This window comes from Silene latifolia, chromosome Y (genome assembly GCF_048544455.1).
Source record: "Silene latifolia isolate original U9 population chromosome Y, ASM4854445v1, whole genome shotgun sequence".
Taxonomy (NCBI): Eukaryota; Viridiplantae; Streptophyta; class Magnoliopsida; order Caryophyllales; family Caryophyllaceae; genus Silene; species Silene latifolia.
In genome coordinates, this window is record NC_133538.1 from 403,441,856 (window position 1) to 403,513,944 (window position 72,089).

The following is a 72,089-nucleotide window of genomic DNA, read 5'->3' on the forward strand; positions in this document are numbered from 1 at the left end:
TAGGGCAGTTCAAACTGCTCTAACCGAAAAACGGACTAGGCATTTGAAATAGATATCATAGTTTGTAAAATACAGATTACAGAGAAGTTAAGCTATTGGACAGGCCCACAAGGATATGTTGCTGAAGAGATATCTCAACCTTGGCATGACAACACATTTAGAGAACAACACACAAAAAGGTAATCAGGACAGAACGTGCAAAAGCAATAATGAATCAAGTCCTCCTAGCCATAACTATGCGTGTAGAGTAACACATATAAGGCAACAGCTAAATCATAAATCATCTCAACAAAAATTAAAAATCATATCAAGTAATATATTCTAAAAATTCGACCTTATATCCACAGAAAAGTTCTTCCTTTGCCATTGTCAATCCAGCATGAAGCCTAGCAATAAACTTGCAAGAGAGCTTGCCCGTGAACCTGGTCCCTATTCTATTAAACTTAAGGTCATTGAGAAAAAAAATATCCACAGTTCTACTGAGAATAAGGCACTGGAATATCAAAGTCTAACATTTCAAGATGAAGAGGTAATTATTTAAATCTTACAATTTTAACATTTTCAAATAATATCCATATATTCAGAAACAAATGCTATTAAACCAGTACATTAGGTTTTTTTTTTTTTTTTTCTTTTTTTTTTTTTTTACAGCAGTAAAGAAAATGTTCTTACAAAGTACATTAGGGTTTATTTATCTATTATTCGTCTGAATTGTTAATCTACATTCTAGAAAAATATTGATGTGTTCGTTCTAAGTTTAATTAGAAAATGACTACAGGGAACGAAGCTGCATAGCATCCTGTTCAATGACTCACTCGCAGAATTTGAGGATACCATAGAAGATGAAATTGATTATGAGATTACTACTGCCAAGGTGGAGCTGATACCCAACGTAAACTCAGACACTAACGACGACGATGTGTATCGTCTAAAGTTCAACATGAAAACCATTGTCGATCGTATTCCATATCAGCCAAAATACGTCTCACTTGCATCTATAAAAAAAGGGTTTTCCTAGGCGATAGATATGGCGAGTCATGATTTTAGCAGCATCATATTTGGTTAGGAAGTTATTTTCAGAGTTTTACAAAATAAAACAATATAAAAATCTCTAATTGAAAGCATGTTTAACTATAGATGTGCTGGGCATTGTTATATATGTGGACACAACTTGCAAAATAATCAGGCCAAATGGACAAACCAGAGATATTTGTGAGGTCGTCATTGTTGATCAGAGGTGCGCCGGTTTTTTAGCAAATTTAAAGCTGAGTACTACATATACCTTTAATAGCATAACAATATTAGGTTATTTTTCTGTGCAGCTCTGAACAGATCATGATAGTAACCGCCTGGGAAGACCATGCTATTGAAGAATGCCGTGGCATTCAGGCAATTGCAGCATGCTTTCCGGTGATTGGGTTTACAGCATTAAGGTCAGCACACCGAAAAGGTAGTTTCCCGTGTGCATGTTTATTTCAAAGGTTTAACTTGGCAACTTAGCGCTTAAATTATAAATGAAAATACAAATTTTTCAATGTAGGATTCTCACTCGCATTTACACCAAAGACTTCCATAAATGTAGAGCCACAATGCAAAGACGATAATGAACTGCGTGCTTAGTAACACTTCATAAACTCATGGCCTTTTTAAAGTGTTCAAGATGATTTTTGCTAAAAAAAATGTATCTCAGGAGAGAAACAAATCAAGAACTACTTGATGATAAGAGCTACCAGGTGTTCCAAGTAAGGCAACCAAACCAGGAGCACAATATAATCACAGTTGAACAATTGCTTCAGAAGAAGGTCAGCATTTAGTTTATTTAAACGAAGAAGTTACATTGTTATCTCTGTTTCAAACTAATTATAATTTACAATCACAGATACTAAGGCTGTTGCACTGTTTGATTTTCCTGAAATTGAATATCCATTGTGTTTATGTTTCAGGCTAAAGATACTCTACAGGAAGAGAGTTACTGGCTGAATGTGCGGCTGAACAAATATAACCTTCCAGATTTGACCTTATACCATGGTTGTAGCAACTGTGGCACTGGGAATTATGAAGAACTAGGTATTGCATATACGTGTCATGAATGCATGATAGAAAATGTCATTTCCTCACCCAGGTAACACAAATTTATAGACAAAAGTTCAAGGTAAATAGTTTATTGAAGTTTACGACAACGACTTCTGTGAATGCAGAATGAGTGTAACATTCAAGGCAGGCGATAAAACTAGCAGTTATATTTTCAATGCACTAACTGAAAACACAGAGAAACTACTGGATGTGGCTGCATACTGATGCGTGTACTTTATATAAGGTTTTTACCTCATTTTACACGCATTTCCGTACTTTTTATGTAGCATCTAGCTACAAATACCCCCGAATATTCTACCTTGGTTCGTTTTATGTAATTTGCAGGAATTAACCAAAGAGGAGCTAAATCGAGCCTTAATTCGTTCCAATTGCATGCATTTATGGAGAATGGAAGACACGTGAGCTGGATTCGGGAAGTATTTCAAGGTTTAACGTGCTTAAACAGCTCGATCGAGTGATTTATTACTCGATCGAATGCTTTATATGCTCCAAACTGCTCAATCGAGTAGTCCAAGTTTATACAAGAAAAGGCATTGCGAGAAGTACTCGATCGAGTGGTTTAATTCCACTCGATCGAGAGGTTTTATGCTCAGTTGCTCGATCGAGTGGTTTAATTCCACTCGATCGAGTGGTTTGTCCTGCTTTTGTTTATTTTCTGCCTAATTTCGTATGGGCTTTTGTAATTAGTCCATAGATTAGGTTTAGAGTGGATTTTTCGTATAAGACTGAGTAGTGAAGAACGTAACTGCTCTCTCCTCTCTCGCTCTTCTCTTCGACACTCTTGAGTCTCTCATACATTTTTACTCTATACTTTTCAACTCGGAATTGGATTACGATTGGTACTATCATTCTTCTTTTATCTATTAATCATAATTACTATTGCTATTGTGTTGTTGTTTTCCCCTATTATTTCATCTCTACCTTATTCGATCTTTATTAGTTCGCTTTAATGTTTAGTGTTAATTATTTATATGTTGTTTTTGTTGATTCGATGATGAGGCGTAGCTAATTCCTTTAATATGTTAGGATTAGGGAAACCGTGGTAGAGACATGTTAGGATCGATATGATTAGGTTAGCTTTGCGACAAGAATTGTATTAAGCAATATAATTGTGTTTAGGTTGAATGAATGCATGCAGGAGACCGATTAATTAGTTACCCCCGACCTGGATCGAAAGATTGGAAGGGAAGGCTTGCTTAATTACAATAGGTGACACCTAATTAGGGCGAAAGCTAAGTTAGGAAGACCCTAGGGCGACTAGAGACCGAAAGGGTATAATCGTAGGTTTAAGGACCGAAAGGTGACGACCTCGCTCTTCTTATCAATAATTTAATCGACTCAGTTGATTCGATAGTGTAACTGCCACGGTAGACCGATTCCTAGCATATTTCCCCCTTTTATCTGATTTACCCCCGTTTTTCTTCCTTATTTTCTCTACTTTATTTCTCTTCCTTACTCTCATTAGTTTAGAATCAATCATTTAAAACCCCCATTTTGGTTACCGAGACGAACTTAGACAAAGTCGACATCATCCCATCTCCCGTGGAGATCGAATTCGACTTCCCTAGCTATATTAGTTAGAGCCGTTGGTATTTTTGATGTATACGACTAACGTGTCAAATTTTAGCGCCGTTCTTGGGGAGGTGGCGCAATTTTGTTGCTTTAATTAAGTTTGTTTCTCGTCTCAGGGAATTTATTCCTTGAGGCTGATCTCATTTCTGCAAAGTTTTTATTAGTTTTGCAGGTTATTCGGTTGCTTTGTAAGTCTATCTGCCAGAATGTCTAAATTACAGGTTTGTTCGATTACTGAGCATATAGAGCCATGTGGTAGATGTGGCATGGAAGGGCATGACCCTATTGGGTGGATGGAAAGTGTAGAGCGCGTCCTTGCTTATCAGAAGTACAAGCAAGGAGTTCCTTTTTCTCAGCTATATGAAGAAATAAAGAATGTCTCTACTCCTTCTAAACCAGCGCCGCAACCAGTTTCTCCTTCTGCAAATGAAGAAATTGCTGAATTAAAATCCTTTGTGATGAGCATATCACAACAGTTTGATGAGAAGTGCAATAGGAAAGAAACGGTCATAGCGGAACTGAGGGAACAAGTCGCGCAGTTAACACTCGCGAGTGACCAAGCCAAGCTTCTATCGACATGCAATACAGTTAAAGTGACGAATCTCCAAGTTGGCCTTACTCAAGAGGGGCCAAAAGTACCAGAAGATGGGGTTTTGATAGCTGACGATGCCCCGGAGGATGATATAGATGAGTTTTTAGAAGAACTACTAGCTGCGTGCAATGCAGACACTCGATCGAGTGAAAATTCAACTCGATCAAGTGAATCAATTCATCCCATAACTCGATCGAGTGACAATTATGGTCGATCGAGCAGTGCAGAAATTGAGGATGGTCGATCGAGTGATATTCTTACTCGATCGACTAAATTTGCTGAAGAACTCACTCGATCGAGTGATAAAAAAGCTCGATCGAGTAAATCAGAAAAGGACATTACTCGATCGAGTAAGGAGAATGGTCGATCGAGTATATTGCAATGTGAAACCACTCGATCGAGTGGTAATTGTGCTCGATCGAGTACCAGAAATGGCGGAGATCCTATTTTACTATCTAATTCCGCTACCGTGTCATCTTCCCCTGCCGCGGAGATGTCACACATTGATAAAGGTAAAGAGAAAGTTGCGGGTCCACTCATTGCTACCAGAGTGCCCTTCCCAGGTCGTCTGAAGGACGCAAAGATCGAGCGTCAGTACGGTAAGTTTGTAGACGTTGTGAAGAACCTCCAGGTAACTGTCCCTTTTTCCGAACTTGTTACTCAGGTACCTACTTACGCTAAGTTTATGAAAGATATTGTGACGCGTAAGAGAAATTTAAGTGAATTCGAGACGATTTCATTTATGGAAGAGTCTAGTAATTTGCTTTTAAATAAGGGGCCACCTAAAATGAAAGACCCGGGCAGCTTTTCTATTACTTGTATTATAGGCAATGTGGTCATTGATCAGGCTCTTTGTGATTTAGGAGCCAGTGTTAGCGTCATGCCCCTTCCTGCTGTCTGCAAGAAACTGAACATGAGTCATTTTAAAGTGACTAACATTACCCTACAGATGGCTGATAGATCTTTTAGGAAGCCCTTAGGTGTCTTAGAGGACGTGCCTGTGAAAATAGGCAAGCTCTTTATCCCAGTGGATTTCATTGTTTTAGATATAGCTGAGGACACCCGGACCCCAATTATCTTAGGAAGACCTTTCCTTTGTACAGCTGGGGCTGTTATTGATGTCAGACAAGGGCGTTTGACTCTTGCAGTATGGAATGACGCGATCACTTTCAGTCTGCCTAGTACTTTGGCTCGACCAATGATAGAGTATACTTGCTATTCGGTGGATATTATTGACGAGTCTATTTATGACTTCTGGTCGGGTTCTTTTATGAAGGACCCACTAGAAGCTCTTATGCTTTTTGATGAGTGTGCAGATAGCCCAGACGACAATGACGCTGTGTTGAAATTGCTTGTTGATGATTTAGATGAGCGTGAGGGAGAGCAAGTGGAACATATGATTAGCACTCTTTGCTCCATTGAGGTAACGTAAGCCTCTTCCTTCTCATCTGAAATACGTTTTCTTAGATGATACTGAGCAATATCCAGTCATTGTTAGTGCTAAGCTTGATGATGATCAGCTGACTTCTCTGTTAGCTGTTCTTAAGAAAAATAGGAAAGCAATGGGTTATTCACTGGACGATATCAATGGGATTAGTCCCGATATCTGTATGCACAAGATAGAGCTGGAGGAAGATCACAAACCTTGCAGACAGGATCAACGCCGGCTGAACCAGAAGATGCAGGATGTTGTGATGGCTGAGGTAATGAAGGCTTCTTAGACGCGGGTATTATTTATTCTGTTGGCAATTCTAAATGGGTGAGTCCGATGCAGGTGGTCCCGAAGAAAGGAGGGACAAGCGTAGTTAAGAATGATAAGGATGAATTAATACCTACTCGAGTAGTGACGGTTGGCGGATGTGTATAGATTACGAGCCAATGCCGCCACCAAGAAAGATCAATTTCCCCTTCCTTTTATTGATCAAATGGTAGAAAGGTTAGCATCTCATAAATTTTTCTGCTATTTAGACGGGTATTCAGGGTTCTTTCAGATCCCCATTCACCCAGACGATCAAGCTAAGACTACATTTACTTGTCCTCAAGGCGTGTTTGCTTATCGCAGGATGCCTTTTGGTTTATGTAATGCCCCTGCCACCTCTCAAAGGTGTATGATGGGGATATTTTCAGAGTATATTGAGTCTATTATGGAAGTTTTCATGGACGATTTCAGTGTTTATGGAAGTGATTTTTCTAACTGTCTGTCTAACCTTGATAAAGTGTTGCAGCGCTGCATTAAGGTTAATCTTGTGCTTAATTGGGAAAAGTGCTACTTCATGGTCAACGAGGGAGTTGTCTTAGGGCACTTAGTTTCTGATAGGGGAATAGAAGTTGATAAAGCAAAGGTGGAAGTGATTCAGCAATTACCACCTCCTGTTAATGTTAAGGGGGTGAGGAGTTTCCTTGATCACGCCGGCTTTTATCGCCGGTTTATCAAGGACTTCTCAAAAATTGCTAAACCACTTACACAACTGCTACTTAAGGATGCCCCTTTTGTGTTTATGATGAGTGTCTTTACGCTTTTCACGGTTAAAGCGGGCTTTAGTCTCTGCGCCGATCATACTGACCTCCCGACGGGACTTGCCGTTTGAGATAATGTGTGATGCCAGTGACTATGCACTAGGAGCGGTGCTAGGCCAGAGGAAAGACAAAGCTTTGAACGCGATTTACTATGCGAGTGAACTCGGATGAGGCTCAAGTGAAGTACACTACCACTAAAAAGGAGCCTTAGCATTTGTAGTTTATGCCTTAGAGAAGTTTCGTTCTTATTTAGTTGGGTCGGAAGTTACTTTTTTTTACTGACCATGCAGCTTTGAGGCATCTTCTTGCTAAGAAGGAGGCTAAACCACGGCTATTGAGATGGATACTCCTTCTTCGGGAGTTTGATTCTGAGATCAAGGATAAGAAAGGAGCCGAGAACGTTAGAAGGTGATCACTTGTCGCGATCGATGCGACAAGAAGGGGAAGATTCTTTACCTATTGATGACTCTTTCCCTGACGATACTTTAATTGCTCTTATATCGTCTATTGTTGACCAAGAACCTTGGTATGCAGATATAGCTAATTTCGTTGTCAGTGGCAAGCTGCCGCCTTTGACCTTTCTCATCAATGAAAGAAGCGTTTTACGTATAATGCTAAGCGATTTCGGATGATCCTTATTTGTTTAAGGAATGTGCAGACGGTCTCTACAGACGGTGTATTCCACAGTGGGAGGCCAAAGTAGTCCTAGAAGGCTGTCACTCCTCTTCCTATGGTGGTCACCACGGTCCATCGCGTACCGTGGCTAAGGTACTTCAGTCTGGTTTTTTCTGGCCCTCTTTGTTTGCTGATGCTAAGTCTTTTGTTTCAGCTTGTGATGCTTGCCAACGATCAGGGAACATTTCAGAGAGACACGAGATGCCACAAAACGGCATCTTAGAGGTTGAGGTTTTTGATGTTTGGGGCATTGATTTCCAAGGACCGTTCCCATCTAGTAAAGGTAACAGGTACATCTTACTGGCTGTAGATTATGTGTCCAAATGGGTTGAGGCAATTGCTTCACCCCATTGTGATGCCAAGACCGTGATAAAAATGTTCAAAAAGGTCATATTCCCCCGATTTGGTGTCCCTAGGGTCGTCATTAGTGATGGGGGAATGCACTTTAAGGAAAAGAAACTAACTTCTATTCTGTCTAAAGTTGGTGTCCAACACCGGCGAGGTTTGGGGTATCATCCCCAAACTAGTGGTCAGGTTGAGGTCTCTAACCGCGAGTTAAAAGAGATCTTGTCTAAGGTAGTTTCTAAATCACGGAAGGATTGGAGTCTTAAGTTAGAAGACACATTATGGGCTTACAGAACTGCCTTTAAGACACCAATTGGTGCATCACCTTATAGGTTAGTTTATGGGAAATCATGTCACTTACCTGTTGAATTGGAATGTAAGGCTTGGTGGGCAATTCGTGAGCTTAACTTTGATTCTAAGTTGGGTGGTCAGAATCGTCTTTTGCAGCTAGATGAGTTGGAAGAATTTAGGCTTAATGCTTATGATAGCTCGCGCATTTACAAAGAAAAGACGAAGAGATGGCATGACAAGAGAATTCTACCTCGGGAGTTCCACGTTGGGCAAAAGGTGCTGCTGTTTAATGCCCGATTGAGATTGTTTCCTGGGAAGCTGAAGTCCAGGTGGAGTGGTCCTTATACGGTGACAGCTGTTACCAAATTTGGATCCGTGGAGCTCGAAGATTTCGAAGGTCATAGGTTCAAGGTGAATGGCCAATATGTGAAGCATTATCACGAGGCGAATTAAGCAGACAATCGTGTTGAAGTCTTGTACTTTGACGAGCTAGACGCGCCATTTAATTGATGCCAGAAAGGTCGTGCGGGACCTCATAAACCAGCGCTCTCCGGGAGGCAGCCCGGACTGTTTTATTGAACTTTTGTTGAACTTTTTATTTTTCTTTAGCTTTTTGTTGAACTTTAGACGCTGTTTTACGAACTCTTTATGCCTTTCTTTCTTTGAAATGCGTGTTTTGCAGGTTACTTCACTCGATCGAGTAGTTTTCTACTCGATCGAGCGCTTTTTGGGGTAATTTTCACTCGATCGAGTGATATTTGTCCTCGATCGACCAAAGCCAAAACCACGTTTACTCGATCGAGTAGTTTTCTACTCGATCGAGTCCTTCCATTTACCAGTTCACTCTATCGAGCAGTTCCAAGTTACTCGATCGAGTGGGCTCATCTTCCAGCAGCTATTTTACGTCTAAGGAGCTACTGCTTGACTTTCTTTGACCGCCCATGTTCATGGTCGGTTTGGGAAGGTCCCTCCTTATGACATTTTGTAAGTTTTCCGACTCCACTTCTCCTTTTCTCTTTAGTTTGCATTTCTTTCCCTGATTTTGGTACAATGAGGGCATTGTACGGTTTGGTTTGGGGAGGTATGCATCCATATCTATGTCTGTCTGCATGTTTTCTTGCATTTTCGCTTGCACGTTTAACTAATTTCGAATGCATTATTGTTTAAATTAGTTCGAAAAAAATCATAAAATTCTAAAAAATTAGAAAAATTTCAAAAAAAAAAAAAAATTCATGTTTAATTTGAGTCGGAACGTTTGAACTTTGACGCTACATTGAATCTTTACTTGAGCCTTGCATATTCTTGACATTTAGTTGGCATGATTATGTGCATGATCTACGAGTTTTTGTTTCTCTCTTATCTGAACGAATAGACTTGATTCATCATATCGACAAGCTACATTACATTCTGAGGTTAGAGCTTTATAAACTGGTGACATTCATGACCGGTTTCATTTAGGATGTGAGTAGTACTCTCTTTAAGGCATGTAACATCAATTTGCATAAGCATGAGTCTAGTCTTCTTAATACCTGTATGCATTCGGTCTGTGGATGGTGACACATGTTAGGAGAGGCAGTCCCCTTTATTTCATTCTACCCATGAGGCCCACATAGCCAAATTGCCTTTTTGTCCTATCAGCTACTTTCTATAATACTTCCTACCCTAGCCGAGCTAGTGATGAGTAGTTGTTGGAATGTTTTATTGCAATATGGTTATTCTATCTGATTTCAGAAGATGGTGGAAGAATTGAAGGGAATGAAAGAAAAAGAATTGTTGCTAAAAAAAAAAAAAAAAGAGGAACCACGGAAAACAAAAAGAAGAAAAGAAAAAAAAAAGTCATGTGAAAAAAAAGAACGAGAAATTGTATGAACAATTCTTACTCCCATGTTTCATCCATACTTTATGGGGAGTTGGCAAGTATTGGTGTTTATTGAGTTTAGTGCATGGAATTTGCACTGTTTTATTTTGTTATATTGAGTATGAAGATGGGATGCTGTTATATTTGGATTCGTTGTTGCTAGCCTGGCTATTAACTCACATATACAAATTCATTTTAGCCCCTTCTTACCCATTACCTCACTTACCCAAATGTAAGTCCTCGGCATGTGTATTGGTCACTAGTATGGTTGGAATGCATATGTATGGTTGTAGAGACTTTATTCATGTTAACTGCATGCATGTTCTTATAGGTCGATTAGGTGAGTGTCTTTACTTCTGTCTATCTTTCACATATATACTCACCTTGTGCCTAATTTTGAGTGACGAGCGACCCGTGAGAGTCCGATATCTTTTGAATCTTGAAAGGTCGACGGTTCAGTGAGTTTGGAACATTCGTTTAACTCGTTTGCATTTCTCATTGGCCACTTTGTCACTTTGTTGCATTAAATTGGTTTTGGTGGGTGATTTGTAGCTGATACGTTGGTCCCGTTCCACTGTTCTTTCTTAGTTGCATTCATATTTGCTTGGGGACAAGCAAAGGTTTGGTTTGGGGAGATTTGATGCGTGTACTTTATATAAGGTTTTTACCTCATTTTTACACGCATTTCCGTACTTTTTATGTAGCATCTAGCTACAAATACCTCCGAATATTCTACTTTGGTTCTTTTTATGTAATTTGCAGGAATTAACCAAAGAGGAGCTAAATCGAGCCTTAATTCGTTCCAATTGCATGCATTTATGGAGAATGAGGAGCTGGAGCTTGGAAATCTAACATTTGGAAGACACGTGAGCTGGATTCGGGAAGTATTTCAAGGATTAACGTGCTTAAACAGCTCGATCGAGTGATTTATTACTCGATCGAATGCTTTATATGCACCAAACTGCTCGATCGAGCAGTCCAAGTTTATACAAGATAAGGCATTGCGAGAAGTACTCGATCGAGTGGTTTAATTCCACTCGATCGAGAGGTTTTATGCTCAGTTGCTCGATCGAGTGGTTTAATTCCACTCGATCGAGTGGTTTGTCCTGCTTTTGTTTATTTTCCGCCTAATTTCGTATGGGCTTTTGTAATTAGTCCATAGATTAGGTTTAGCATGGATTTTTCGTATAAGACTGAGTAGTGAAGAACGTAACTGCTCTCTCCTCTCTCGCTCTTCTCTTCGACACTCTTGAGTCTCTCATACATTTTTACTCTATACTTTTCTACTCGGAATTGGATTACGATTGGTACTATCATTCTTCTTTTATCTATTAATCATAATTACTATTGCTATTGTGTTGTTGTTTTCCCCTATTATTTCATCTCTACCTTATTCGATCTTTATTAGTCGCTTTAATGTTTAGTGTTAATTATTTATATGTTGTTTTTGTTGATTCGATGATGAGGCGTAGCTAATTCCTTTAATACGTTAGGATTAAGGAAACCGTGGTAGAAACATGTTAGGATCGACATGATTAGGTTAGCTTTGCGACAAGAATTGTATTAAGCAATATAATTGTGTTTAGGTTGAATGAATGCATGCAGGAGACCGATTAATTAGTTACCCCCGACCTGGATCGAAAGATTGGAAGGGAAGGCTTGCTTAATTACAATAGGTGACACCTAATTAGGGCGAAAGCTAAGTTAGGAAGACCCTAGGGCGACTAGAGACCGAAAGGGTATAATCGTAGGTTTAAGGACCGAAAGGTGACGACCTCGCTCTTCTTATCAATAATTTAATCGACTCAATTGATCCGATAGTGTAACTGCCACGGTAGACCGATTCCTAGCATATTTCCCCCTTTTATCTGATTTACCCCCGTTTTTCTTCCTTATTTTCTCTACTTTATTTCTCTTCCTTACTCTCATTAGTTTAGAATCAATCATTTAAAACCCCCCATTTTGGTTACCGAGACGAACTTAGACAAAGCTGACATCTTCCCATCTCCCTGTGGAGATCGTCCCGACTTCCCTAGCTATATTAATTTGAGCCAGTTGGTATTTTTGACAGGTATACGACTGACGTGTCACATACGACCTACACTCGATGCTTCCACAGGTACTTTCAGAGCAGATTAAATTTGCATACAATTTACCCAATTAATACCTTTTAAATAGTAACTATTTCAGAGTATCAATGTTTGCGATTTACACAATTTAATTAGCCCCTGAATTTGCCGGAAGGAGGTTAAGAGGTGAACCGATAACTAACCGTTAAACCGCGCAGGAAAAAGAGGACTATCTTCTACAAATTGTGAGGCAGCTATGGAACACCACATTTTGTATCCAGGTCGTACCATTGAAGAGTCTATCACACCCGAAATACTCGGGAGGGGGGGGGGGGGGTGAATTGAGTATTTAAAAATTATGCCTACTTTTTATTTTATATCAAGGTAATTAATTACTTAAAGTTTATTGATTAAACTTTAACTAATTAATTAATTGATTATGAACGTAATGAAATGACAGAAACGAAAGATGCAAAGACACACGATATTTGAAGTGGTTCAGCTTCACACGTCGAAGCCTACGTCCACTATTCTCGATTAATAATTTTAGTACCTTACTCCGGATTACAAAATTATCAACCCAACTCGTATAGTTAACTCTAACTATAACTCAATTTGAATATCACTAGATATTCGATTTGACAATCTTAAGTTACTAAGAAAGCACTTGATTGTTCTTCTAAGTGTTCACACAATTGAACGAGTAAGAAACAATATGAAGTACTATTATCTTATGACGTAACCTTTAAGAAAGACAAGCAATTTGAAGAGCACGACTTTTCGTAAATATTTTCTAAAACAAAACAATAAAACAATTAAGAATTAAACTCGAATATGTTTTGCAAAGTTTGTTGTATTTCGAAAAGCTTAGATAAATGAAGAATGATCAATTGTATTTATAGTAGAAGTGGGTACTAGGGTTTGCACGAAACCCTAGGATGCCGTGAGATAGGCGGCAAGGGTATAAGAGATAAATTTTATCTCTTCCCTAATTTTAATCCAAGATATTATAGTTTAAGTAAATAAGATAAAAGTAAATCTTATTTAACAAGTAAAACTATATCTTTAAGATGTTAGGATAAGTAAACAAATCAAATCATATATTATAAAGATAGGGAAATATCTTATATAAATATAAGCTAGATTTGATTAGATAGATTACTTAAACACAACCACCTCACACGCCCCAACGGTTTTGCGCTCACGGAAACCCTAGGCCCGTGTCCAATCTTGGATAAAACCTATCTTCTTGGATTAGGGTTAGATTATATAGACTTAGCAAACCCTAGGTAGCATGACGACCCATAAGTCGTTTTACTAACCAATAGGAACATGCAAGTTACCAATTATAATAACCCATAATTCAACTCTACTATATACACAAAAGATTTCGAAATATGTTTAAAAGAATTTTATCTTTTGAAAAATGATTTTAAAACTATTAAAATCGTGCCTTAAAAATGCTACCTAAAGTTATAGTAGAAACAGCTATAACTTTAAGTTTGGTTAGTAAAGTTATAGGTGAAATAGCTATAACTTTATTTCCCAATACTCTTATCTTTAAGATACCGTCATTAGATGAAGACCTATACTAACTAATCTTCCTGGAGATCTTCAGTAAAGGATCTTCTCTTTATCTTGACCAAAAGCTCTTCATCTTGAGCTTTGTTAAAGACTTGATCTAGCCTTTTGCTTGAATGATCATCATACTTGAAACTTGTTCTGATTGCTTATGATGCCTTAAGAACTTCCAATGTTATAGCTCAAGCTGTTATAACATGACTTGAATGACGCTTCACAAATCTTTAATGTTATAGCTAAGAGAGCTATAACATTACTTGCTAAGCTTGTAAACCTAAGTTAATCTAACAAAGACTAAACAAACAATTACAAGCAAGAGTATATGAAATAAAGCACACACTTGTCATTATCAAAACTTAATCATATATCTATATGGTCCAACAACCATCAACAACACTTTCCATTAAACAGGAACTCGTGTGGGTGCTTCACCAGGTTTCTATAGACTAAAGACAGACAGGCCATGGGGGAACTCAGGCGCATGCACTCATCTGTAATCACCGCTGCACATTTTGAAGTTCGGCAACGTAAACTTGCTTAGATTAATGAAGTAGCTAATTGTGCATGGAACCAAACAATCAAAAACTACGGAAACCAATAAATCTACTACTATAAATTTTAGTGCTATGCGCTTATTTTGCAATATTGCTATAAGTTATAATGGTTAACTGATGCTCTTACCCTGTAATATTTATGTTTAGACACCTCGCAAATCTTTTACTGTAATCGTATTTCCCGTGTTAGTGTGAAGCTCTATGTTTGTAATATATATCTATGATGTTCACCAAAATAAAGGCTCTATGGTAAATGAGGGAATTAGACAAAATTACTATACTGATATACTATCCAAAGAAACAAGCATATAATTGCACACAAATGTTGGACCATACAAGTCAATAAATGTAACAAATACGTGCTTAGGGATCATATGTAGTCAAGGTTATAAATGTAGATAGCCGGTCTTATAACAAACCATCATACAAAACTAAAGTTAGAAACTTCAATCATTTAGTTGCTTATGCATTTTTCTCTTAAAACTATACTTCAATTCATACAACCAATTGCCTAATATGGAGTACATATAATTAGAATCCAATGATGAATATATTCTAGCAGATAAACAATCTTGGCAAACAGCATATCTTAAACATAGAAGGCCCACAAAGATATAGACGGACTTTCAAATCAGACTCCTAAACAAGGGTTACCTGGCAATGGACAAGACAACACATAACAATAAACTTATACAAGTTATTGTTTATTAGAGGCTGATATGCACCTAACCATGCACCTAAAATAGCAGCCGTAAGGCCACCTATATGCTAAATGAGAAATTACAAGCAACCTCCTCCACTATAAAGACCAGGTTTTACAATATAACCGCACAGCAACACAACATCTAAATTATAAGTCTAAGGTGTTTACATACAATCAAAATTTGGTTAATAGTGGTTACAGTGATTTAAGATTTATATTAATTCAAATCCTCTTTTCGTTTGTTAAGTTTTATATTTGATAAATATGCAGTTGGAAATGAAAAGAACAGCGAAAAGGGCACGAGAACTTGCAGCTATGCCTGGACCATCTTCTCTAACAGCTAGGGTTATCCAGAAAACTGAAGTTTACACTTCACTGGTGGATTGCTCACTGGACTACCAACTTTTGACATTTGAAGATGAAGAGGTCAGTTTAAGATGTACCATATGTACCCTGTTATCAATTCATTGTACATTGCAGCATAAACAAAATCAGAGACAAATACACACATTACATGAAATATATACTCATTAGTTCGACAAATATACACATTGATACGCTTTAGCTAGGAAGAATTATTAATAGTTTGCCTTATTGCCGACCATTCTTTGATCCTTATCCGAGGTAAAGTTGCATCATCGTGTTTCGTTCTGTTATAAACTACGCAAATTAGCTATGTAAAATTGTATTTTGGCTTGATATTGTTTATGATTTATGTAATGGTATTCCTTTTCTGTGGACGTTTCCTAATGTTGCAAACTTAGGATGTCCCGATGAGTTTATTTGGGGTTTGCTTATAATTTTTTGTGGTTCTCCTACAGATTGCATAACAATAACCACTTCATAAATTAGATAATAATACAATTGACTACTCAATGCTTGTCCTCATATATCCCTTTTGAAATGAACTGCACATATGCCATTGCCTATTATAAAATCAATCAATTAATGACAGCCTAAATATTCCGCAAGGACTGCAGCGAGCGAAGTTCAAAACAGTCATGTACAATGAGTCACTAGCATAGTTTGAGGTTGCTATGGAAGATCAGATGGAATACGAAAATCTCTAATGCCAAAGTCAGGCTTATACTCGACCTAGACTGGGAATATCCAACTGATCAAGTGTATGAAATCCATTTCAACCTTAACACTTATATCAAGCCTGTAATCACTGAAAATACTACTGTTGTTCCTAAATACACCCTACTCAAATCTATCCCAAGATTCAGCACTTTGCATGCGCGTTATGGTGAGGCCCTAAAATTTATTTCGTTATTTTAGGCACCTAAAAAGATTAACAAATTGTAAATGCAGGAACAACCTAAAAATAATGTATTTGTCCCCTTGCAGCTGTACTAGGAATTCTCATAGACGTCAACCATAAGGCCAAACTTGAGAGGATTAACGACAACGAACATGTATTTATGAACTGCTCATTATTGATCAAAGGTACATTTAAACAACTACTGTTTCATATAAAGGGTACTAACTGCGACATATACCTTTATTAAAATCGATGTTGCTTGTATTCATATAGTTCCGAACAGATCAAAATAGTAACAGCCTCCCAGGAGAAAGTTATTGGTCACTGCCGCAGCTTACAATCTGTAGCAAATTCATTTCCGATCCTCGGAATTACAGATCTTTGAACAGCTTACCAAAAAGGTTATTGATTTTGGTTTCCATTTCTATAAGTGTCCCTACATATATTTTGATGAGAGATATCTAAAGCACAAAGCAATGACAAACATGTAGGGTTCTCACTGGCCACAACAGATAAAACCTCAATCAAATTAAATCCATCTGGTGAAGAAGGTGCAGCTCTACGTGCTTGGTAAGAATTATGTTCCTCGGTCAGTCATTCACAAATACAAACTATCCCTTCCTAAAACAAAAACTTGTAGGGCCCAACAAAATGAAGAGTTACTTGCTGCGAAGGCTAGACACATCTTTCAAGTGTGGTGCCCAGGGACGGAGAGGACTATAACCACAACCCAAACACTAATCCAGCAAAAGGTTTGCATTTTCTATATCATTCATCAGCGCTTCTAAATTATGGAATAGTGAACGACAACTATTAAAACACGCATTGCAATTTTTTTTTAAAATCATTGTTATAGATCAAGGATACTATAAAGGAAGAGCGCCACTGGATACGTTTAAAGCTGAACACATTGGGTCCAATTAATTTCAACCTATACATTGGTTGCAATAAATGCAATACACGCAACAATGAAGCCGTTAATGTTGCATATACCTGCCATGTCTGCTTCAAATAAATTGTGACGTCTCCAAGGTAAGCATACATCCACAAACAACTAACATGCAAACATAATAATCAAATTTACCGCATACAGAGTTTAAAATGCATAGACAATTGATCACACGATTACAACTGTCAAAATTTACAATGGTTGACATACCCATATGCTGGATGAATCTTACATTTGAAGCTAAAGACGACACTGGGAGCTACTTTTTCAGCGCATTCATTGAAAACGTCGAAATACTACTCAAAAAAAGTTCAACAGAGTTTTACTCGATGTTACCACAGGTAATCTAAATCACATATACTGAACCTCACCATCAAAGTACTAATCTCTTTAAATAAAAAAATAGCGAATAATGCCTGTGAATATTTATCCATGCAGGAAAGAGAGGAATTTATTGCCCAAGCAAAGGAGGAGCTTAGCAGTGTACCAGTTTACATACAAGTGTCCCCAGTACCATGTGTTTCCTTAAGTGATGATCGAGCTGTGGTGTGGATGCTTGAAAAATTATCACACACATAGGCTAAACAACTGTGCAAGGACCTTCAGATGTTTTAGTATTTTTGGGTTGCAGCATCACATTTTGAAGGTTAATCACAAGACCTCTAAATAAAACAGGATCGGCAGAAAAGGCGAAAACCACAAGAGCCAAATAAAGAGGCCCAACTTTCCACAAATGCAATACTAGGAATATAATGTATGCACTTAAGACGATGATGTTTTCTTGGAATAATTACGTCGATGAACTGAAAAACTAATGCTATGTATCAGATCTTTTGAAGACTATCAACGCTCATAATTCAAGTATCTACTAAGTTTCGAAGTTAGCGATAACCACTATTCAGTAACAGCATTAATCATACTACCTCTGTCCCGGTCATTTGTTGTCCTTTTTCACTTTTGGGTGTCTTAGTCATTTGTTGTCCTTTCTATTTTAAGAATGAATTTGATGAGTAATTTGATAATTCTCTTTCAATTTGTTGCACTTGTCATTTAGTTATTAGACTTTACCTCTTTTCTTGGTGTTTGGACGAAAACGAAAGGAAAACAATTGAACGGGACGGAGGGAGTATTAAATTATAGCCGCGCCTAAACAAATGAAAAGGAGAACGAGCCCAGAAGTCTCGGGTAACACAGCTAACTACTAAACCCAACATTCCATGCAAAGAAAAATATTTTTTGTCACGGGTGAAATTAAAAATTAAAGATCGACCAATGTGACACAAAATGACAAGAACATGAAAGCATTATGAGATTACGTTATAGTGGTGCTATTCAGACCAAACATATTACAAATAATCCAAACAATTATACAACAAATAAAATATAACTTAATAATAAATAGAATGCAATTAAGAAAAAAAGTTACTGTGCCAAACAACTACTTCCTCCATTCAACTCCACTCTACCATCTTTCCATAATCATCCATTCAACTCCACTCTACCACTTACTATAAAAAGAAAGTAAAATGACCATATCGTCCTTATCACACCATCCTATTTACAGGAAATGCCACTAGATGACCCACCTCCTTTTCATAATGCTTAATCAAAACTCTTATGACCCACACATTATGCATTAATAAAGCAATTTGCACAATTCCATTTGTACTTCTTTTATTTCTTTATTAACTCCTTAATACTTGTGCAAAATCAAACATAGTAGAGTGGAGTTGAATGGAGGAAGTACTTACATTTAAATGCTAATCCTTATAGAATGCAGTCCACCTAATACAATGACATCATGCTGAATTGACACCACTGTACATTGGAATGACTGTTGTATGGGATAAGTCAATTTTTTAATTTAAACAAAAAAAATTACCTCGTGTCCCGCTAAAAATTTTCCATGCAGCTTTGAACAGTGTTCATCATTGCTGATAATTAGAATTGTCCCTTTATCTTCTATTTAACACACAAGAAATATAATACAACAAATCAGTTCATTGTCTTTCAACAATAACAAACATAAAATCATATTACATCTGACCAAAAAAATTAACTGAAAATCATGCCAAAATTCCACTGCCCAACAAGAGTTTACCAGGATCACTCAGACAAGCAGGAATTCATCAGAAAATACACGAGATGGAAACCTAAAACCTATGCCTGCCAGGATATCCTCACAACAAACACGGTTGAAAAAGAAATCCCAGATGGGAGTCAAGAGGCACATGAATTCCTAACTCTGGAACCTCTGATCAACTCTGTCTTTAACAAGCTTTCAAAACCCAATAAGCTTAGCATGTACCAAGCATGAAAGTGTTGGGCAGAATGGTTTATAGTGGGCACCGAAACATCGAAGGTTAACTATGATTATAGCAGGCAATTGGTGAGGGAAAACAACGGGGGTGTGATTAGACATTACAGGAATGGAAAGTTAGTACACATATTCTGAGCATGAGCATACCACAACTCGGACAAGGAAAAGAGGGCATATCAGAGGAGAATGAAGAAAAAGCAGGCAGCCAATGAAGAGTACCTGGTCTACTAATCAGAAGCGTTAGGAAGTGAAGGCTACTATGACTCCGACTGTTAGGTGCAATGCTGTTCAACCTACATATTTGTTTTTAGTTTTTTTTTTCCTTAGATAACCTTTGCTACAGAGTCTGAATTTTGCATGCAAAATATAGACTTGCGTAAGACCTTTGCAGGATGTAATGCCTTTGCTGAGCATATAAGCTCAACTGATAGACTATTATGTTTGCCTTTGGGTTCCCCATTGGCCATTTTGGAACAACTTGGTGATGTATAATACGTGTTTGTTTTAAAGTATGTTGCCAACCTAAAGAAGTTTCAGAAAATGAAAATGATAACTACCCTGGTTATTTGTCCTTAGATGATAATAGTCATGTTGGTCTTCTTGACAATGATATATTGTTCTTCAGGGGAGCCTGACATATGATGCTAGGCCTAATGTTTGTTAAGCTCTTTAACGTACATGCTATATGTTTCCTTCTTTTAGGCAACTGTTACCTGTAAGTGTCGTCCTACCAATAATTGTACTGCTAATAGGGTTGTGGTGTCAAAGTAGATACAAGGGTCATGCAATACAAGAGGATGTGGGGTTTGGGGTGGAGACATGGCGGGGTTCATATTTGTGACTTACTCTCTGTAGTACTTCTGTTTTAACCACTAGATTGAAACTTGTACGGTAGATGCTATTAATAGTGACAATGTAGTTGTAGTCACAATGCTATTAACCACATCATGGTCATCACTCATACGCTTATTTGTAGTCATTTGTCTTGTAACCTAATGTCGCATATTTAGCCTATTGGGATGACCGAATTGAGTTGTTAGTGTTACCCTCAGGTTTCAAAGTTTCACCAACTACCTTCTCTTAGTAGACTATGGTGGTATGGGATCATGTTTCACTTAAAACTTTCTAAATTGTGCATGATGTATTAATGGATCATTAATTCAGTTTTCAAGGCCTTATAACTTTTTCCAATTGAAGTCATGATCTAATGTAAGTCCCTAACATAATGGGAATAATAGTCAGTAATAAGTGGTAGTGAAAAAGACATGGGTCCCTTAAATAGGCTAAGGGATCCGCAATCCATTGCTCTTATGACTCAGTTAGGTAGTTAGGTGTCCATAACTGAGCATCTTAGATGATAACTTAGGCTCGTTGATATTCATGCTATTCTCTCTTCAAAGACAATATACATATCAGGCTCCTTAAATTGTTTATCAAAATGTACACTTTCCCTTAAATTAGTAGTCATTAACATTACAGCTATAGGGATTGTTCATGCGTTGTGTGGATAGTTGACCCTAAACCCTAAACCCTAAACCCTAAACCCTAAACCCTAAAACCCTACAACCCTAAACACATAGCAGAGGCGGTCGCCCCCCGGCGGATGAAATTTTCGAATTCTTTAGTTAAATTTTCGAATTTTTTTCGAATGTATCTTATGAAATTAGTCGTTCGCCCCCCCCCCCCCCCTAAATTCAAATCCTGGCTCCGCCACATAGGAAACAAAGACTAACAATAGCCATACTAACCAAATGCATTCTGCAATATTCAAGCCAGGGAACCTAAACAATAAACATCCCATACCAAATACACGTTCTCAATCTTTCTGTTTTGTTTTCGCTCCTTCTCGTCTTCATGGCATCAGAGCATTGATCCTGGATCTTTGCTATTTTTTTCTTTTCTCTCAAACAACAACTCTTCTTTACGAGATGCCGGGCGAATCCAAACCAGAGCATATACCCCCTTCTTCACCTCTATATTTACACCCAAGTGAAAGCCCTAACCTATCTCTATCACAAATTATTTTCGATGGAGATAATTATCAATTATGGGCATATGCGGTGCGAAACGGTCTCGATGCTAAGAATAAATTAAGTTTCATCGAGGGTACCGTGAAGAGGCCAGTCGTGGAGGAAGGTGCACAAGAGACCATGGAGGTCGTTGCTTGGCGACAATGTAATGCCATGATTAAGGCATGGTTGAGAAATTCCAGTGACCCGAAACTCCATCCAACCATAGCTTTTTCTGAAACCGTTGTTGAAATATGGAAGGAACTACGTGATCGATATTCCACCGGGAATGCGCCTCGAGTTCATCAACTCAAGGCAGATTTAAATGAGTGCAAGCAAGGGAAAAATCAATCCGTAGTCGAGTATTATACACAACTAAAGGCTATATGGGATGAACTCGGAAATTACACGAAGATACCAAAGTGTACTTGTGGAGCGACTGCTGCTATTGCTAAAGATCGAGAGGAAGAGAAGGTACACCAGTTTTTGATGGGGCTCGACACTACTCTTTATGGACATATTAGGTCCAATTTGTTGATGGAAGATGAAATTGCTTCCTTGAGTAGGGTATATGCCCTAGTTCTACCTGAAGAGCGCCATCGAATGGTGACTAAAATTAAAGAGGAGACCACGGAAGCGGCCATGGCAGCACAAGTAACTGGCAGCAATGCTCGGGTTTCTGATTCGAGTAAGGATGAAGATGCAGCGAGTATTATCCGTTGCACTTTTTGCAATAAATTATGGCATACTGAAGACAAGTGTTGGGAAAAACTTCGCATCTCCGGACGAGGAAGAGGTCTTGGCAGAGGCCATGGAAGAGGCGGCAGAGGCAGAGGCGGATCGAACGCTGCAACTGGTTATTTTTAAGTGGAAAAATTAACCACGACCAATGACGACGGGAAGCAGGGATTCACACAGGATGAGATGGCTCAGTTGCGGTCACTTTTAAGTGGAAAAAGTGAAGGTACTTCATCGAAATCAGGTATGAGTAAAGATAGTCATGGCCATTGGTTACTCGATAGCGGATGCTCGCATCATATGACAGGTAGACGAGATTTGCTAGAGGATATTTGGGGTGGTTTGAAGTCGACCGTAAGTCTTCCTGATGGGTCACAAATTGTGACGGAAGAACATGGGAAAGTAAAATTAAGCGACAATTTTATACTGAGAGACGTTCTTTATGTGCCAACTTTAACTTGCGATTTAATTTCAATACAACAATTAATTACAGAAAATAATTGTGTGGTAACTTTTTATAACGATCATTGTGTTATACAGGACCAATCTACGAGGATGAAGATTGGGAGGGGTGAGCACAATGATGGGGTCTATTATTTCAAGGGTGAGCGCAGAAACATGGCGGCATAAGAAAACGTTGGTAGTGCAAATTCGAGCTTGTGGCACAAGCGTCTTGGACACCCATCTAGCAGTATTTTACCGCTTTTCTCTGATTTAGTTGGTTTTAATATGTCTTGGAATTCTAGCAATATTTGTGACACGTGTTGTCGGGCCAAACAAACTCGTTCTATTTTTAAATTAAATAATAAGAGGAGTACGGACTTATTTGCTCTTATACATTGTGACATTTGGGGTCCGTATCACACCAAAAGTTTGTCGGGGGCACAATACTTCCTTACTATTGTTGATGATAAAAGTAGATTTGTTTTGGTGAAATTGATGCGTGACAAGGGAGAGGCAAGTGATATCCTAATGAATTTTTGCAAAATGACCAAGACACAATTTAGTAAAGACTTTAAGGTAGTTCAAAGTGACAATGGGACGGAATTTTTGTCCAACAATATGAAAGCCTTTTATAATGAACATGGTATGCTCTTCCAAACTAGCCAAGTTGACACCCCGCAACAAAATAGTAGGGTGGAACGAAAGCATAGGCACATTTTAGAGAAAGCTAGGGCACTTCGTTTTCAGGGAAATTTGCCCATTGAATTTTAGGGTGAATGTGTTTTAACTGCTGCGTATTTGATAAATAGAACACCTACCCATATTCTTGATGGGCTAACTCCCTTCGAAGTGTTGTATGGGAAACGACCATGTTTTGACAATATTCGAGTTTTCGGAAGCATTTGCTATGCCCATAATAAAGATAGGCCGAAAGATAAATTTAATGAAAGAGGTAAAAGGTGCATTTTCGTGGGATACCCTAGTAGCAAGAAAGGGTGGAGAGTGTATGACGTGACGAAAAGGCAAATTTTCGAGTCAAGGGATGTCATTTTTTATGAACACATTTTTCATTTTGCAAATGAGAAAGCCACGACAGGATCACTTGACAGTCATACGCAAGAAACACCAATATTTGTGGATGAGTTATTTGAAGACACCTCTGATGATGCTAGCAATATTCAGCAAGAGACACAAAATGAGAATGAAAATACCAATGACAACACAAGTGCTGAACACGGGTCTGAAACTGATGCAAAAGGCGCAATCGACGCGACAGACTCAGACCATGGTGCTGCTGGTACTATACCCGAGGTAGAGGGAAGAGGTGCACGCCAAAAATTTGACCCGTATTGGAAGAAAGATTACTACTGTAAATCCACACGCCTCATAGACCCCACTGTTGTTGCTCACTCACCTCGATCGACATCCACATACTCATTATCCTTTGGTCAATTATGTTACTACCAATTATTTTTATGCTAATTACAGGAATTTTTTGACGAAAGTGGATGCAATACGAGAACCGCGAAGTTATAATGAGGCATCCAAAGTTAGAGAATGGCAGGAAGCTATGGGGAAAGAATTTGATGCACTTGAAGCTAATGGGACATGGCAAATTGTCAACCTTCCAAAGGGTAAGAAACCGATCGAATGTCGATGGGTTTACAAAGTGAAGCTTAAGGCGGACGGGTCCATTAAAAGATACAAAGCCAGACTCGTTGCGCAAGGATACACGCAGGTTGAGGGTATCGATTACCATGAGACTTTTGCACCCGTTGCAAAAATGACGAGTGTGTGTTGCTTGCTTGTTGTAGCTGTTTCGAAGGGGTGGTCTATCACGCAGTTGGATGTAAACAATGCTTTCCTTCACGGAGATTTGGAGGAGGAAGTTTACATGCGGTTGCCACCGGGTTTCGAGAGAGGAAGATCAACTAAAGTTTGTAAGCTAAAGAAATCTTTATATGGGCTCAAACAAGCATCGCGGAATTGGTTCGCTAAATTGACCAATTCGTTGACAAGGTATGGTTTTATTCAATCCTTAGCAGATTACTCGGTATTCACGTACAACAAAGACAGCGTTTTCATAGGAGTTCTAATTTACGTCGATGACATGATAATTGTGAGTGATAGTGAAGAAGTTAGCACACGTCTCAAGGTCTTTCTTGACAAGAGTTTCGGTATCAAGGACCTTGGTCGACTAAAGTTCTTTCTTGGAATTGAGGTAGCAAGTAGTTCGAAAGGTCTCTTCCTTAGCCAACGGAAATATGCTCTAGAAATTATAAAGGAAGCGGGATTAGAAGGAGCTAAGCCAACCGAATTACCAATACAACCGAACCATTCTTTGGCCTTGGCCGAAGGTAAATTACTTCGTGACCCAATGGTGTATCGATGTTTAGTGGGTCGACTCATTTACTTGACAATTACTAGACCGAATTTGGTATATGCGGTTCATATTCCAAGTCAATTTGTGCATGCTTCAAGGAGAGAACACATGGGTGCGGTTTTGAAGGCTATTCGATACATTAAAGGGAGTCCGTGTAAGGGAATAGTCATTCAACGAGACAATGATTTATTACTACGTGGCTATTCGGACTCAGACTATGCGCGATGTCCGTTGACGAGGAGATCATTAACTGGTTATTTTGTCACCTTGGGACATTCACCCATTTCATGGAAAGCTAAGAAACAGACAACCGTTGCCAAGTCGAGTGCAGAAGCTAAATACCGAGCCATGGGTGCCGTGACAAGTGAAGTTATTTGGCTAAAATCTTTCCTGAGATCACTTGGTATTATACATGACACTCCAATTGAGATTTTTTGTGATAACACGGCAGCTCTTCATATCGCTAAAAATCCCGTCTTTCACGATCGCACCAAGCATATTGAAGTAGATTGTCATTTTGTACGACATCACATCTTAAATAAGACGATTACCACCGCTTACATACGAAGCAAAGATCAATTAGCGGATATCTTTACGAAGGCGTTAGGCAGAGAAGCTTTTCAATATCTGCGTTCCAAGTTGGGGATTAGCTTGCCAAGTGCTCCAACTTGAGTGGGAGTATTGGAGAATATTGTGTAAATATATCCTAACAATATTTAGTTGTATGTATATCTTGTATCCTTGTTTATAGGCTAAGTCTTAGGCAAGTAGTTCTTATTTTTTGTGTATAAGTAGAATAGCCTGTAACCTTTTCTATTCATTCAAAATACACGTTCTCAATCTTTCTGTTTTGTTTTCGCTCCTTCTCGTCTTCAAGTACCAACATAAGTTGAGTCTTGCATAATCAGTACCAACTTAAAAACTATTTCATAAACAGTACCTATTCATTAACTCCGGCCCAAAATCACCACCAAATGACCTTTTTAGTCGATATTTTGCACAATGATACCGATTTACCCCTTTACTTCCCCTCTTCTTCAACCCTAATCCCTAAATCCTATTCTTCTAAACACAAATCAGTCATCTCTTCATCTTCTTCTAATTTCTCTCTAAATCTCTCCTCCATTATAGCGATTTTTTCCAAAAATCCTAAAAATCACACAGTGACGCCATTAATCTCCAGGTTTGTACTTAATCTTCTTATTAATCTATTATTGTATTCGTTGTTTGTTGTTTTATATAGCAATTTGTAGTTTTTTTGTTTATTTTGATGCTTACGTTAGTACCCATACTTTGATGATGCTGTTTGTTTACTTTTACCTAGGTTTGTACTTATTCTAGTATTATTAGTTTATTGTTTGGGTTTTTTAATGGTTAATCTTACAGTGTTGTGTCGATTTGATTAGGATGGATGGTGGAAAATTAATTAGAATGGACATTAGACTACACTTTGGTGGTGAATTCAAATTTGCAAATCAGAAAACCCAATATGTTGGTGGTGCCACTATTTTTTACCAGAGGTGTATTCTGATAAGATTAGTTATGGATATGTGATGGAGATAAGTAGAAAGGTAGTTGAAAATGGTTGCCTTCCAATAGTGTATTATAGAAAGTTTAGGAAGAATTTGACATGTGGAAAGTCCATAATTGCTAATGAGGAGGATATAGCTGAGGTAATAAAGTCAAGGGATAAATTTAATAGGCCGGATTTTTATGTGGAGTCTTTCCCAGACTTTTCCTCTTTTGTGGTCCCCAAGAATCTCTCTATAAGGACCAAGAATGCCTGGGATGGACATTCAATAATCTTACCCACAACTTCTGTCCCATCTACAAAACCTTCAAAAAAGACAAGGCCCAATCCAATAACACCTACGAGGAGAAGCCCTAGATGTCACCCTACAACTAGCAGCAGCCTTGCCTTGTTAAATTCATCTCTATCTTCTACTCACAATCTCAACATTGTTACTCCAATAAGAAGAAGTCCTAGAAATTACCCAACTCCTATTGTTAAGAAGAAACTGAAACCAAGGAGAAGTGTGGGATTTGAGGTTGTTGACAAGGGTGAGGCAAAGAGGCAGAAGCTGGTGAAGAGAAAGGGAAAAAAGTCAGGCAGTGGATATTGGTGATGAATTTGGAAATGAAGTAGATAAGGCTGACTGGGAAGATGAGTTTGAGATCAGTGATGTGGAGTCTGTTGATGATGAATTTGATGTGGATTTCTCTGTGGGTGAAGAAGATTTGAGGGCTGCAGATCTGTTTTTGCCCACTGAGGAGGGGTCACTAATTGACAAGGTTGACAAATCCCTTTCAGTTAGTAGGGTATTAAGAGGTTTTGAAGAGTCTGATCCAATTGTTGGAAAGGAAGGATATGTTGATGATGATGATGAATTGAGGAGTTTAGATGGATCTGGTGATGAAGAGGATTTATGGCCAATGTTCAATCCTGAAGTTGACTTCAAGAAGCCAATTGTTCTTGTGAAGGGTCTGAACTTTCCAGATAGGTTTTCTTTGAAGAAGGCTCTTGTTCATCATGCTATAGAAAACAGGTATGCTTTTTATTATGAGCATAATGCTAACAAAAGAATAACCACATACTGTAGATACAAGTGTTCATGTGAGTGGGATAAAAAGAGGTCAAGATTTGGAAAGTGCAATTGTAATTCCCCTAGAAAGTGTAATTACACTGTATATGTCATTCCAATGGGAAAGGATGGTGTATGGCAGATTAGGACTGTTAATTTGGGTCATAAATGTGTCTTTAGAGGTGTCAATAACAAGGTAAGTTCAGAGTTTTTGGCAAAGAAGTATTTGGAGGATTGGAGGTTGGACCCAAACATGAAGATTAGTAAATAGCAAAAACAAATTAAGAGGGATTTAGGAGTTGATGTGAAATATGGTACTTGTTGGCTAGCTAGAGCTAGGGCTAAGCTGACTATATATGGTGACTGCTCTGAACAGTATGGGAGGGTATGGGACTATGCAACTGCCATTCCGAAATTTATAGAGGGTTCTACTGCTGTTGTTGAAGTTGAAAACATTGAAAGACCACCTCCATATTTCCAAAGATTGTACATTTGCTTGAAACAAGTAAAAGAAGGATTGTTGGCAGGTTGTAGACCTATAATTGGGGTAGATGGGTGCCACTTGAAGGGGGCATATCCAGGTCTGTATTTGGTTGCTGTTGGGATGGATGGGAATAACAATATTTACCCTGTTGCATGGGCTATTGTTGAAGTTGAGAATGGGAATAGTTGGTGTTGGTTCCTAAGGCTTTTAATGGAAGATCTTGGCAAGGAACAAGGTCTGGGAATCACAATAATGTCAGATAGACAAAAGGGTATAAGGGAGGCCTTCAATATAGTTACACCAAAGGCTCATATCAGATATTGTGTGAGACATATCTGGGCCAATTTCAAACTACAATTCACAGGCTTGGTATTCAAGCAAGCCTTCTGGGATGCAGCTAGGGCTTCAACACAGGTAATATATCTCACAATTTCAAACTTTTTTTTTTTGACAGCAAGATATGCTTGATACTTATGTCGTCATAATAAGGTCTTTTTTTGTTTTAGAACTAATAGGCAGAATTCAAAAAGGAGATGGAAGGCATCAAATTTCTTAGTGAAAGGGCTTACAAGTATTTGGATGATATTGGAGCATGTCATTGGAGTAGGCATGCCTTCAATACTAGCTGCAAGTCAAACATGCTGACCAACAACATGTGTGAAAGTTTCAATGCTGTTTTGAAGGAGGTAAGAGATAAGTCTGTCTTAACAACGATGGAGTGGATGAGGCAATATGTAATGAAAAGACACTATGAAAAAAGAGAGGGTGTAAGGAAGTATGAGGGCTTGGTAATGCCATATGTTGAGGAGTTTTTGAATTGGGCTAAGAAAGAGGCTGACTATTGTGATGTATGTGCATCATCTGATAAATCCTTTGAGGTAGAGTACATGAGCAAACAATATGTGGTGGATCTTGAAGCACAAACCTGTTCTTGCTGTCATTGGCAATTGTGTGGACTACCATGTCAACATGCTATAGCTACTATCAATCATCAAAGAGCCAACTATGAAGACTTTGTTCATGATGCTTATACAAAGGATAAATACATGGTAGCATATGGAAACCCTGTACCCCCACTGCCTGGGATTAGTCAGTGGGAAAGGGTTGGTATGGATGACCCTTTACCACCTCCACATAGGAAGTTGCCAGGCAGACCTAGTATGAAAAAAAGAAGGAAAGAGGCTGGTGAGGGAGGGAGTACAGAGCATCTAAAGAAACAGAAACTTCAAAGGAGTTGTGGAAAATGTGGAGAATTAGGCCACAATGTCAAGAGTTGCAAGAATCCTGGTAAGGAAACAGTCAAGCAGACTAAACCCAGATCTGAATGGACAAAAAAGATGAGTGCTTTGGCTGATAAAAGGAAGGCAAAGAGGCAACATGATGCAGAGGTACTTCAACTTGTAGCTACTGGCAGCCAACCACAACCAACCCAGAAGACTCAACTTCAAGATGGAGGAAGGACTAATAGGCGCAAGAGGGTGTTAGCCTTTTGATAACAAAAGAATGAGATGATGGCGGTAAAAGTAGTTTTAAGTGTGTTTAAAGACATGATGTTTCTGTTTTTTTCTTTTCAGTTGTGTAATGCAGACTAATGTGTTAAAACTTGAAGTATTTTGGGTCTAATTAATGATGAACATTAGAATTTGCCTTCCATTAAACAACTTGATTTATCATTGTTTGAAAATTATGCTCAAGTTGACAAAGCTACAATATTACATCACTTGAAATAATAACTAGAGTACTACACTTGAACATGACAAACTAGAGTATTACATCCATACTCAATTACTACTACATACTAAACTTCAAAATGAAAAAAAGATAACCATAACAATAATGGCACAAAATGCCTTCTTCAATGGTCCAGGACCACTGCCTTCATAAGTAGGGAACACGACATCCCTTTCAAGAGCAATTATTTTGGTCCTAAGCAAATCATTTTCAACTGTGAGCTTCTCATTCTTCTCCTTGAGATGGTCATTTTCAGATTGGAGCATTTTCTTCTCACTATTCAACAGTTGCTTATCCAACACAACATCATTAATCACATTTCGTTGCCACTCACTTTGGTTATCATCTAACCAACGCCAAAAACCACAATGGCGAAACTTACAACTTATAAATCGTCTCCCTGGATTCTCCCTAGTCCATGACTTGTGCACAGCAACAGGGACACTACAACGACACTTCAATGGAGTTCGCATATGGCCTTCCATTTTCTGTATTATAAGGCACAAAAAATTGAGAAACATGGAATTAGTAGAAACCCAGATCTGATGAAGGTAGGGAGAGATGAATTAAAGGTAAGAAAAGGAAGGGAGAGACATGAAAACTTTAAAAAAAATGGTCAAAAAAAATTTGAAGAAAAAAGATTAAGAGAACTGACCTGAGAATGATGATAAATGCATGGAGGTGATGGAGTCGAAGAAGATGAATGAATGGAGGAGGAGATGAGCTATGTTTAATAGATGGTGAGGGAAAGGGTAGTTTGGGAATAGAAGAGAAGAGTATAGGGGGGAAATTTAAAATTAACGACTTATTCATCAAAAAAAGGCCATTTGGTGGTGATTTTGGGCCGGAGTTAATGAATAGGTACTGTTTATGAAATAGTTTTTAAGTTGGTACTGATTATGAAAGACTCAACTTATGTTGGTACTGATTATCAAATAACCCTTATTTTTAGGGTAATGCAATGAATACATACAGATGCAATTAATAAATAGTAACTTATAAAATCCAGAAATATTAGTATATATATACTCCCTCTGTTTTTTTATATATGACTTTCTCACATTTCGAGACACTTACTTCTCTCTTCAATATCTCTTAAAATATAAGACTAAATATTATGATATATATACTCATATGAAATAGTTTTTCGTAAGAAATTTAATGGTACCGTTTTTATAATTTTTGAATAAATATATTTTTGTAAATATTAAAGTCAAAGGCTTACCTCGTAAATGCAAAACGTCATATATAAAAAAATAGAGGGAGTAACATATATATTCAACCAAAAAATATAAAGAAAAAATCAGAAAACAGTAAAATGGTTAATCTATTTGTATACCCATACACATACATACTAGCCAACGTGCCAGGAAAAATGGAAGGTGGCCGATATGTCTCGCGAAATTTAGAAGTATTGGCCAGTGTTCTGAAGAACCACGGCTATACCATAGAAGCATTGTGCACGAAGAATTGCACCCAAGCCCAGCATTTTGATGGAGTTGTTCATATTGAATTCGTCGGGATGATGAAGGATGTCTAATGGCTTTAAAATTACAAGAAAAATTTGAATCCGTAGGACGTACCCGTGAAGACTACTTCGCTGGATACAAGCCACAGCAAGGGCCATATTTATGGATGGCAACGAAACGCGATGGACAATACTTTACCTGTCTGCCAATGTGTACGAAAGTGCCTTATGTTTTGAGGAAGCAAGGCAGGAAACTCGCAGACGTTGACGAAGTGTACATCTATAGTTGCATTAATCTAGCCCTTTGAAAAATCAAAAGACTAATAAGAATCGTTCGTTTACGTTTATTTGAGCAATTTTAAAACAAATATTTGTAATTTCTAAAAGTTAAGTCTATGAGAATTTTAATGGTTGATAAGAATAATTATCAAGTGTATTACAATGAAATAAACCAAAATTCCAGTCGGTTTAAAAAAAAGGCATAAGATCCAGAATAACCAAAATTCGGTAAGTTAAACAAAATGCTCGACCAAAAATTGCTGACTGAGATGTAAGATTGACATGAGAATGGATGGTGCAGTGTCATTAGCGACAAGGAGAAACCACACAGAGAGAAAGAGAGACGACACATACAGGTGGGCATCAAAAGTGTGAAGGGATTGATAAGCGGCCCAGGATAAATGACCAAAATAGCCCTAATAATAACTATGCCTACGAAGAACAGAAAAAAAAAGGCACTTAGATTGGTTATTGGACTGGGGAATGACTAATGAAAAAGAGGAAAAAGGCCCAAGACAGAAGTAAACTGGCACATTATAGGACCGCAACCACCCAACAACAACCCACCAAAATACGGGGTAGGGTTGCTGATTATAAGATAGGCGTTATGACTAAATTTTCGGTTTGCTATGCTATCATTATGGAGAGTTACTTATTTGTATACTATTCGTTTAACAAAATTCTGTTCAACCTAAAGACATACCGTTTCTTTAGTTGCATATATACATTGCAATCCAAAGTACTCAATCAATTGTTTATGCTATTACCATTTACAAGCCAAATCAAATGTAATCAACAAAATAAAGGTATAACAAGTCAAACGAAACGAAGAATGTACCACGCACAAACTTCACAATAAATTTTTATAAATATATTTTTCAAATCGATCAAATATACAGGCAAAACTATCTTGGGGTACATTATTATTCTAACTATTCCTAATAAAATTTCATACATTATTATTTATTTACCCTTTAATTAGAATAATTGGCTTTTGGAAAAATTATCAAAATTTAGTGTTGAAATCTATCCCAAGGCATATTTAAATCATGGCTCCGCCCCTGATTGTAACACATTAATTAATTATCATAAAAACACATTTTTTGTTATTATAACACAGACTACATGTCATTGTAACACATCCGATCTGTTATTATAACGCGTTTCGATTAATATAACTAGTGCATATAAATCTAGTTCAATAATGTAACTAGTGTTCTCTAGCGTAACAAATGTTATGTCTCAAAATAAGTAGTGTTACTTTATTGAGTATCTAGTATTATTTTTCAGAAATTTAATGTTTTAAGTGTTACCCTGTTGGGAATAAAATATCACTTTTTTATTTTTGATGACATGGTATCTTCTCATTGGAAGAAATAAAGTGGGTAGGATTGATGACATGGGACTGATAAGGGCCATAGGATCAAAGTTACAAACACATATGGGATATTTACTAAACAAAGCCCACGTTAAACAGTCAAGCAACCACCATTATTTTTATGGGATTGACCAAGTATTCAGGAGCAGAACTAGGAGGATGTTTTCTGGATTCAACCCTAGCAGCAGCAGATATAAAAGGCCAAGCAAAGGCAGAAAAGGGACATCTCATTCTCCTCTGGCACATCGACTACAAGACTCTTCTCCATCGATAAATAATATACTAGCTAAATCACCATCGTATTTCCTTACTTTCATATTTCCGTCTCGATTATAGTGTCAAATTGGTGGGATTCCGACTCCCCCCGCGGTTGTTCCTACATCGGGTTTTCCGCGTCACCAAAACCTCGCGTGTCAATCTTTTAATTCGTCTTTCTTTCGTTCGTCATACTCGTTGCATTCATTCCATCTTAGGCCATTGATCGATCATTATCACCCACTAGTTATCTTAACAACTCGGTAAATTATTACCAAAATAATTTGGCGCCCACCGTGGGGCGTAGTGATCATTTTCAATAGCCAAATCTCGCAAGACCTAACCAGACCAGTCCAGAACCATGTCTGGAACCAGCCAGAATCCGTCTAGCAGCCAGAGTATGTCAGCCTTGTCTTATAGAGCAAGTCCTTCCCCTCCATTTGCAGAATCGGTGAGTGCGCCTCCAGCCAGATGGTCTCCGTCAGCATATCGCCCAGAACCATGCCTCTGCCTTTGCCTCTTAAACCGCCGCAGATACCCAAGGCAGCAGACGTACCCAGCCAACCCAGATCCAGCAGGGAGAGCATCCCCAGCAGAGGTGAAACTGTGTCCGGAGCGCCGAGCTAGGAGGAATCAACAGCAGGAGCTCCCAAAAGCAGAGGACCTCCAGTAGTTGACCCGATGCAGATGATGATTCAGGGGATGGATAATCTACACCAGGCCGTTGAGGATCTGAGGAAGGACAACCAGAACCTGAGCGCTCAGACCGTAACAGCAGTCCAGCCTAAACCAGCATCGACTCCTGAGGCTCTGAATCTGGCCACCGGTGGAGGATCAAATCGACAAATTCCATCATAATTAGTCACCAGGCTAGATCTTGCAGGAGTAGCACCCAGTGAACCCATTGAGCCCAGGGGATTGGGATGCTTATCATTTGACAATCCACCCAGCCTGCAGTAGACACCAGGTAATGCCTTGTTTAGCACTCCGTCAGGGTCTGACTTTTCACCTTTTGTAAGAACTCCCGTGCACCAGACATCAGGATGGCAATCTGGAGCTATCATCAACACAGCAGTTCTATCAGGTAGCCAATTCACCAGTAAAGCATGCATCAGAGGCCTGCAGCAGACACCGGGATGGCAGCCTGGATACATAGTCAGTGCGACACCAATGACTAGTCATCCCGCATCTGGCCAATTTTCTGGAGGACCCTGGTTAGGAGGTACTCCTGTTGGTTCCTTCCCGCCTGTTTCTAGCCCCCTTGCAGGAGGAGGTAGTTCGCTGTAGCAGCAATATCTGGAGCTAAGGGACCTGATGTACAAGATACCAGGTATAGCACGTCCATTAGAGAAAGCAGCACGAGATAGCAATGCAGACTCTCCCTTCGTGGGCGACATAGCCCTCGTCGGCGTTCCCAAAGGATGTGTACCACCAGCCTTGATGCTCTATGACGGAACCACATATCCACTCAATCACATCAACCACTATAAGTAGAAAATGATGGTGATAACCGCGACAGGGCCCTTAAAGGAAGCTTGTATGTGCAAAGGATTAGGATCAACCTTGTCTGGAGCAGCCTTGCAATGGTTCGTCAGCCTGCCCAATAAAAGCGCTTCGCCGACTTTGTCAATGCATTCAACCAGCAGTTCGCCAGCAACAGAAAACTAGAGAAGCAGAACTGTGACCTCTACCGGATAGTGCAAAGGTCAGGATTCATATCTATACAAGGACCTGAGCAAACATCTGTGCACCACCTTTGAGGAAGTACAAACAAAAGAATTTGTTGTTATGAGACTGGAGGAGGACTCTGGACCCAGAAGATACAGTTATGATTCAGACTCAGTATCCAGAAAAGCCCCGGTGGAGAAGAGGAGCGAACGATCTAAACCCTACAGCAGAAGCGTGAACAAAGTTTCTGAAAGCTCAGAAGGGGCTTGTTTTGAAAGTAGCGGACTCATGATGCCGCCGTGAAAATAGTGAATTTTTAATTTCACTTCCGAAGGTAAGTGCGTATGGTTTCACCACTAATCTTGCAGGTTTGTTCAAAGCCCTGAGAGCTGGGTCGCAAAGTCTGATGGCCCAAGCCTCTGACAGAAAGATACTCCAGCAGTGGAAAGGATACTGGCAAAAAATGTGAGTTCCATGGCAGCAACACACACGACAGAGACGAATGCCACTCTCTGAGGAAGGAAGTTAAATACCATTATGATCGAGGAAATATGGATCACCTCCTACCCAGAGGCACAACCAGAGTGAACTTCATAGATTAGGTTCTGCCATCTCTCCTTCCTCAGTGTACTAGAACTGTGAATGTCATTACAAGTGGCTCGGAGCTTTGCGGATTGACATACTCAGCAGCAAAGAGGCGTGCCATTGAAGCAAAGGGAGATAAGCCAGAATATTGTTGTAGAATCAATTGCCAGAACCTGCCATCAGTCACCTTTGATGAAATAGATGCACAATCTGCTCCTGAACAGCACCACGACGTCCTAATCATCACACTCCCCATAGGGACTTGCGAGGTGAAAAAGGTCCTAGTAGATACTGGAAACTCCGTCAATCTAATCATGCTAGAGGCGCTCAAAGGCATAGGATTCAGTGAAAAAGATCTAGCAAAGAAGGTTATTCCCTTGGTTGGTTTCAATGGCGAGACAAAGCATTCCCTAGGAGAGATTGTCATCCCAACCTATGCTGGAGGAATTAACAAGCACGTAAGATATGTAGTTATTAATGGACCCTCTACTTACAATGTGATCCTTGACAGACCCTGGATCCACGAGATGAAGACAATACATTTGACATACCACCAGTGTCTGAAGTTTCCAATGCCTTGGGGTGTGCAAGAGATACGTGGAGACCAGGAGGAAGCTAAGGATTGTTATAAAGTAGCTCTGAAATCGATGACCAGCCCGCCTGCATAGCAATTATAGAGCCAGCGGATCCAAGATGAATACATTGAGTCACCGCAGGCAGAACTAGACGAATTCACTCTGGACGCGCTGCACCCAGAACAACCGTGCTAATTTGATCAGAATGTACAGGTAACATTCACAAAGAACTCGTTCGGTTGTTGAGAACTAACAGGGACTATTTTCCTTGGTCACACAATGATATGATAGGGATATATCCAAGTGTGAACCCACGAGCTAAGTGTGGATCCAAGCTATAAAGCCGTGAACCAGAAAAGAAGGAAGTTTGCTTCTGAAAGGAACCAGGTCATAAACCAGGAAGTAGATAACCTGCTTGATGCAGAAAAAATTCAAGAGGTAAAGTATACAGAATGGTTGTCCAACGTGGTGGTGGTCCCAAAGAAGAATGGCAAGTGGAGGGTATGCGTCGATTTTATAGATTTAAACAAGGCTTGCCCAAAAGATCCGTTTCCACTACCACACATAGACGTCATGGTGGATGCCACTGCAGGTCACGAGATGCTAACATTCCTGGATGCCAGGAGCGGCTACAACCAGATAAAGATGCACCCTGGCGACCAGGAAAAGACGGCATTCAGGTCTGAGCGAGGTATCTATTGATATAACGTCATGCCTTTTGGACTTAAAAATGCAGGATCCACCTATCAGAGGATGGTGAACATGATGTTTAAAGAGAAAATAGGCCAAACTATGGAAGTATACATCGACGATATGGTCGTAAAATCAAAGCAGGCTTCACAACACCACCAACACCTGGCAGATAATTTCAGCACCTTAATAAAATACCAGATAAAGCTGAATCCGACAAAGTGTACCTTCAGGGTCTCAAGTGGAAAATTCTTGGGGTACATGGTGACCCAGAGGGGGGCAAAGGCCAACACTGAACAGATCAGAGCAATTCTGCAGCTGGAGTCACCACAGAAACCAAAATACGTCCAGCGCCTGACTGGAAGAGTGGCAGCCTTAAATAGGTTCATATCCTGATCCTCGGAGAGATGCAGGCTGTTTTACGACATACTCGGAAAGAGCCAAAGATTTGAGTGGACAAAGGAGCATGAGAAAGCATTCCAAGAGTTAAAACATTATCTCAGCACTCCGCTACTCCTATCAAAGCTAGAGCCAAGAGAACCATTGTTCCTATATCTGTCAGTCATAGAAGTAGCAGTAAGTGCAGCACTAGTACGAGAGAAAAAGGGATCACAGCATCCAGTATACTACGTTAGTAAGTCTCTACTTTCTACAGAGACCATGTGCACATTGCTCCAAAAAGTCGTCCTTGCACTCATTACAACATCATATAAATTACGTCCTTATTTTGAGTCTCATACCCTTTCCGTAATAACTAATTATCCTCTTAAAACTGTCATGAGAAAGTCAGAATTGTCAGGAAGGATGGCTAAATGGTCCAAGAACCTGAGCGGTTATGACTTATAATTTAAACCTCGTACAGCAATAAAGTCTCAGGCTCTGGCAGATTTTGTGTCTGACTTCTGCCCAGCTGATGTGACCATAATTAGAGCATATTTAGTCCCCGAATAAGCCTTGTTCCCATGCTTTTTAGTGTATATTTGGGTCATTTATTGTCTTTAGTTCTTTGTTTTTGATATTCTTTGAGGTTTTGTGTCCTTGGTAGGAAAGGAGTGCAAACCTTGCATTTTCATGGCAAAATGAGGCTAAATTGATTTAATTAAATGACCGAGCATCAAGGAGAGACAAGACTAGAAGGCCTTTGTACATACTATAGTAGATGGGCAATGATGAGAAAATATCCTTGCATCCCCGAGGAAATCCTCAAAGATTTTATGAAGAAAAAGGAAGAAAAGAAGAAGGAATGAAACTGCCTGACAATCCGTGTGGATTGCCCTGAAGACGCCCGTCCCTCACCACAATCCGAGCGTCTTCCTCCACAAGACGCCCGGGCAAAAGCTCCCAAAGACGCCCGTCTTCCCCCTATGGACGCCCGTCCAGGAACGCCCAAATCAGCCTTTCCCGTGCTAAAGACGCCCGGAATCCCAGACAGTTCCATTTCGTCTTCTACAAGCTTCAAGGAAGGATGCACATCTTTTTCTAAGACCGGAAAAAAAGAGACCGGAGTCTCCCTAGAGACCGGCGATTCCTCAAGGACTTAATCGTCATTTAAGCCCTTAGTAAACCCTAATTTATGTACCTAATCCCCACTATAAATACCCCATTAGTCTAATTAGAAGAGCATGTTCTTCTTAGCAATCTTTAGTGTAGTTAATATCAATCAAATCTCTCTTTAATCTTGTAATCAACATTTAATCAAGTTTTAATACAAGTTTTATTTCCTTAATCTCTCTCTTGTTCATCCTTTATTTTGGGTAATTGAAGATTATTTGGGTTATTATTGGGAGATTGACAACCTTCCAATCAAGCATCAAGTACTTCTTTTATTCTTTTCTTTATTATTGGAATCATTAGTAGGTATAATTCTCTTAATCCCTTTTTAATTATTGTTAATTACTTTCATTTATTCATCATGTTTCACTTTGTTGGTATGATTGACAACCTTGCTAGCATGTTCAACATGATAATGAGTGAGTAGTTTCCTTAGCTAGGGTTAATAGGTAATTAGGGGAAACCAACATGGGGAATGATTCATGCTTAAATTAATATGCTTTCATAGTTTATTTGCTTGCTTTTTGTGATCTCAACTTATGCACATGTTATGTTTGATGAAATGCGAGCCTAGGAATCCTTGCATTTTTTACCCATCACCTATCTTTTCAATGAGACTTGTAAGACATAAACCAACTCGAGTCTCATTAGACCATGCATATTGTTGAGTAGGGAAGATTAAGTCGACTTGTAGGTGTTGTACAATCTAATCGATTCGGCTCCGGGACCCAAACATTCCTAGGATTGTAAGATATAAACCAACTCGATCCATCACAACAATAATTGCTTGCTTATAACTTGAGAATATGTTTGTATGATCAATTCCCATGAATCCCCTATGACCCCATGCATGACACCCTAATGCCTTTTATCAATTGTTTACATCCCTTTTAATTCATCTTGCTTGTTTACTTTCATTGCTATTTAGTTTAGTGATCTTCTACTTTAAACCCCAATTGTGACACCCTTAGACACCACTAGTTGCAATAGAAATCTCATCTCAATTCCCGTCCCTTGGGATCCGACCTTTACTTGCCTCTTTACTAATTGTAGAGTTGTTGGTGAAGTTATAAATTGTGTTTTGGTCTAGGTGCTCCTAACGACAAGTACTGAAAACTAAATTCCACGAGGGATCACGACAAAAAATGGCGCCGTTGCCGGGGACGGCGTTAACTTGATTTAGATTTTCTTGTATTGTTATTAGTTGTGTCTTTCTTTGCCTTGGGGAAGTAAAACTCCTCAAGGTTTGTTCTAATTATTTTCAAGTTGTTCAATATTTTGCAAGATGGACCTTATAGATTGTTTTGTAGAGGACCACTTAAGTATACCTTTCTTCAAAGATCCTATGCAAGCATTGGAGGCCTTGGAAGCAAGTGAGGCTAAAAATATGTATTGGGAATTGGAGGTAGATCTTTTTGAGGCCGCTCTAGCTAACAAAGAACTTACTCATGCACAATCCAAATTAGTACATAACATCCTTGTGGAAGCAGGTCAACCTATAGAAGATGAGCAATCTATCCTAGAAGACATCTTACAAGCTCAAGAGCAAGACGAATTAGTCATGGAATTCGAATGTAACGAGATTGATGAGAATGAAGAACAAGTTGAATATGCCATGAGAATGGAATGTCTAATGGAGATGGAGCAAATTCTCAATGAACCTTAAGGAGGAAAGTGAGGTACAAACCCCTACTCTAAAACCCCTTCCCCCAAATTTGAAATATGCTTACCTTGATGAATCAAAGACCAAACCCGTGATTGTTAATGATAGACTTGATGAGAACCAATTGGGAAAATTGCTTGATATGTTGATTCAACATGAGAAGGCTATAGGTTATAGTCTAGATGACCTTAAGGGGATAAGTCCCAACTTTTGCATGCATAGAATTCATCTGGAGGAGGACCATAGACCTACCATTCAACCTCAAAGAAGATTAAACCCCCACATGCAAGAAGTTGTCAAAGGAGAGGTTATGAAATTACTTTATGCGGGAATCATATATCCCATATCGAATTGTTTGTGGGTTAGCCCCGTTCAATTGGTACCTAATAAAGGAGGTACCACGGTGGTGACAAACGAAAAGAATGAGCTAATACCCACAAGGAAGATCACCGGTTGGCGTATGTGTATTGACTATCGAAAATTGAATTCCGCAACAAGAAAGGATCATTTCCCCCTACCATTCATTGACCAAATGCTTGAGAGGTTAACCTCCAACAAATTCTTTTGTTACCTTGACGGGTATTCGGGATTCTTTCAAATCCCTATACACCCGGATGACCAACATAAGACCACCTTCACATGCCCTTATGGTACTTTTGCATATAGGAGGTTGCCTTTTGGCTTATGTAATGCCCCCGCCACTTTCCAAAGATGCATGATGAGTGTCTTCTCCGACTACCTAGAGACCATAATGGAAGTTTTTATGGATGATTTTAGCATTTATGGAAGGGACTTTGACTCATGTTTGCATAATCTTTCTCTTGTATTGCAAAAATGTGAAGATGTTAGTCTTGTTTTAAATTGGGAAAAGTGTCACTTCATGGTCAATGAAGGAATTGTTTTAGGTCATTTAATCTTGGAAAATGGCATCGAGGTCGATAAAGCTAAGGTTGAGGTGATAAAGAAACTCCCACCTTCCGGGAATGTTAGAAGGGTGAGAAGTTTTCTCGGTCACGCGGGTTTCTATCGTCGTTTCATAAAAGATTTTTCAAAAATAGCGAAACCCCTCACTCAACTCTTACTTAAAGATGCCCAATTCCATTTCACTGATGAGTGTGTTGAAGCCTTTAATAGAATCAAGGAAGCACTAATCTCGGCACCAATCATTCAACCTCGAAATTGGGAACTACCGTTCGAGATTATGTGTGATGCTAGTAACTACACCGTTGGAGCGGTTCTTGGCCAATGGGTACGAAGAGCTCTTCATGCCATCTATTATATAAGCAAGACTCTTGATCCCTCCAAAGTGAACTATGATACCACCGAGAAAGAGCTTCTTGCCATTGTCTATGCTTTGGACAAATTCCGTTCCTACTTACTTGGATCCAAGGTGATTGTCTTTTCGGATCACCGTGCTCTCCGACATCTCTTGATAAAGAAGAAGGCAAAACCAAGGTTGTTGTGATGGATTATGCATCTTCAAGAATTTGACTTGGAAATAAGAGACAAGAAAGGAGCCGAAAATATAGTGGCAGATCACTTGTCAAGGATCCGGTTTCATGATGAACATTGAGAAACACCGATCAATGACTCATTTCTCGACGATATCTTGATGGCCATTCAAACACAACTTGAAAGGCGCATCACCCCATGGTTTGCCGATTATGCCAACTATATTGTTGGAAGAGTACTCCCTCCAAATTTGAACCACAACCAATGAAAGAGGTTCCTATTCGAGGTAAAGAGGTACTTTTGGGATCACCCAAACCTCTACAAGGAGTGTAGTGATGGGCTTTACCGGAGATGCATCCCTCAATGGGAAGTCTAAGGAATCTTGGAAGGGTGTCACTCATCACCCTACGGTGGGCACCATGGAGTAAGGAGGACCATTGAAAAAATTCTTCAATCGGGCTTCTATTGGCCTACAATGTTTCAAGACACAAGGGAATTCATCATTCATTATGATGCTTGTCAAAGAACGGGCAATATCTCTTGGAGGAACGAAATGCCACAAAGGGCATTCTAGAGGTGGAGATCTTCGATGTTTGGGGGATCGACTACCAAGGTCCGTTTGTGACATTCAATGGGAATAAATATATCCTTGTGGCCGTAGACTACGTCTCAAAGTGGGTGAAGGCAATTGCCACTCCAAACGATGATGCAAAAACGGTCACCAAGCTCTTCAAGAAAATAATCTTCCCACGATTTGGAGTTCCTAGAGCAATCATAAGTGATGGAGGAACGCACTTTCATGAAAAGAAGCTCGCATCTCTTTTGACCAAATATGGTGTTCAACATAGAACCGGCTTGGGATATCATCCTCAAATGAGCGGTCAAGTTGAAGTTTCGAATAGAGAGATCAAGCAAATCCTTGAGAAAGTTGTAAATAAGACCCAAAAATATTGGAGCACAAAGCTTGATGACGCTCTTTGGGCTTATAGGACGGCCTATAAGACTCCCATAGGAGCCTCCCCTTACAAGCTTGTTTATGGAAAAGCATGCCACTTGCCAATCGAATTGGAGTACAAAGCTTTTTGGGCAATCCGAGCACTTAACCTTGATCTCAAATTGAGTGGTCAAAAGAGGATGATTCAAATTCAAGAGTTGGAGGAATTCCGACTACAATCCTATGAGAATGCCAAGATCTACAAGGAAGGGACAAGATTGCTCCATGACGAGAGGATTAAACAAAAAGCCTTGCACAAAGGGGATAAAGTCCTTCTATTCAATTCCCGCTACCGACTCTTTCCGGGAAAATTGAACTCTAGATGGATGGGTCCCTATGTGATAACCGAAGTTGGAAAATATGGGGATTTTGAAATCAAGGCGGAAGATGGAAGCAATTTCAAGGTCAATGGTCAAAGATTGAAGCCATACTATGAGGGAGCGTTTATTGGAGAGGTCGAGGTCACCTACCTCGGGCCTTCTCATCCTTGAAAGAATAATTAAAAGGAAGAGTTTGGTGGAGTCCTCCCTAAACCACCACTTGTAAATATACTAACCCTCTAACTTGTATTTATAATTTTATTGCATTCCTTTAATTATAAACATAAATTCTTTCCATGAGAGTAAGTGAGGGAGGGTCACTAACGAATTTTGAATGAAGGAAGGAACCAATGTTCAAGTGTGGGGAAGCATTTATGAAAGGGAAGGAAATCAAAGGAAAATTCGCAAGTAAAAATCCGGGCGTCTTCCTTGGAATCCGCCCGTCCTGCTGCAATCCGGGCAACTTTGGCAGAATCCGTCCGTCCATTTAGGCTATAAAATTGAAATTTTTGGGACTGTCGAAGAATCCGAGCGTCCGGGTAGAAAAGACGCTCGTGCTGAGGTTTCCGCCCGTCTTTGAAAAAAGACGCCCGTCTTTTTGCCAGTGCATTTCAAGAAAGGTTACTGTCTCAGAATCCGTCCGTCTTTGGGAAAAGACGCCCGTCTCCTTTCAGAAAATCCGAGCGTCTTGGGCTCGAGACGCTCGTCTTGGCGGCGTCATATTTTTGGAGAATCAACTGTGACAGAATCCGGGCGTCTTCCCTTAAATCCGCTCATCCCGAAATGCTGGAATCCGAGCGTCTTATGCTCAAATCCGCTCGTCTTCCTGCGGTAAATCAACCCCGATTTTTCCTAATTTTATTACACCCCACCGCACAATTTGTGACACATCACCTTTCTTTCCACTTGTATTATAAAAACCCACCTCCTTGTGACTCCAAAGCATATCCTAATCACTCTTTTACCCTAGAAAATCAAAAAGCCCCAATTTTCTAGGGTTCCAAAGGCAACATTCAATCCACAAAGAGCATCTCTATACTTTAACAAATCAAAAATTCCAGCTCAACAATCAAAGAATGCCACCAAAGGGATCTTCCTTTAGGGATAAGAGAAGACCAAGGGTAAGAGGAACCTCTTCTACCTCCCATATCAACACATTAAGAAGGGAGCATGAAGAAATTGTGGATCTTACAAGGCTTGATGATTTCTCAAATGTTGAATTCGTCAATGATGTGCAAAGACTCGTTTTGCACCGGCTTCTTCGTAAGAACATTCTCCCTACTAAGTTTTTATGTCATGATACTTTAAGGAAACTTGGGATTTATCACCAAATGGAAGCTCTTTTTGAGTTGTTTGGTCTCTCTACCCTTTTCCACATGCATGAGCAAACTTACCGATCCCTTGTGCTTGAATTTTTGAGCTTCTTGAAGATTACAACCTTGAATAGAACAATATGCATAGAATTTAGGTTGGAAAGTGTTTCAAGAATGATGACTCTAGTGGAATTTGCTAATGTTCTTGGTCTCAATGTCTCGCCTACCCGGACATCAAAACCGAAGAGATATAGTGTTTCACCCCTATGGAGGGCCATGACCGGCCGAGATTTTATGTACATCAAGGAGTGTCTAGCTTTCCACATTCAAAATCCTATTTTGAGACTCACTTACCGGTTCCTTTCCGGCACTCTACTTGCTCGCCGAGATCCGGCAATAGTGAACGAACTTGACCTTGTGTTCATGGAGTCTTATCTCAATATCCAAGGACGGGTGGGTACCGCTTCAATGCGCCTCTTATGCTACTCGAAAAATGGGCAAAGTTTAGGAACGGTGATGATGATGGGATGAGACACATTGTTAATGGAGGGCTCATTACGAAGATTGCAAAGCATTTCAATCCAAAATTCAATGAGAATAATGAGTATGCTCCTCTTTCCGGAAATACAAGGATAAATGAAGACCTTCTTCTTATTCGTCATCATTGGGTAACCCTTGAGGGGGTTGATAAAAGGATCAAGTGGATAACGAAAGGAAGTGATCCAATCTACCTACCAATGACCGGCCTACCAAGAATCTCACCAAGATAAGGACCTTTATCACCAATCCCATCCTACCTCATCCCTCCAAACCCAACCCAAGCAAGGCAAGCACCACCACCTCCAAATCGCCAACAACAACAACAAGAGCAACAACCTCAAGATGAGAAAATTAAAGTGCCTCCCTACCAATTTCCTTATCAACCGTACAACCATCCTAACTCCTTTATCCTTACCCGTGATGACTTTGTAACGAGAATTCTACAAGATTTGCACTTCCGACAATATGAAACTACCATGGACAATTATTATGCACTCTATCCTCAATACCACGATATGATTCAAAGGGGAAATATTAGTGAGGAAGGAGCATTTTCCTCTTGGGCACAAATGGATTTACTCTTCCCCAATTCGGAGAGGGCAAATGAAGGGGCAAACCGGCGACAAGAGGAAGGGAGCAACAATTCTTGCGGAGGGGACACGGTAGAGCTTGGAAGTGAAGAGGACGAGATCATCGACCCGAATACAAGTGATGCATCCAAGGAAATATGGGATATTGATCTAGAGGGATATTACGGCGATCTCTAGAGGATCTCTTCATAGCTAGATGGAGCGGGCGTGAGGCACCCATCTCAAGCTTAAGTGAAGTTTCCTCATCTCCTCTCTTTAATTTTCAAGTTTCATGGAAGAAGTTTATGTTTTGTTAACCTGTACATTATTTGACTTTGTCTATGGTTGGAGAGTCCTAGAAACATATAGGACTAACACCTCGGCCCCATTGAGGTGTTTTGTTATTTTATTGTTCCCACTTTTGAAAATCCAAAATGACAAATCTAGTTTCATGCATTGCATCTTGTGTGCATGAACTACCCCCAACTTTAGGACATTAGAAATAATGTCTATCTCGGTTTGGGGAAGTACATGCATACGCAACGGGAGGTAATCTAAATTACGCTCTCCGTCATAAACAAAAATCCATGCATCATGTATTATAGATTAGTATAGCTTGCATTTAGTGTAGAATTCATGCATCATGTTTGCATGTTTTCCCATCATTTTGGCCATTGAGGACAATGCCCATATTAGTGTGGGGATGGGGAATTCTAACTTAACTTTTATTCAAAATAAAAAAAAAAAATCAAAAAATTTCGAAAAACCATAAAAAATTGAAAATCCAAAAACAAGTTCATTTCCTTTGTAGTGCAGTCATGTATATATTGTTGTACATATTGTGTTTGTTCTATCCTTGTTCACATTGATCGACTACGCCACATCCGAGACATGAGGATATTGAAGACCGCATGGTATGATCTTTCCAATCTCCTTTTTCCTCTTTATGTTAATGACTATGTGGCTTTATTTTGATTAATGCGGTATAAACAATGTGAATTTAGGACTTGCATTTAGTTTATATGTCATATTAGTTGGTAGAATCATTTGAATTAGGATGTTTATATGCTAGTTGCATCATGGCATGTAGTTGCATGTTAGTAAAATTTTGCGAAACCGTCTACTTGGGAAGCTTGACAAGTGTATATAGGCCCTAGTAGATGCTTTTTCTTCTTAAGACTTTGCTTGTTAGAATACTTGTAAAATACCCTAGGATGTGTCATGCTAGTATCCTTTGACCCATGGATTAAGGCCTAGTCAAGAGTACCTTGTGGTGTGATAACTCCTTGGCTACCGTTTATTCCAAGGTGACCCTTGAAACCATGCTTCCATCATCCATGTTCTACCACATTTTTGTCATAAAAGGGACTGGGCACAAAAAGAAATCAATTTGAGTTCAATGAAATGAAAAGTGAAAGAAAGTTTGAAAAATGCATCAAATGAAAAGAGGAGCAAAAATAGAACTCCTAAAGCTTCAAATATAAGGCACCCTAACTACATATGGGGTGACTTTGAAAATGTTCAAAAGAAAAATGCAAAAGTTGAAAATTGTCAAGTATCGAAATGCCAAAAATCCAAAGAAATGGCAAAAGAAAGTGTTCTCAAATGTTATATGCCACAAGAAATTGGGGGGGGGGGGGGGGGGAACAAAAACAAAGCAAACACCCAAAGTGAAACTCAAATATCTAACGATCCCTTTATCCATCGTATCCATTTTTGTGCATGGTAGAGAGGGGACGACCCTTCTTCTTGTCTAGGCAAGAGGGAGAATTCTGCGATCCTCCAGTGTTTCTAACGCCATAGGGAGTCTACTCTTGACAAAAGCATTTAACGATTGAGGACAAAGGTACCCTAGCTTGGCACAACTTGGAGGTGATTTATTGGTATCCTTCTAGGCTTAGTAGTTTGAAAAATTTGCATCTATGAAGGAATGTGTACCCTTGAATTGCTTCCCTTGTAGATAACTTCCGTCACTTAGATGAGGAAAGTGGATATTCTTTAGTAGATGCATCCATTACTTTATTTTGTGTGCTTAATGTTTGGATGTGTCGCCATTTTGGCAAGACCCACCTTGCCTTGCAAGAAGGCATCCTACCTCATGGTTGTCTTGTTGTGAGTTGAAGGGGCGTAGTGAGGCCCGCTAATTGTCTCATATCGGCTATGTTATTAGGTTAGTTTAAATAATGGTCCTAGTCTTTGTCACCTCTTTACTCGGGACGAGCAAAGGTTCGGTTTGGGGATATTTGATGTGACCATAATTAGAGCATATTTAGTCCCCAAATTAGCCTTGTTCCCATGCTTTTTAGTGCATATTTGGGTCATTTATTGTCTTTAGTTCTTTGTTTTGCATATTCTTTGAGGTTTTGTGTCCTTGGTAGGAAAGGAGTGCAAACCTTGCATTTTCATGGCAAAATGAGGCTAAATTGATTTAATTCAATGACCGAGCATCAAGGAGAGACAAGATTAGAAGGCCTTTGTACATACTATAGTAGCTTGGCAATGATGAGAAAAGATCCTTGCATCCCCGAGGAAATCCTCAAGTATTTTATGAAGAAAAAGGAAGAAAAGAAGAAGGAATGAAACTGCCTGACAATCCGTGCGGATTACCCTGAAGAAGCCCGTCCCTCACCACAATCCGAGCGTCTTCCTCCACAAGACGCCCGGGCAAAAGCTCCCAAAGACGCCCATCTTCCCCCTTTGGACGCCCGTCCAGGAACGCCCAAATCCGCCCGTCCCGTGCTAAAGACGCCCGGATTCCCAGACAGTTCCATTTCGTCTTCTCCAAGCTTCAAGGAAGGATGCATATCTTTTTCTAAGACCGGCAAAAAAGAGACCGGAGTCTCCCTAGAGACCGGCAATTCCTCAAGGACTTAATCGTCATTTAAGCCCTTAGTAAACCCTAATTTATGTACCTAATCCCCACTATAAATACCCCATTAGTCTAATTAGAAGAGCATGTTATTCTTAGCAATCTTTAGTGTAGTTAATATCAATCAAATCTCTCTTTAATCTTGTTATCAACATTTAATCAAGTTTTAATACAAGTTTTATTTCCTTAATCTCTCTCTTGTTCATCCTTTATTTTGGGTAATTGAAGATTATTTGGGTTATTATTGGGAGATTGACAACCTTCCAATCAAGCATCAAGTACTTCTTTTTTTCTTTGCTTTATTATTGGAATCATTAGTAGGTATAATTCTCTTAATCCCTTTTTAATTATTGTTAATTACTTTCATTTATTCATCATGTTTCACTTTGTTGGTATGATTGACAACCTTGCTAGCATGTTCAACATGATAATGAGTGAGTAGTTTCCTTAGCTAGGGTTAATGGTTAATTAGGGGAAACCAACATGGAGAATGATTCATGCTTAAATTAATATGCTTTCATAGTTTATTTGCTTGCTTTTTGTGATCTCAACTTATGCACATGTTATGTTTGATGAAATGTGAGCCTATGAATCCTTGCATTTTTTACCCATCACCTATCTTTTCAATGAGACTTGTAAGACATAAACCAACTCGAGTCTCATTAGACCATGCATATTGTTGAGTAGGGAAGATTAAGTCGACTTGTAGGTGTTGTACAATCTAATCGATTCGGCTCCGGGACCCAAACTTTCCTAGGATTGTAAGATATAAACCAACTCGATCCATCACAACAGTAATTGCTTGCTTATAACTTGGGAATATGTTTGTATGATCAATTCCCATGAATCCCCTATGACCCCATGACACCCTAGTGCCTTTTATCAATTGTTTACATCCCTTTTAATTCATCTTGCTTGTTTACTTTCATTGCTATTTAGTTTAGTGATCTTCTACTTCAAACCCCAATTGTGACACCCTTAGACACCACTAGTTGCAATAGAAATCTCATCTCAATTCCTGTCCCTTGGGATCCGACCTTTACTTGCCTCTTTACTAATTGTAGAGTTGTAGGTGAAGTTATAAATTGTGTTTTGGTCTAGGTGCTCCTAACGACAAGTACTGAAAACTAAATCCCACGAGGTATCACGACCACCAGCTCTTCAGACCCAGGCAGAACAAGACATCCTGAACTTGGAAGAAGATAAAGGAGAACAGGTGTGGGAGCTGCATGTGGACAGAGCCCCCAACGCAAGAGAAGCAGGAGTAGGATTGGTCCTCAGATCGTCTTAGAGAGACCTCATAGTCCAGGCAGTACGATGTGAATTCAAGGCCACAAACAAAGAAGCAGAATACGAGGCCTTGATCCTGTGTCTGAGGCTGGCTCTGGATCTGAAAATCAAACACCTCAAGGTTTGCAGTGATTCCAAACTAATAGTTAACCATGTAAATGACTCTTATGAAGCCAGGGACTCCAGGATGATGGCGTACCGAGACGTAGCACAAGAGTTGACCCTTAGATTTGCTACATTCAAAATCAAGCAGATTCCTAGAGACCAGAATGCAGAAGCAGACGCCCTAGCCACCCAGGGGGCAACGTTCAAAGCAGGTGCCATCTCCACAATACCAATTGTCCACGTGCTGGAACCAGCAATACTGAAACCTAAACAGGAAGCAAGAGTGTTGTGCAGCACCAGCAATGAGGAAGAAACTTCAGACTGGAGGAAACTGTACCAGGCCTGGCTGCAGGACGACATCCTACCAGTAGATAAAAAGGAGGTAAGGAGCTTCAAAATGAAAGCGTCCAAATTCATACTAGTTGATGGTGTCTTGTTCAGGAAATCCCTCGCTGGACCCTACCTCAGATTCCTAGATCAGGAAGAATCTCAGGCTGTTTTGCATGCTCTCCACAGTGGAGAATGTGAAAATCATGCAGGGGCAGGAGCCTGTCCAACAAGGCACTGAGGCAGGGATACTTTTGGCCGACATTGAGCAAAGATGTCGTGGAGTTCGCAAAGAAATGTGATGCTTGTCAGAGGCACGCTCACGTTAGCCACCAGCCAGCACCAGGAAACAAGGTCTATATGCTCGTCATGACGGACTACTTCTCCAAATGGATAGAAGCAGAATCGTCCTCCCAAGTTACAGAAACCCAGGTTATATCTTTCATTAAAACGCAATATCATATGCAGGTTTGGCATTCCATCTGAGATTATATGTGATAATGGATCTCAATTTATTGGAAATAAGACAGAAGCTTTTTATGCTAGGTGGAATATCTCACTGCAGAAGTCTACTCCCAGAAACCCCCAGTCCAACGGACAAGCCAAATCCAGCAATCAGATTATTGTGCAAAATCTAAAAAAGAAGCTGGAGGAGAGAGGGAAAATGGGTAAAGGAGCTGCCTCTGGTCCTCTGGGCTGACAGAACCACCCCCAAGGTCGCAACAGGACAAACACCTTTCAGCCTGCTGTTCGGAGCTGAAGCAATCATTCCATCCGAAGTCAGGGTCTCAACCCACAGGTACGGATGCATAACAGAAGAACGAAACTAGGTGGAAATGGCAAGCAGTCTAGACACAATAGACGAGCTAAGAACCAGCACCCATATTAGGATGGCTTCGTACCGACAAACGGTTGCCAGGAGCTATAACAAGAATGTAAAGGTAAGAACCCTACAGGTAAGAGATCTTGTCCTGGGGAAGGTCTTCCAGAATACCAAGAACCGGCAAGCAGGAAAATTCGCCTACAACTGGGAGGGGCCGTACCAAGTAGAAAGTGATGTGTGTATTTTATATAAGGTTTTTACCCTATATTTACACGCATTTCTATGTTATTTATGTGGAGACTAGCTACAAATGCCCTCGATTAGTCTACTTTGGTCTATCTTGTATTAATTGCAGGAATGAGCCGGAAGGAGCATAATCAAGCCTGAACCTGTCCCATTTTGCATGAATTTTGGTAATGGAAGAATCGGAGCCCGGAAATTGTCATCTAAGGATGTGTGAAGTTGTCTTGGAAGATGTTTTGAGTTGATCTGCGCTGATACAAGGCTGTTATGCTCGATCGACTAAGATTGGTTGCCTAAACCGGTCAATCGAGTAGTTTTGCTGCTGAAGACTCTCGATCGAGTACATTACTTAGCTCGATCGAGAGGAGTGTTTTCTATGTTCCTCGATCGAGTATTCATTGTTCTCGATCAAGATGTTTGTCCAGTATCTTGCTCGATCGAGTAGTTTATTTCTGCTCGATCGGGAGCTTTTGTCAATTACGCAATCTTTTAATTTATCTTCGGATATTTTAGTTTGTACCTTAGAATAAATAAGGAGAGAGGGATTGACGGCAATCATCTCATACTATCTCTCTCTCATCTCTTCTCTTGATACTCTAATCCTTAGACCTAGAACTTGGAACTGGGGAATTCATTCTTGTAATCCATATTCTCGCTCTTTAACCGTAGTCTTTAATTTATTGGAATTACTCTCATTCTACTCTCTCTTTTCTATATTGTTTTCATTCTTGTTTCTCTGAGTATTCAATTTCTAGTTTTTAGTTTATAAATTATCTCCTTATTGAAATGTTTAATTCAATTGTCCCTTTTATTATTGTTAATCCCTTCATTCTCACTATGCTTAACTAATCTCTTATGCTGGGACATAGGGGAACCATGATAATTAGGAAGTTTATGAATAGGTGATTAGGGCTTGGCACAAATTAGGTCTCTGTTGTTAATCACTGCATTTAATAGCGATTAGTTGCTTGAGTTGACACATTTAGCTAATTAATTTGGTACACCTTGACCTAGACCGAGAGATTGGAAGGGGTAAGACTTGAAATGAACATTAGGGCATTCTAATGAGGGTGAAAGCTAAGTTAGTAATTTTTAGGGTGAATAGCGGACCGAGAGGACCTTTTCATTACCCTGCAGGCCGAGTTTATGCTGACCTAAGACCCTAGGTTGGAGTCCTTGAAAACCATGGTGAACCGATTGTCCTAGCTGTTTCTCTCTATTTGTCAATCTCTTTAAAGTTTAGTTGTTGTTCCTCTTTTGCTCTCTTTCTCTTTTAATCTCCGTAGTTCTGAATAAAAATTTAAACCCCCAAGAAACGGTTACTAAACAGACTTAGTTTAGCATACATTATTCCCATCTCCCTGTGGATTCGATACCCGACTGCCTCTACTATATTTTATAGAGACCGGTTGGTTTTATTTTTGATAGGGTTGCGACAGCTGTGTCAAATTTTGGCACCGTTGCCGGGGAGATGGTGTCATTTTGTTTGCTTTACATTTAGTTTGTCTCTTGTCTTAAGGAATTTAATCCTTGAGACTGATCTCATATTTTTCTCTAGTGCTATAATTGTGTTGTAGGTAATCTGCCCTAGAAGAGGGCATTATTATATCTGTTGTTCTTACAACTCTGTTTGCTAAAAATGCCGAACATCGCCAGTCACTCAAAACCTACCGTAGATTCTCTGCCCAAAGGTTTCTTGCTTCATACTATAGATTCGGGCACCTTTGGAATTCATCCAGCCTATATTCAGTTGCTTGAGAGGAATCTCTTCAAGGGGGTAGCTAGCGAGGAACCGTGTAAGCATATGGAGTTGTTTACTGAGTATTGCTCCACCATTCCTTTAGTTGCTGGGGTGACACAAGACAGGGTTAAGGGAATTCTTTTTTCTTTTTCTTTGACTGATGACCCCCGAGAGTGGTTGAGAGATTTGGATAGGGAAGTTGTTGGTGTTACTGAGTGGAATTCCCTAGCTTTGGCCTTCTACAGAAGGTACTTTCCACCACAGCGCACTAGTGCATTAAGAGGCCAAATCACTACATTCACACAACTGGCTACCAAAGATCTTAATGGAGCTTGGATTAGGTTCAAGAAGCTAGTCCGCTCTGTACCTCACCATGGTTTCCAACGATGGTTCTTATGCACCCAATTTTACAATGGGTTGTATGCTGATCAAAGAGCCATATTGGATAATGCAGCTAAGGGGAGATTCCAGAAAAATGTTGAAGATAATAAGGGATGGCATCTGATTGAATATATGCCCATTCATGTAGCTAAATATGGGAATCCCAGAGGAGGTAGGCGATTGATCGAAAGAGAAGGTGAATCACTTGTAGCTGAGGTGGAAACATTTGATGTCGGGTGTGGCACATTAGAGAGCCTGACGATGGGTGAACATGAGCAGGTCCATGCTATGATTAAGCAAGAGGTGATTTGTGGTAGACGTGGCGCGAAAGGACATGATTCCATCACTTGTATGGCAGAAGTAGAGAGAGTTCGTGCTTATCAACAATACAAGCAAGGAATCTCATTCTCTCAATTTTATGAAAATGTAGTCGTAGCAAGTACTTCTAGTTCTGTTGAACCAATGCCGCAACATGATGAATCTTCTTCCACAAATATAGAAATAGTAGAGCTGAAATCCTTGGTGCTATCTTTGGCACTTCAAGTCCAGAAAAATGCGGACAAAAATGAGGGATCTATGAAGAAGTTGCAAGATCAATTCACACGACTTGCATCTGAGAAAAACCTAGCAAGTCAATTACCTCTTTGTGACCCGATTAACGCAATTAATCTTCGAAGCGGTCTTACCTATGATGGACAAAAAATGCCGGATAATGCTGATTTTTCTGTTAATGAAAGTCCGGAGACTATTTTGGAAGAACAAACTGACGACGTCGCTGCTGAAAATCGTCCAAGTCCTCGATCGAGTGAATCTGGCCCTCAATCGAGTGGTTCTTCCTCTTAAAGTTCTTGATCGAGTGATCTAGGTTCTCGATCGAGGAGTGCCCAATTTGATGCTCTCGATCGAGAGGTTTGTGTTCCTCGATCGAGAATATCCCATGAGAAAAGCTCTCGATCGAGTGAAAATTGTGCTCGATCGAGTACATGCAACAGCGGAGATGTTGTTTCGAAGTCTAAACTCGCTGCTGGGTCATCTTCCGCTACTGCAGAGATGCCACATTTAGACAAAGGTAAAGAGAAAGTCGCGGACCCACTCACTATTACCAAAATTCCTTATCCAGGACGTCTGAAAGATGCTAAGGTTGAGCGATAGTACGGTAAGTTCATTGAAGTGATCAAGAATCTTCAGGTGACCGTTCCTTTACCGAACTAATTACACAGGTACCTTCTTATGCAAAATATATGAAAGATATTTTGACGCGTAAGAGAGATCTTAGTGAGTTTGAGACTGTTGCATTTATGGAAGAGTCTAGTAACTTAATTCTTAATAAAGCTCCACCTAAAATGAAAGACCCGGGTAGTTTCTCTATTACTTGTATCATAGGAAATGAAGTGATAGATAAGGCTCTATGTGATTTAGGATCCAGTGTCAGTGTCATGCCCTACTTAGTTTGCAATAAGCTTAATATGGGTCATCTTAAAATGACTAATATCAACCTCCAGATGGCTGATAGATCGGGTAGACGACCCCTAGGTATCCTAGAAGACGTGCCTGTCAAAGTAGGCAAGTTTTTTGTACTAGTAGATTTTATTGTCTTAGACATAGCTGAGGATACCCGGACCCCGATTATATTAGGAAGACCATTCCTGTGTACAGCCGGGGCTATTATTGATGTCAAACAAGGGCGTTTGACTCTTACAGTGGGGGATGACGCTATCACTTTCAGTTTGCCTGGTACACTTGATAGACAAATAATAGAGTATACTTGTTATTTAGTTGATATCGTTGATGAGTCTGTAAATGAGTTCTGGTCGGATTCCTTGATAAAGGGTCCACTGGAAGCTTTGATGTTGCTAGATGAGTATGCAGATAACCAGGAAAACAATGACGCTGTGTTGAATCTGTTTGAAGCTGCGATAGATGAGCGTGAACTCACCGATACTGAAGGAGAGACGGTGGAAAATTGGTAAACACTCTCTGCGCTATGGAGGTAAAGGTACCTGAGCGTAAGCCTCTTCCTTCTGTAGATACCCAGTATCTGCACTTTCCAAAAACCACCCGATGATGATCGGACTGTAACGTGTTTTTGATATGCGTGCATGGATTGGCTATACATGAGACGGTTTAATGCACTACTTAGATATGAAAAATGATTTCAAAAGTTTTCTAACTTCATTTGCATTAAAATAATACTATTTAGAATTAAAACCATCTTCGGATCCAAAACCGACTCAGAAACCCGCAACTCGAGTCAACCTGAGTCAACCCGAGTCAACCCAAATCTCGAATGTCAAAAATAATGCCATGAATGTCTTTATCATGTCATTTCCATTTAAATGACCCTAATTAGAGTCAAAACCGACACCTAGCCAAAAACCGACTCGGAATTCAAATCCCGACTCACACGGGTCAAACCCGAGTGAAAAACATAAATTACCTACCTCAACTAACACCAAAATCATCTTATTAGATGCCCATATTGTTACACAACATCTTATATGAATGCCACGAATCAACAATGGATGGAGAATTGGCCACGTCCAAAATACACCCCTTTCCATCACGAGGTGGCTCGCGCCTCTTTAGGCCATCTGCTTAGCCTCTAAGCAAAATCAACCGACCTACCACCCCACATTTCTCTATAAATACCCACCATCACACACCATAATCTTCACGCGAGTGTCCGCCCCCTCAACTCTCTCTTAAACTTCTAGACTCGATTTCCTAAGTCATAAAGTCGACACGTGTTTACGACCTACCGATCGTAAACACAAGCCTTACACATATTGTTTGGTACCGTCGCCGTGCATTCGACCGACCCATTTGACCAACTCAATTCATTAATCAACATGTTTTAATTAACATACTTTCAACTCATTTTCAAAACAAAATCCTTTTTTAAGGAACCTTTTTAAACATCTTTGATCGCGATTAGTCACAATGAGAAAACCGTCTCTAAAGTCGTCTACTTCGCAAACATCAAAATACGTAAGTTTGAGGGTGTAAATATCTCACTTTAGTTCATTTATTTACTGTTTTGATGAGTTTATAAGCATGAACAATGCATAACACGATTCAAATTTAGGTTAGACGAGCCAAAACCGAGTTTTGGCCTGAGACAGAAGCCCTTTGCTATGTAAATTGGCTAGCGCCTCTTGTGAGTCTGGGGTCAGACTCATCCGTGTTTGTTCTTGCCTTTCCTCTTTATTTTATTTCTTATTTGCAATCGGTTTTTACCATTTCAAATGTTTTAATTCATTTTTATGATAAACATATTTTGACCATTACAAAAATCATCCTTGGTTCCTTATACCATGACGGTTTATTCCGTAACTCAATGATATTATGGTTAATTACATTTTAATGGGTATTTTAACACCCTTTTATTTTATTTACCTTTTTTCTCATTTGTTTACATTTGTAAATATATTAGTCATAATTCATAATCATCCTTGGTTCTTTATACCATGTCGGTTTAATCCGAGTACGATGATTAACTTGACTAATTACAAAGAAATGAACTTAACATGATTAGTTCAAATCAAATATTTTACATTTTTGTTTGTAAACTATATTTTTCAAACATGCAAATCCGACAACGAATGTTACTAACACAATAGTAATTATCCCGAGTCATGCAAACAACATTTGCAAATCTTTCATCATAAATACGGTTTAAATAACCTTTTCAAGAACTAGGAGACGCCCCCTTAGGTCGGCTCATGGCTCGCGCCCCAAGGCAGCTCCTGTTTTCATATTTTAAGAACCTGGGCAGAGCCCCTTCTCTCGCCAATAGGCTCGCGCCCCAATTGGGCTGCCTGGCACTGTTTTGTCTCATTTTTAGCACTTGTCTATGACGATCCCGAATACGGTTTATCCGCATACGTGACGGATCAGATTGACGAGTTTGCATTTCATACTTTGTCTTTTAAACACATTTTTTTTCAAATAACGGATCGTGTTAAGCATCATAACTCGAACTTGGTAAATGGATGTTTAATTTCCGTTTTCACATGCAAATCAATCTAAATCCAACTTGACATCTTATACTTGATACTTGGATTAAATCAACCGACATAGAAAGCTCTCACATGTTAGGTTAAACTTTTGGATGCGCATTCATGCATTTTACCCGTTCTATCAACTTTTACACTTAAACAACCACGATCGATCAGTAGAGGCTGCTAACGGGCGGGATTGGGTGTCCGATTAAAGGGCTTCCCAATACGTACCCTCACCCCTTACCCAGAACCTTTGGATAGTGGATGGCCTTATCCAGGGCGTACGAGAGTCATTTTAGGCATATAATGCTAAAAGGGGGACGAGTCCTTATCTTTAGTACCTATGTCAAGCACTGCTTTGTGCTTCGTTTGACCGAGATATAAAGTGGTCGTCGAACGGGTTCCAAGCATCCCACAAATGCTTGGTGGTGACTCCGAATATCTCTAATCGTTTCGAGACCTTTACCTAGACAAAACCGACCGATCTAAAGCGATCCGGTCAAAAGCGTGGCTTTATAGACCGCTGTATGTCCACAGATGGACTTGGCGTCTAGGTGGCGTGACCGCATATCGGTAGGTGGCCCAAATGCACAGACCGGCATGTGGCCCATGTCCACATTTTGGCGACTCCGCTGGGGAGAACTAGGACACTTACGTCTTTGTGATCGTTAGAGGTGAAACTCGAACGAGGTCGTGGTTAAAGTGCATTAATTGATATTACGGTCATAAGTCGGGGTGTTATGTGATCATAAGTCGAGGTTTAATTGCTTGGTGTGTAACCCACCCTTTTAAGCCAAAACCCGTGTCAGCATTATGCATAATATAATGAACTGTAAGTGCTTATGTGTTATGTGATCATAAGTCCTTCCGTGTCATTTCAAACTTTCAAAAACATCTTTTTGTGCCGTTATAATGGCCGTTTCAAACCGCGGTCTTTCGCCGACCGTTGGAACCTTTTTATGCCGTCATAATGACGATTTTCAAACCTGGTTATTCACAACCGTTTCAAAACTCGGTCTTTCGCCGACCATTGCAAACCATTTTTTATGTCGTCGTAATGACAATTTTCAAACCCGGTTTTCTACAACCATTTCAACACGCCTTTCTAGGTCGTCGTAATGATGATTTTGAAACCCGGTTCTCACAACCGTTTCAAACCTCGGTCTTTTGCCGACCGTTGTGAAGGCAAAGTAGATCTATATACTTAACATATTCATATATGTTTTATGATAATTTAATCATAAAATTAATTGGTGATCTTATGCATGCAAACTATAAACAATATAAAGAAGAAATCTTTATCTTACATTGGAATTTCGGTTTATTAGGGCACAAGAGAGATCTCCTTCTCTCTTGTTCTTGTGCTTTCCTCAATGGATGAACAAAAATCTAAGTATAGGATCTCTCCCAAAGTTTAATACCCAAAGCACACTCTTAATAAAATTAATATTATGAATACTAGTACAATATTAATTTAGCATAAAATGACCCAAAATAAATTTGGTTTTGGTCTCCTAAAAACCGGTTTAAGAGAGGAAGAAAAGGAAGTTTTTATCTTTCTAAAAAATCTTAATTTTTGATGAATGAATGAATTTTCTAATGCACTAAACTATAATGTAGTGCAAGTGATAAAATATAAGGCCAAACCCTTGGTTTGGCTCCAATGAACAACCGGGTAAGGGAAGAGGAGGGAAGAAGAGTGAGCCAATGCATGCAAGAGTTTGTCTTCACAATGACAACTAGTTTGCATGGCTAGTTTAGTAGGTAAATCATTATGTTTACCACTAACATAATAAACCTAATATTTCTCCTAATCCTCCCATTATTTCGGTTTACATATGTGAAATGGAATTCATGTTATTTTTGTCAATTTGTCAATATGTCACATGTCACATGTCACATAAAATTGTTATGTATTTTTAACATATTAAAAAATCAACGTATTAATAAAAATACGTCATATACAAAAATCGACTTAGTAATTCGCAATTACTTGTACCAAAATATTTTACCAATTATAAATCACAATAACTTGTATTTATAATAATTCATTCAATTTCAATTGTTTCCTTAAACAACAATTTCATCTGAGTAATGAAACAATTCGATCACTCAGACCGTATCTCATTTAATCAAATTTCAATGAGACACGTAAATATTACTTCCAAAATCGTCCGTCAATTTTAAATAATTTAATTGACTCGTAACGTTATACGATCAATTAAATGATCAATTAAGAGTGTTGCCCTTTAGGTATGACCTAGGGGATCAACGATCACCACCGTCGCATCTACGACGAAAGAATGTCAAACTCTATACAGCCAATCATTACCGATATGTGTGGACTAGTTGACAGTAAAATATTACTTCCCAATTGTATTCTTTATAATGAGACTTAAACATGTGATCATCATGATCAACAGTTGTGATCGCATTATTGTCGGAGGACACATATTCCAACAATCTCCCACTTGTCCTCGACAAGTGTGCGTCACCAATTCTCTTGTCCTATTACTATCTCCCACTCAATGCAAGGTGTCTTTCAGGTCGTACTTCCAAGTGATCATATCGAGAGTGGTTTCCTCGATCTGGAGAATAACTGATTGACCGGATTAATCCACCATGGATACAATCCGAGCGTGGCCACGCATTTCCAGTTCATTACTCCTCAAGTGGCTCTGAGATATTTTCATAACCTTGACTAGGGGTGGACAATTCCTATCGCACTCATTCCCTTCGACTAGCCACATCCATCATAACCCAAAATATGCCCATTTGACCCCATTTACGAAGGTCGTAGTAACACAAATCAAAGTTAATCTGAAACTGTGACATCTTAGGCGAATAGTCTTTAGTCAAAAGAATCGACTCATTAGAATACTATAGCAGCTCTCGCCACGACCAGGCTATATAAATTTGCCAGAACTCTATAAGCGGTCATAAGGCCCGACAAAATGTTCCTAACAGTCCGCCTATGTGATCGACTAGTCATTCTCATATGACTCTATGGCACATGAACTTGCCATCAATCGCATCACACTCTAGTCACTTCGAGACGTCACCTCATGTAAGTAACTATGGGCAAATGCAATGCTAATCCGTGTTCACTTAAACGGGGTTCAATTGTCTTTACAACCCGTTGGATGTAACAAAGTATAAGGTGAGTTAATAAAAACTCAAACGACAAATGTCGACATCACACCCGGGTAGTCAATACATATTACAACCTTGTGATGCATATTGCAAGTGTGTAAACACTTGTTGATTTCAATAGAAGTTTAACATGTTTCGTGTCCATGTGTTCAAACTTCTTAATTATATTATCCTTTACATTCATGTTATCACTCATAGCATGAACCTTACCAAGTACACATCAAGGTTCCCGACCTTGGTTTCGGTTCTTTATCTTGAAAGAACTTCCTTATCGATTATCACATAACGAACGAATTTGTGGTGAATGATATAACTTGTACTGATCAAGTACTTCATCCACACACAATGCACTAGGTAAATGTTTTGTAGAGTCTTGCAACAATTTGTCAAGATGATTAGACTAGCACTTCTCACAAGTCCTAGCATATTAGGAAAGATTAGTTTTAAGCAACTTCTTTATTCAACTAAATATCTTTCCAAACTTCTTATTTCTCTTTTTAGCTTGAAAGGCTTAGGATTCTCATAAATCCTTACATGTGCTCGGATTTTCATTAATATGTGCAACCTCTTGTCACATAACAGAGCATTCTATCAAACACCGAAATCGCTCATCGGATTCTACTCGAGAATTCATGACGTTTCTATTATGGCTTACCAATGAATCATCATGCTCTTATGCATATGATTCACCATTGGACATGTGCATGATTATTCTAATGGCGGAAACATTAGTTACTAATGATCATGAGATCAACCGTTCTTAGGTTCAATGAACGACCATGACTACTAATGGCAATTCCATTTTCATTTACATGAATAACCTATGTGTATGTTGATACGATGTGTATTTCTTAATACAAATCCAATATCTCTTGATGTAATTGGATTCATCATAGTCCATATTCATCCAGAATTGAAAACTCAAATACTTCTTTGTGAAAGAAGATATTAGCTCGTCATTCCTAATGAGTAATGAGTTGTAAACATTCAAAGGATGATAGCTCCCACTAAATTCCATGTCTTCACATGATAATTTCTAAACTCCCACTTAATTCCACATGTTTTGAAATTGATTACTCAATTGAAAACATTTCAAAATTGGAATGTATGTTGCTTTGCAAAGTTATTCAGATGAAGCCATATATGTTTCCATCATATCCTTTCAAAATTCCTATTTTGAAGAGGTCTCATCTTAACCTTATGGAAAGAGATTTTAATCTCTAATTCGTTCATGTCATAATGATACATAGCAATGTCATTGTTTAAATATAAATAATATCTAATACACATCCTTCAAAATATCCCTTTCAGAAGGAGGTTTAACCAATTTATTTTCATAATGTGGTTAAGTAATGACTTTTGCGAGGTTAAAAAACTTAGCTATTGAAGATATCGGTATATCAATCCTTGCAACTCGTTTATTACTAGTATGTTACTTTGATTCATTTAGGCTCTTAAGTAAAGTTTGAAACTATTGGTCAAAATTTTATCATAAACTAGTCAATTAAGACTTTACATTAGTCATTCTTGTTCCAAAACTTTCTTTTGGTCTCCTCGTGTAGTTATCTTGAGAACATACTCTTATGATTACTTCACTTGGTCTCTTTAGTCATATAGAACTTACTTGAGACCATAGATCTCATCTATTGGGTATACTATATAAATAGATATACCTTCATTCAAATCAATCTACCTTGCGTAGATCTCATTTTCACAAGTACACAAATTTATCTTGCCTCGTGTGTTGTGTTCTCATTTTTTCTCCCACTCTATCTTTAGAATAAATACACTATAGATTCAAAGATAGCATATGAGACACAAATAATGAATTTGAAGTATAAGGAGAACTATCTCATAGGTTGACTAATAGTTTTAGATTTCGTAAGTGTACTTGGTGATTGATATTCCTTTAAAAGAGTTCATAGACTCAAAATCACTTTGTAAATGATCATACACAAGCCTTAAGCATGTGGACATATAATGAATCCCGTCATTATATTTTTCTATTAGATCACTTTAAGTGAATAATCATATGTTTCTAAGAGTAAGAATTTAAATACGAATTTTAGAACAAAGGATAAAATGATAAAACGGGTGACTTGGGTTGCAAACCAAGCCACCATTATCCAAAATACAACCAATTATCCAAAATACAACCAATTATCCAAAATACCTTTCCATGTCAAACACGGAAACTTAAAGGTTCTAAAATCCAAAACATGAATAAAATAAGACGATAAAAAGCAAAGCTCAATGAAAGCTATTCCTAGCTTCTTGATGGTTTCTCATGCTTGCTTTTCTTTTCCCTTGTCTTTGCTTGGTGGAGGCCCTATTTTCAATAAAAAGGGAGATACATTATCACAACTTTGTATCACAATACCATAGTTGAATTAGAAACATAAAAGAAAGGATAGTCATTTACCTACTGGAGTGATCTTTCCAGCCTTAATATCACCAAGGTATTTGGAACAATTTCTTTTTCAATGTCCAACACCATTACAATAATGGCATTTATCAAGAGGACCCTTCTTGATTTTTGAAGTGCTAGCTTCATTAGTCTTAGCTTTGGTGAAAGTGGGAGCTTGTTTCTTACCCTTCCTCCCTTCCTCCCATTCTTCTTGAACTTCCCCTTGCTCTTAGTGCTTATGTTAAGCACATCCTTTGGTGGGTTCACATTTAACCCTATGTCCCTCTCGGCTTGCACAAGTAACTTGTGCAATTATTCAAGAGACACATCCTTGTCTTGCATGTTAAAATTTACCCGGAATTGAACATACGCTTTGACTTTGGATAAGGAGTGTAGAATCCTATCTACAATGAGTTCTTTGGGGATTTCAACCTTTTGAATCTTCAAGGTCTCGACTAGCTCCATAAGTTTGAGCACATGAGGGCTAACCTTTTGGCCCTCTTTGATGTCGAGATCAAAGAATGCCGCGGCCGCCTCATATTGGACGATCCGCGGAGTTTGTGAAAACATTGTCACAAGCTTGGAGTAAATCTCATTAGCGGTGCCCATTTTAAAGGCTCTCCTTTGGAGATCCGCCTCCATCGCAAATATCACCACGTTTATCATTGCGGCGGACTCCTTATGGTAAGCCTCATATGCTTCCCTAGTGGCGGCGGTCGACCTAGTAGTAGGTTCGGGTGGAGAGGCCTCGGTAAGGTAACGAAGCTTGTCGTCACCTTGGGCGGCTAATTTGAGTTGGGCATCCCAATCGGAGAAATTTGACCCATTCTTTTCAAGTTTACATCGATCCATGAAGGATCGGAGCCATGATGAATTAGCGAGAGGCGTGGCGTTTGGGTTTGGTGTAGCCATTTGTTATGAGAAAAAGAAGTGGTCTACAAAACAAAATAGAAGGAGTAAAACATATGTCGTTTTAAAATAATACTTGTAAAAAGATTTAAACAAGTTTTATTACATTTTTCTAGTGACCTCTACCCAACTAGATAAATGATTCCAAGACCCAAATTCATATCAACTTAGGCACGGGATAGCCGATGAAACCCTTATCAATATAACTCGGTGGATTAACGCTTAATCGATTTTACTTTTAGAACTCTTGGTCGATAAATTTACTCTATGTTTATCTATAGCCCGGAACACATGCGACTACGGTCACGAATACTTCCGTTTAGGTCAATCCAAATTTCGAATAAATGTGTCCATGATCCAAATTCATATTAATTTGGGCACGGGATGGCCGATGAAACCCTCATCAACACGAATTCGGTGGATAGACATTTATCACCCACTTCCCCTACGTAACAAGGTTTGTACCCCGGGATGGCCGAGTGCACTCCCTCGCGAAATAGGTTTTCATGGTTTCTACTATTTGGTAAGGCTATGTCTCAATTATTTATTTTTAGCGAGAGGTCATGTCAATTTATTATCTATCACGTTTTAAGTGAACTAAAGCGGTGAACTACGATAATTCTAATTGACACGGTCGATAAACTCGATGAAAGACGATGCATGTTTTAGTTATGGCGATTTAGCGATGCATGCGACATATAAATAAAATGCAAAGCATAAAAATAAATCCTAGTATGGCCTTCCTAAAATAGAAAATCTAATTAACTATTAAATATTCGGAAACCAACTCCATTGGTCCCTTGAACTTCGGTTGTGGCACGCATCTCGAGGTAACACCGTCTTTATGTATCGCCATCTTGAAGGAATCCGTCTTTGGGAACTCCGAAATAAATAAAATTACATAACAAATTACATAATTTCCTATTATACATTTGTAACTAAAATAAAATAAATCTATTAAATTACAAAACGGTGATACGAGATCACAATAAATTACAACCGAATCGATATTCCTATACATTTCGGGTAATACCAATTAAAAACTAAGGCCATACTAAGTAAAAATTACATAATTCAAAATTATATAAATAAAATTATGACAATCATAAAGAAAATGCAGCATTATAATATGTATGAACATGCCCAATTTTATGCTAAATCGCCTTTAAATAGCCAATATCGTATATTACTCGGTTTTTACGGATTTGCGTGATTCAACATTTTATAATCACAAAAATTACATAAATTCATATTTATGCATAAGTTAATTACCCTAACCTCTTAGGACTCAAAATTTAGTCTTCACTAATTATTTGACCATAATTAACTCATATTTCTAAAATTTGTTCATTAATGGACTTAAAATTTGTAATTTTTGGTCCATTTATGAACAATTTTATAAAATATGGGTTAATTATGGTCAAATTATTAGTGAAGACTAAATTTTGAGTCCTAAGAGGTTAGGGTAATTAACTTATGCATAAATATGAATTTATGTATTTTTGTGATTATAAAATGTTGAAATCACGCAAATCCGTAAAAACCGAGTAATATACGATATTGGCTAATTAAAGGCGATTTAGCATAAAATTGGGCATGTTCATACATATTATAATGCTGCATTTTTCTTTATGATTGTCATAATTTTAATTTATGTAATTTTGAATTATGTAATTTTCTACTTAGTATGGCCTGAGATTTAATTGGTATTTCCCGAAATGTATGGGAATATCGATTCGGTTGTAATTTATTGTGATCTCGTATCACCGTTTTGTAATTTAATAGATTTATTTTATTTTAGTTACAAATGTATAATAGGAAATTATGTAATTTATTATGTAATTTTATTTATCTCGGAGTTCCCAAAGACGGATTTCTTCAAGATGTTGATACATAAAGACGGTGTTACCTCGAGATGCGTGCCACAACCGAAGTTCAAGGGACCAATGGAGTTGGTTTCCGAATATGTAATAGTTAAATAGTTTTTCTTTTTTAGGAAAGGCCATACTAGGATTTATTTATTTTTATGCTTGCATTTTATTTTATGTCACATGCATCGCTAAATCGCCATAACTAAACATGCATTGTCATTTTATCGAGTTTATCGACCGTGTCAATTAAAATTATCGTAGTTCACCGCTTTAGTTCACTTAAAACGTGATAGATAATAAATTGACATGACCTCTCGCTAAAACAATCAATTGAGACATAGCCTTACCAAATAGTAGAAACCATGAAAACCTATTTCGTGAGGGAGTGCACTCGGCCACACCGGGGTACAAACCTTGTTACGTAGGGGAAGTGGGTGATAAATGTCTATCCACCGAATTCATATTGATGAATCATCGGCCACACCGTGCCCAAGTTAATGTGGGTTTGGATCATGGACACATTTATTCGAAATTTGGATTGAACTCAACAAAAGTTTTTGATAAGGGTTTTATCGGCCACACCGTCCCCTTGTTGAATGTGTTTTGGGCTATAGATAAATGTTAATGTAATATTATCGACCAAGAGTTCTAAAAGTAGAATCGATTAAAACGTTAATCCACCGAGTTATATTGATGAGGGTTTCATCGGCCACACCGTGACCAAATTAATATGAATTTGGGTCTTGGAATCATTTATTATAGTTGGGTAGAGGTCACTATATAAATGTTCATATCTTGTTAAATAATTACAAGTATGATTTAAAAAGACAAAATGTTAATATTTCCTTTACTCCATATTTGTAGTGCATTACAATGAATCCATCAAACGCTACCGCACCAATAACTATTGAGTCATACCACAATGTTCTTGACGACATTTGCTCCAACAATGATTTCGACACCACTAGAGAACTTCATTTCGGGATAGGTTCGGATGGAAACCTTAACTTCATCACTTATTCTAAACTACCTACTACTACTAGACCTCGTGTGAGTCCGTCTCAGGAAGACTACCTCATACAATCTATAGGGTCTTTGTCTCTGGAAGATAAGGATGCCAAAACTAGTGGGAGCTCAAGCAATCAAGCTCTTGCTTCAAAGGGCAAAAGGTTCAAGAAGAAAGGAAAGAAAATCAAAAACTTCAAGCAAGTTAATGATGAGTGCCATTATTGCTATGGCATGGGACATTGGCTTAGGAATTGTCCCGTATATTTGCGAAATATAAGGGAAGGACTCATTACTCCAAAAGGTACAATTCCTAAAGAAATTTATGTTATTGATATAAATTATACTTCCACTACGACATGGGTACTAGATACCGGTTGTGGTTCTCTCCTTTGTAATCATTTACAGGGTTTAAGAGATGTGGAGAGGCTTAGCAAGGGAGATGTGGATTTACGCCTTGGAAATGGAGCTCGAGTAGCGGCCGAATCCAAAGGAACTTATGTTTTAGCTTTGCCTAATGGATTTGAGTTGTATTTGCATAATTGTTTTTATGTGCCTACACTCTCTAAAAACATTATTTCAATCGCCATGCTAGACATGGACGGTTTTTGTTTTGTCATTAAGAACAATCGTTGTACTATTTCTAGGAACGACTTGGTTATAGGCCAAGCTTCCTCTATCAATGGCATTTACATTTTAGAGACCTCAAATCCGACAAATGATATTTATAACATTCAATCAAAGAAACTCAAAACAAGTGACCCAAGTGAAGCGTTCATTTGGCATTGTCGATTAGGTCACATAAACGAGAATCGCATCAAAAGATTAATTTCGACTAATGTGATTACACCATTTTATTTTCAATCATATGGTACATGCGAATATTGCCTACTTGGCAAAATGACTCGTAATCCTTTTAGTGGTAAAGGGACACGAGCTAGTGAGCTATTAGGACTCATACACACCGATGTATGCGGACCAATGAGTATCACCGCTCGTGGTAATTATGACTACTTTATAACCTTCACCGATGACTTGAGTAGATATGGGTATATCTTTTTAATGAAACACAAGAGTGAAGCGTTTGAGAAATTCAAGGAATTTCAAAACGAAGTAGAGAACCAATTGAACAAAAGGATTAAGGCACTACGATCCGATCGTGGTGGAGAATACCTTAGCCTTGAATTTGATTCACACTTGAAAGGTCGTGGTATTATATCACAACTTACTCCACCCGGAACACCACAACTTAATGGTGTTGCCGAAAGGAGGAATCGAACCCTACTTGATATGGTTCGATCCATGATGAGTCAAACCGAGTTACCGAACTCGTTTTGGGGATTTGCGATTCAAACCGCAATTAGATCTTTGAACAATAGTCCCACTAAATCCACCGAAAAGACTCCATATGAGATGTGGACGGGAAAGGTTCCCAATATATCCTATATGAAGATTTGGGGATGTGATGCTTACGTCAAGTCTAAGAACGACAACAAGCTTGCCCCAAGATCCGAAAAGTGCATCTTTGTAGGTTACCCCTTAACCTCACGAGGTTATTACTTCTACAAACCTCAAGATAACAAAGTGTTTGTGTCTTACGAGGCTGTCTTCTTAGAAAGACAATTTATTTCTAAGAGACAGAGTGGGAGAAATTTTAAACTTGATGAAGTTCAAGAGCCACAAACCGAGGTAGAGACGCAAGAAGATGTTCCTTCGTCGTCTAACGCGGTTGTACCTCCTCCACTAAGAAGGACGGGCCGAGTAATTCGCCATCCCGATCGATATGTGGGACTTATCGAGGAAGATGGAACACTCGATGTGTTGCTTATAGAAAGTGACGAGCCCGCCACCTACAAGACCGCAATCTCTAGTCCAAATTCCTCCTTATGGCTTGAAGCCATGAAGTCCGAAATGGATTCTATGCATGAAAACCAAGTTTGGGAATTGGTAGATTTGCCTAAAGGGGCAAGACCCCTTCAATGCAAATGGATATTCAAAATCAAGAATGGCATAGAAGGACATGATGATGTCTACAAATCTAGGCTAGTGGCAAAAGGATTTACCCAAGTCCAAGGTCTCCATTATGATGAGACCTTCGCCCCCGTAGCCATGCTAAGATCCATACGGATTTTGTTAGCGATTGCCGCATTTCATGACTATGAAATATGGCAAATGGATGTCAAAACCGCTTTTCTAAATGGGCATTTAGAAGAGGAGGTGTACATGATACAACCCGAAGGTTTTGTTGATTCTAAAAATCCTAACAAAGTGTGCAAGCTTAAGAGATCTATTTATGGTCTTAAGCAAGCATCTAGAAGTTGGAATCATCGATTAAATCATGTTATAAAGGAAAATGGTTTCACTCGAAGTGTTGAGGAACCATGTTTATACATGAAATTCAGTGGGAGAAATGTGGTGTTCCTAATCTTGTATGTCGATGACATACTACTCATTGGAAATGATATTCCAATGTTGTCTTCTGTTAAGAAGTGGTTAGGTAACCACTTCCAAATGAAGGATTTAGGAGAGGCACAACGCATATTAGGTATCCGGATCCATAGAGATAGATCCAAGAGGATATTGGCACTAAGTCAAGAGTCTTATGTTGATAAGATTCTTCGACGGTTCAGCATGGACAAATCCAAAAGGGGTTTGGTACCTATGGTGACCGGGACGATATTGAGCAAGACTCAATCTCCCTCCGAACCCCATGATGTTGAACGCATGAAGTTGATCCCTTATGCTTCCGCTGTTGGATCAATCATGTATGCCATGATATGCACACGTCCTGATGTCTTATATGCCTTGAGCATGACGAGTAGATATCAAGGAAATCTAGGTGAGAGTCACTGGATTGCTGTCAAGAACATCCTTAAGTACTTGAGAAGAACTAAGGATTATATCCTGGTGTTTGGAGGAGACACTGAGTTGCGTGTTAATGGATACACGGACTCAAGTTTTTAAACGGATAGAGATGACATGAAATCACAAGCTGGTTTTGTTTTCATGCTTAATGGTGGTGCCGTAAGCTGGAGAAGCTTCAAGGAAGTCAGAATCATGATTCTACAACGGAGGTGAGTACATCGCAAAGATCGGAAGCTGCTAAGGAAGCTGTTTGGATCAGGCAATTCACGGAAGGTCTAAAAGTAGTACCTACCGCCAATGATCCCATCACTCTCTATTGTGATAATAGTGGGACGATCTTCCAAGCTAAGGAGCCGAAGTCTAGTAATAGATCTAGACATGTACTTAGAAAATATCATGTAATAAGAGATTTCATTGAAAGAAAGGAAATTGCGATTTGTAAGGTTGGGACGGATGACAACATAGCCGATCCGCTCACCAAGCCTTTATCGCAGGCTAAGCATGATGGACATGTTACGTCCATGGGACTTAAACGTGTACCAAGTTTTTGTTAGATTTTGAAATGAAATTAAAGTGTTGTTTTGGTTCATGTTCATAATCACATTTGTCTTTTATCTTTAATTTATACATTGTTACATCCAAACGGGTTGTAGAGACAATTGAACCCCGTTAAAGTGAACACGGATTAACATAGTATTTGCCCATAGTCACTTGTATGAGGTGACGTCTCGAAGTGACTAGAGTGTGATGCGATTGATGGCAAGTTCAAGTGCCATAGAGTCATGTGAGATGACTAGTCGATCACATAGGCAGACTGTTAGGAACATTTTGTCGGGCCTTATGACCGCTTATAGAGTTCTGGCAAATTTATATAGCCTGGTCATGGCGAGAGCTACTATAGTATTCAAATGAGTCGATTCTTTTGACTAAAGACTATTCGCCTAAGATGGCACAGTTTCAGATTAACTTTGATTTGTGTTACTACGACCTTCGTAAATGGGGTCAAATGGGCATATTTTGGGTTATGATGGCTGTGGCTAGTCGAAGGGAATGAGTGCGATAGGAATTGTCCACCCCTAGTCAGGGTTATAACAATATCTCAGGGCCACTCGAGGAGTAATAAACTGGAAATGCGTGGCCACGCTCGGAAAGTATCTATGATAGATAAGTCCGGTCAATCAGTTATTCTCCAGATCAAGGAAACCACTCTCGATATGATCACTTGCAAGTACGACCTGAAAGACACCTTGCATTGAGTGGGAGATAGTAATAGGACAAGAGAATTGGTGACGCACACTTGTCGAGGACAAGTGGGAGATTGTTGGGAAATGTGTCCTCAACAATAGTGCGATCACATGATTTAAATATCATTATTAATCTCATTTTAAAGAATACAATTGGGAAGTATTCTTACTGTCAACTGGTCAACATATATCGGTAATGATTGGCTGACTAGAGTTTGACATTACTGTCGTGTGACGGTGGTGATCAGTTGACCCCCTAGGTCATACCTATAGGGCAACACTCTTAGTTGATCATTTAATTAATCGTATAATGTTACGAGTTAATTAAATTACTTGAAAAATTGACGGACGATTTTGGAAGTAAAATTTACGTATCAAATTGAAATGTGATTAAATGAGATACGGTCTGAGTAATCGAATTGTATCATTACTCGGATGAAATTATTGTTTAAAGAAACAATTGGATTTGAATGAATTATTATAAATATGATTTATAAATTGGTAAAATATTTTGGCACAAGTAATTGTGAATTACTAAGTCGATTTTGTATATGACGTATTTTTATTAATACGTTGATTTTTAATATGTTAAAAATACATAACAAATTTATGTTACATATGACATGTGACATATTTACATTTGACAAAAATAAAATGGATTTCATGTCATCCATTTGGGCCGAAATATTGGGTGGAATCAACATATATAATATGTTGATTAAAGTTAATGGAAAGCATAATGATGATTAACCTAATACTAGCCATGCACCCTACACATTCTTGTAAAGAACAAATTGTGCATGCATTGGCCTTTTATCCCCCTCCTACCCGGTTCTACCTAGATAAGAACAAGGGATTATTTTGCTTAAATAATTATCATTCACCATATGAATGGGTGGGTGATAATTATTATTCATTCACTTGATAAAAATTATTTTTAGAGAGATAAAAATAATACTCTTCCTCTCCTCTTCTCCTACCCGGTTTTAGGAGCCAAAAACCAAATTTTTGGGTCATTTTTCTACTACATTAATATTATACTAGTTCATGTAATATTAATTAAATTAAGGGTAAGCTTTGGGTATTATTCCTAAGGAGAGATCCTACACTTGGATCTTGTTTCTTCCATTAAAGGAAAGCTCAAGAACAAAAGAAAAAGGAGATTTCTTTTGTGCCCATAAGAACCGAAATTACTATGTAAGGGTGATTTCTTCTTTATTTTGTTAATTTGTTTGCATGCATAAGACCTTATTAATTTCATGACAAATTAGTTAAACATATATGAGTATGTTAGTATGTATATAGATCTACATTTCTTTCAGACCTGTTATTTGCCCATCTTACATGATTATTTCAGACTTACCTAGGATTACCGTCGTCGTAGCTACAGTGAACCGATCGTCTTAGCCTTCTTTCAATTATTGTTTACATTTCTTTCATTATTTGCTTATTTATCTTATGTTATTAGACTTAGTCCAATCCAAAACCCCCCAGAAATTCATAGACTGAAATTAAACAACTTAACTCCCTACCTCCCTGTGGATCGACCGTGTTACCACTAGCTTCTGTTAGTTCTAATAGGTTTTATAAATTTTATTTTTGGTGCACACAATGACAGCGCATCAAATTTTGGCGCCGTTTCCGGGGAGGCAGCGCTAGTTTTAGTTGTTCTTTTTTATTTTAGTATATTCTCTAGTTTAAGGAACTTCCGTTCCTTAAACTTTTCTCACATTCTTTTTGTATTTTTATCTTATGTGCAGGTCATAACTTGGTGAGCTATTTCCACTAGATCTCGAGTTA

General features: G+C 38.9%; 2 protein-coding genes across 2 annotated transcripts; both read left to right on the forward strand.

Annotated features, from left to right (window-relative positions):
- Positions 1-21,312: 21,312 nt before the first annotated feature.
- Positions 21,313-22,260, forward strand: LOC141632230 (uncharacterized). The gene has a single exon (XM_074444792.1). The coding sequence runs from the start codon at positions 21,313-21,315 to the stop codon at positions 22,258-22,260; it is 948 nt and encodes a 315-aa protein (XP_074300893.1).
- A 27,144-nt stretch (positions 22,261-49,404) lies between these two features.
- LOC141632233 (uncharacterized) lies at positions 49,405-49,887 on the forward strand. Its single transcript, XM_074444795.1, has one exon. The coding sequence runs from the start codon at positions 49,405-49,407 to the stop codon at positions 49,885-49,887; it is 483 nt and encodes a 160-aa protein (XP_074300896.1).
- The last annotated feature ends 22,202 nt before the right edge of the window (positions 49,888-72,089 follow it).

Bases quoted from the DNA above. Each gene is read 5' to 3' on its own strand.
- LOC141632230 (XM_074444792.1), top strand. From the start codon at position 21,313: ATGCCGGGCGAATCCAAACCAGAGCATATACCCCCTTCTTCACCTCTA.
- LOC141632233 (XM_074444795.1), top strand. From the start codon at position 49,405: ATGGCGTACCGAGACGTAGCACAAGAGTTGACCCTTAGATTTGCTACA.